Raw genomic sequence first — 71,383 nt, 5'->3', positions numbered from 1 at the left:
ATTGTTTGATTAACCTGTTTTGAGTCTTGATTTCTTTATCTGGACAATAGACCACAAGGAAAAATATTTTACTGGAGTTATTGAAGGTGAGGGACCTGACTCATGATGGCTGAAACTTGTGCATAATTATCATCTTTGCGAAAATTAGTCACAATAGAATTGTCCCAGCTTACTTCGGCGTCTATGAGAGATGAGAATCCCTCTGCTCAGGGGAGTGGGATATGACAATGGTACCACTCCATGCAGCAGAAAAGCATTACACAAGGTCCAGACAAACTTTCTGGGTGCCTGTTTATTGTCTAGGCCAGTGGTATGGGTGTGCCTATCCCACGTCCTTTTATTGCCTGCATTGTGAACTTTTCAAGGCAAGACCAGGGTGTTTGGAAACTGCCTGGCATGTTGTGGATATTACTGGAAAGAATGGAAAAAAAGGATTTGTTTTTAGCATGAGGCAATCTTCTATCAAATTTGCTGTGGAAAGTGCTGACCAAGTTGAAATATGCTTACATCTGACCTGGGATCTGAGAGCCATCATTGGTGTTAAACCTTAAAAAATGATTACACTCTGCTGAATGCACGCTTCAGGGAAAATGACTGGGATGTTGGGGCCCGTTGTTTAACGCAGAAAGAAGCAGAGCACAATAAAATTTTCAACATCTTCCCCTTAGGGCTCAGGACTCCAAATCCTGTGAGAAGGTTTGTTTTTGCTGAGTGATGGGTGTGATGGTGTTGCATTCTCTGCTCAGAAAGGAGCTGTTAGTGCTAGCATTGAGATAAGACTGGGAAGTAGAGGGGAATCCAGAGTCCTGGCTTTTCCCCAGGTTCAAAAAATATTTAGAGAAGCCCCTTTTCTGCAGCAGTAAGGAAGATGAGTAGCATTATACTGCTCGGTATGAGCTGCAGATGTACACATGGCTGGAGCTATGGTTACGTGAATGCTCTTGGAGCATGCGAGATGTGTGGCCTTATTTTTAGCTCTTGCCTTGTGCCACCTTTGACCACATCCATTTTCTTGGGTGAAGCAGACCTTTGGTTTCCTTTCTTTTCTACTCCCTGTAGAACTGGAACATACGCTCCACTAAGTACTTTCAAAGTAGGTTAGGGGATTGTCTGATACTTAAACATCAAAGTAACGTTGTGACCTAGTAGGTAAAGAAGTGGGTTTTGAGGTGATTGTGTGATTCCATGTATTTCTGTGGAATGAATGTACTTAGTATGATCTGCCGCTTGGATCTTCCTGCTTTGGTAAATTATCTGTTATGAGGTTGGGGCCTTGCAGAGCATTGAGAATATAGATGAGTAATAATTATAGTGATCTGTGATAGTGCTATAGTGTTTCTGCCACCCAGCTTTAAATGTTGCTGCTTGTTCACATTATCCTGCAATTCATTTATTTTGCTCTTTTGCTTGACTCAGACTGCAACATAGTTCTGACACAATTGGTTGCATTTCAGCCAGGATAAGAAAAAAGTATTTTCAGATGTCACCAACTAACGCATTAGTTCATACAAATCTTAACTCATAGTCCCCTCACAAATCCCTCTGCTGGTAATAAGGGCAGTTCTGCTAGCTGTTACCCTGTCATCTCTTTTGCATGCTGTGAGTTGAACAAGGGTAGACTGTTCTGGACTTGAAAATGGTGTGTTGCGATGAAGATTACGGATATGCACAGGAGTGGTGATGGCACAAGGAAAGGAGTGCACTCATGGTAGGGATGTAATTGCAGCATTTCCACGTATGTTAAAGGCCACACTGAAAATGTCTGCTTTTTCTAGGTTTGAGTTACTGTTTTTGAACCTTCTCTCACAATTGGATTATTATAAACATAGGGAAAGTGTAATTATTTTTGTCAAAATAGATGCAGTCTGTTGCTAGCCCTTCATTTATATGCAAGTCTGGTGAAAGAACGAGTGAATTTGTGTGCACGTCAACTCTAAAACTTTGTATTTTAGTTCTTTTCAAACAGCAGGCAAAAGGATACAAGAGAATAAAGTTCAAGGAAGGGGAAAAAATACTGATGACATGAGGTGTCCATTATGCATATATATGACAGTATTAACTGCTTAATGGTTTACCTTTTCTGTGATTTTGAAAGTTGGCCTGCAAACCTAATGAGAAACTTACTTTCACATTGAGAACTAAAGCACGTGTACGTTTATAAACATATTTCATAACATGAACTGTAGGTTCACTCCAGGTCTTCTTACTAGTAGTAGTTTTCTTGCATGGCTTGAGTTTTCTTGTGGTAACAGATATATCACTTCTGAGATGACTAATGGCACAGAATACTAGAGTGTTTTTTCCCAGACAGTCAAGGACAAATCAAAGCAAAAGAAGTATGAGCAGTCACACCCAGTGCTGCATATTTGTGATCATTACATACAGGGCATTGCTCTTGAATATACTCGGAGACAGCGCATTGTTTCCAACATCAGCACTTTTTACTATGACCAGAACTGGATTTAATTTTTTTAATATTTCCCATTCTTAATATCTTTTACTTAACACCAGTTAAAGGAACATATTAACACAAGAATTTCCACTGGTGTTGCAAAGACTGCACACGTAGGTAAGGATATTTGTTTGAATGATCACTTGGAGGTCGGGGCCTTATAAGGTATTGAGTTCCTCGCTTAGGTGCTGAGCATCCTTGTTTCTCCATGAAGCCAGTGGCCTTGCAGGACTGAAGGCTGGACAAGCAGTGCTCTAATTCATGAAAAAGCACCAGTTCTCTTGCCTGGGTCCCAGTTCAAATTCCCGTGCGGGTGCCCTGGCACCTGAGAAGCCTGCAGAGCAGTTTACAGGACCACCGCAGTACCTGTCCCAGGCCAGGCCTCCACATGGCCAGGCTGACCCCCGTGTGAGCCCAGAGGGGAGGTGAGGCACAGCCCTGGGCTGCAGCCTGTCTGCATATTGCATGGCAAGGCCCTGCTCCCCAGAGGCATGCTCACCTATGCCAGCTTTGCAGGGAGGCTCCTTCACTTGCCCTTCTTTCTACTGACATAGTTGCAGGAAAACAATTTTTTTTTACAAAAAGTACTAACCAGAGATTTTATGTAAAATATTTGCAAAAAAGGTATTTTACTTCATATATAACGAAGTGTCTTACAATGTAATGCTGCAATTCAGAACTGGGGGACTATTTTAAAGTTGTATGAGGTCACTATGGGATCTTACAGTGGCTCCTCCTGGGCAAAGAGCATAGCGGGACATGCCTGTAGTGTTTTTCTGAGCTTAAACCTTTCAATGTCTAATGTGTGTAATTCTGTGGATTTCATATCACTTTTTAAAAAATAATCTTTTTTTCTCCTGTTTTATTTTGTCAAAGGCCTGATTAAAAGTGGCATTCAGTGGTCGCATTTTGAGATTTAGGCACAGAAAGACATGTCAGACAGTTTTCAGAAGTGCTTAATATTTAGAATACGATGTTTTCCCATATCCAAGTCTCTTCTCTCTGCCACATAAAACAACCCCTGCTGAGAGAAAAGAGCAGATGGATTCAAGTGCTTTGTACCAGTGACTTTCTCACTCTTTAGTAGACATTTAGCTGAAGTGTGCGAGGCTTTTAGAACTTGTTCTCAATTTCAGCTCAGTAATTCATTATTTTCTTCCCCGGTCTCTAGGATCGTGAGGAGCAAGTACATAAGATGATTGTAATTTGAGTACCACTGTTTAGTCCTATTCTTTTTAGCAAGACTGACAAGAAAACTGCTATTTAAATCATGGAGGGGCTCTCAAATTCATTTTAAGCTGCCATGCAGGGATATTCCCTGCATTTATTTAGTAACACTTTGAGTTTTGGAGCATCAAAATAAATTATTTGCAGAAAAAAATGAAATTTGTCTGTGATAAATGTGAACCTGAGGTCTTCCACTGTGTTACGTTTAGAACTGAGAGGTAACATTATTCACTGTACAGATCATGTTTAGTTAATTTAAATATTTGACAGATCTTTTAGGATGTGATATTTTAGGTTTCCTATTACATAAACAATACAGCTTATTGATGATGAGAAAAACTGAAGGCTCTGATTTACAGTATAAATTTGCTTGCTGCTACATTACTATAGTATCTTACATTTACAAGCCAAAGAAGCTAAACACTTTAAATGAAAGATTGTTTGTAGAAGTAAATAAAATACTGGCAGAAGTTTCCTTTCGCTGTGTACATGGGTGTGTCTGACAGTACGCACATTTGCCATATTCATATCCATCAAGATGATTAATTACAGAGTTTTGATGAATTCTAGTGTGACCAGAGATGGTAAGTCTTGGTAGATATTGCCAAGTTTTGTGAGGGTTTTTATTATTATTAGGCTAACAATATTAAGAGTTCATATTAAAGCTGCAGTTCCTGGAATTTGGTTATTTAATAATTTTTTTTTCAAACCATGTATCTGGCATTTGTTATAGAGAAAACTGTGTAGAAATGGGAGTGAGGAGGATAGGGGATATCTGAGAATGGGAGAGGAATGTGAGTGTGAGCTTTTATGAAGGAAATCACATAATGGGGGTGAATTTTAGAGGAATGATTGAAAATTGATGAATCGGACAGAACTGATAGATTTGTTGAATTTTGGAGGGAGCTAGAGAGAAGCTGAATTGATGTATTCAAGGTATCTGACCAAATATTTAATTATTAGTCTGCTGTCATAAAATTTCCAGGTTTCTAGGCCTGTAACTCTAATAACACAAATGAACAAAAAATAAATGTAGGTGTGTTCAAATTTTTAAGAAGTATTTTGGCTTCTGAAAACACAGTAGATTAAAATGGGTTATTCTGTAAGTTTTCTGTTTTATAAAACATCCTGAGTTATGCATTAAATTAATCTATCTTGCTCCTTTCATGTGGCTTGTTGACTGACTAGGAGATAAGAACTGGTGCATTAAGAAATACATCTTGTCCTTTTACATTGACAATATTTGTAAACAATAATGCATCTGTACAAAAATGTGCATTACCAATAATTCATGAAGTGTTTTCAGCCTTCCAACTCTTTCTAAGTCAACACTAGAATAAATTTGGCAGTAGATCACAGAATCTTATTGGGAAGATGAGGCCATACACGGGCTGAGAACTACCTAAAAAAAGGCCTGTTTAGCACTATTTGAGGGTGTGATTTTTATGGTCAACAGGCACTGATCTCAGACTGATTCTCTTTCTTCTCTGGTTTTGTGTTCTGATTCCTTGTAGTGATACTGATTCATGTGCAGCTGTGCAGTAACTTGGACCACCCCTTGGACTGAGTCCCCTGGAAAGTACTTTCCTTAAGGAGGGCTTATTTTTCAGCTGAATCAATGAGCTAGTCTAACAGGCACACAACTGCATAAGTCAACAGAAAGGTGTGGGCAAGAATGGCTGATTAAAGGTAATAAATACTTCATGGTATTTTGTTGAGGGGGTAGCTTTTGGATAATTGCTCTGCTTCTCCCATGGTAACAACAGGAAAACATCAGAAGACAGGAATTTTGAGAAATTCCAAGATGCAGATTTGAATAAATAATTGCTCAGCTATTAGCCCACTAATGTTTTGCTACATGTAAATAATCCTAAGTACCTATTTGCTACAATACAAAGGTAGGCTCCAGTCCTGTAAGCTGTTTCTTGTCAATAAGACCTTGCAGTGTTGGAGGCCCCTTGTGACAGATGTTTGTACAGACTGACAGCCTGTCCATCTGAAATAAAGGATCTGGGCTTTAAGGCTTAATCGTATTCATATGGTATAGTAAAGCCTTTGTCACCTTCAGTGGACTGTAGGAGCTTGAATAGATTTGAATTACTACCAAGGCTTAAGGTTGTAACATCTGCTTGTAAAGTTGGGTGATGTCACACTGAGTAGTGTTTTGAATCTGTAAACCTGATTTGTAATTAGAACAGTTTTCCTACTAAAAATCACACTGAGTCAGCAAGATAGCAAAAAATTCCCCTGTAGTTCCTGAGGAAGTTTCTTAAGATCCCTTGGTGATTAACTGAAAGCCACCTCTGAGCTTTCAGAAATCTTCTCTTAAATGTTTGTACATTAAACTTTTAAGAAAAGCTGTGAGAGTCTCACTAAAGAACTGCTAGTCTCTCTTACAGAGAAAGTATTTCATCAAGAGTCAAGACTGGGACAAACAAGCAGCAGCTCTGAGGTAGCTGTGAACAGTCCCTTTTCACCTCATTGCAGTGAAACTTACTATATTGACATTAATGAAGTTAAACTTTGACAATTATTCTGCTGATGACTGTTTCAGCTGAAACACCAGTTGTTTCTAAAACTGAAGAACTAAATAATCTTATCCTAATCTGATCCTGCTGGCTTTTTTTATACCACGCTTCCCTCTGGTCATTGCTGGGAAATAGTTCTAGTAGAGATAGGGTTCTATTTAAGTTACAGAATTTTTATATAGGATAAAAATATTTCAAATATTCTGCTTTATATTTTAATCTTTCAAGAGTAATCTACCCAGTTTTTGTAACTTCAGTTGGCGTTTGCTGTTGACTGAAGATCTGTGCCTTTGCAAAAAGGCAATTGTGTTAAAGGCTTAGCATATCTTACAAACTAACACTTAGCTTTCACCTTCTTTGCTTGCAGCAGCAATAGCAGTAATTGCAATCTGTTAAAACTGCATGGGAAATTACATTCAGTGCAGCCATTCGGAGAAGATCCATTTCCCCTGCAGAACAGATCATGTACCTGTACATATCCTGGAAAAAAGTACTGCTTTAGAACTGTCTATCTCAGCTCCAAGGAAAGGTTTCCATTCAGTTGTAGACATGTATAGATTAAACTCTTTTCTAACATTTCATTTACACTGTTTTTTTTTTTCCCCAATGCTGATTTTCAGTGATAGCACTGGTTGGTCGTTTGGGGTTTTTTTTGAGTTCTTTGGGGAGCTTTGTTAGTAATGTACAAACCCATCAACTTCAGTTTTGCTGTGACGTTGCTTACATCTACAGCTATCTGGAATTTGTGTTTGCAGGCATTGGCGCAAACTACTACTGTGGGCTTGGATCTGTGAGCTTTGTTTTCAGTCTTGGATTTGAAAGAATTGTGCCATCTTTGAAATAATTTTGTGGTTTCTAGCTTCCTCAGAAACCAAGGATATCTAGGATTGTTTGGATAAGAGGTATAAAAACCACAAATCAGTCATAAGCTGAAGATGGCACCCAGTAGTCATCTGAAAGTGATTCTTGAATATTTACTTTGATTTAGTGGGCTCTGAATTGTCTCAGTAAAATATTTTCTTTTATGCTAATTTATTTATGCAATTTTAAAGAACTAAGAATCTAAAACCCTGAGAAGCTACTAACAACACAATAAATACAATGACATCTTGTTAAATTAATAATTTTAGCAGTGAGTCCAGTGGTGGACACAAATAGGTACTTCTTATTTTACAGGAAGAATATTTTTGCAAAGAATCCTACGTTATTTGGAGCATGTTAGTTCTGTTCCAGATGTGTCACATTGTACCTGATATTCATAGGTTGTGAAGTGAAAGAATGATACAAACAAAAACCGTAACTCTCGCTATTTTTTGTTGATTTCACGAAGGTGTGTGCTCAAGTCAACCACAGATGTGATCATATTGTCTAGGAAATCAAGGGAGCAGAAATAAATGGGTCAATGAATCCATTGTAGAAAAAACCCCATATCTACAAGCATTCTGTCCAAGTGAGGAATTGAGGATTAAACCTCAGGAGTGGCCAATGATTTAAATAGTTAAGTGAAAAGGTCATATCAAAGTGGCTTGTAGCTAATATCAGTTATCCTGGCTTTTACATTCACTGTCAGTCACAAAGAGGGAGCACAGAGATGCTGGAAGAAGGTAATTGTTGCAGATTAGAGCCCCAGGTGAATTGAAAGAGCCATCAAAATTCTTTATAGTTGCTTGGCATGAGTTCTGATAACACAAAGTTATCTTTTATTATTATTTTAAAATGCAGCCATCTACCACAGACTAAACAAAAATCCCCCAAAGCAATAGCACCAGCGTGTGAGTATAGTATGTTTAATAGCTGTGCATAGCTGGAGCTGGCAGGTGAAAAGTAGAGACTTGATTGCTTGTTCAAATAGGAAGATTTAGATTTCTTCTACTTTTTTCCTGTTTAACTTCATCTCATATTTTAGCTGCAGATAGGATTTTGTTGTTTTGCCATATTTTAGAGCGCTCTAGCCATTCTTATTTTATGTCCAGAGAAGCATTTTTTTCTCTTGCATATCTCATTGGCAAGAATAAAAAAAGCACAATTCCCTAGTGTTGGGGTCACAGTGTGCAAGACTGATCATCATGGAAGCTTAAAAAATAATACTCATGTAACATATCTCTTGTGAAACTCACATACAATAAGACAAAAAATGTTGTTATATGTGAAGCCAACCTTATGATGACAGTGTTAAGACAGATGTATGCACTTCAGCAGAGATCCATAGTTCATAATTTTCTTCAAGGTTGTGCTAAAAATACTGAAGAGTTTACGCACCAAGGAGGAATACAGGACACGTTCTTACAGTCGTATTTTCTCTCTTGCCAGTCATCAAGTATTACGCAGTAATACTGCTTGTTACATTTAAATCAAGCAACACTGTTCTCCACAGGTATTGATTCTTCTGTGCTCTCTATGTTTTATGCCTTGTTTTAGGTCCTATTGTTGCTGTTTGAAGTCAATAGGTGCTCTTAGTGCACAAAAAAATGCAGCCTTGAATGTTATGCAACCAAATTAAGCTTCCACCTGCCCAGTCCTCAAGGAAACACCAACAGTTGGTGATGGAAAGAAGCTTCGTTATTAAGAGGTAATTACTTTTGCTTTGATGTTTTTCAGTGCATTTTCTAGCATATTATGATCAGCATGATCACGCAATTAAATTGCTAAAATAGTTGCATATATGAAAAACGATGCTAGCAGTTGTGAGAGATAATATTGTAGTTCAGATTTTATGAAACAGTAAAAGAAATGTTTGTTATTTATAAAGGTGCTGTTTCCTCTAAATACCTTAGGACTAGGTGTTACATGCATAGACAATGTCTACGTACATGCACAGATACACACACATAAAATGTTATTTTCTATATCTGTGCATTAAAGACAAATTATGACTGTTGGTGTTGAGAAAGTCAGAACACTTACTTTCTTGGGTTTTGTGTTTGCAAAATCTCAGGCACAATATTGTTGACTTTTGTCTTTGATTCAAATTAAGGGGGAAAAAAACCCCAACCCTGTAATGTTATTAGTGGTTTATGAGCTTGTACAATCAAATATATTTGAAAGCATGCTCCATGCTATTTGCCTGAGTGTGTACCATGCCCTGTGCGTAAACTTTAAGTCAGTGTTGCCTGGTTCTAAATTAATTCAGGTTGACAGGTGCTGTCATGCATTCAGTGTGGATGGAGCTCACTGAGATTTTGAAGTTTTAAGTTACCAAATACTGAAACACAACTACTATTACAGTGTTAACAACTGTTTTAAGTGATAGAAAGCCAGTGCTATAATCATGTATGTAAATGCAAGATGTTCTCCCAACAAACAAGTGAAATAAAGTACCAATAAGAAAAATCTCTCAAAGAGAATTTAAAAAGAAAATCATTGTTCCTAAAAATGAAAATGTCAACTGGACTCAATTTTTTCCACTTGAATTTCTGCCAAAATAATTCAAATTTTTGTCATTTCCGTTTTCTTCTGTACATTTTCTGATTCAGACAACTGTGGAATTTCCTGTTTTGTTTTTGTTTTGCTAGTGCAACTAAACTAATCAACAGTCAAGGTCATTGTAGTAAACCAAAATTTCAGTAAAATTTGAACAAAACCATGACCTCCCCTTGTCTGCTCTTTCTCTGTTCTCTGACCCACTATTTCCTTTTGTCGTGCTCTAGTCTTTTCCAGAGTCTGCATTTTCACTCATCCTCGTGTTTCTTCCTCTCTCCCCTCAGTTCCATGTTTGCTTTATGGTGGGCACTCTTTTGATTTTGCTCTTTCACCCATCTTTCTCTTCAAAGTTTTCTTTTGCCCACCTTTTCTTTTTTTCGTCAATCTTCCCTAGTTCTGTCTCATTCCATCTCTATTCCCTTTTGCCTCCTCTGTCCCCACGGCCCCCTTGGCTGCAGCCGTAAACGCAGGGTAGTCTGTTTCCCAAGTGCCAGTAGCTGAGCACGCCTGGGGAGGGCTTTGTCGAGAGGTCTGACACTGCCCCCGTGCTTTTCCCTGTCACTGCATATGGTGGGTACAAGGAGGAGCCGTAAGTTATCCCACTGTCCCAGGGACATCCCTGCCCAGGTGAGGCAGGGGACCAGCTGTGGGGAGTGACGGGGTGATAACTACAGAGGGAGGCTTGTGCATTGCTGAGTGACTTCCCTCTCACCTCCCTACAAGGCCAGCAGCTCCAGGCCTTTGCCTGTTCTTGGGGGCTGCAGAGTGTCCTAGCCTTGTTTCCTGCCTGCAAGGGGAGCCACCCTTGCTCTGCCAGTAGCTGTAAAACCCTGCAGCTGGCAGCAATTGGGTCTTGTTGTCCACACTGAGCCCTGTTTCTGTTTGCAGGGAGCAATGTCTGTTCCAGTGAGGGAAGTATATTTTTTTAATTAACTGCTGTCCTTATTTGAATAGATCTGTCAAAGACAGACCCTGTACTTTCAGTGTACTTCTGATTGTTCCTTGGTGAGTACCCATGCATAGAAATTTCATTTAAAATGTGTGATTTTCATTCTCCAAATGTTTGCAGCTATTATTGACAAAACTGTAACAGAAATTGCTGGGTGAGAAAATTTGAAATTAGTTCAGAGTTGGTTTAATTTTTGAATTGTGCATGTTCACAGATCAATTTCAGGTTAAAAAAACCCAAACAACTTTTTCTGTAGCTATTGAGATTTATTTTTCCTGACATTTTTCCATAACTATTACTGTTGTTGCTGTTTCTGCCATTCCACCAACCTATAATTTACCAAGCCTGTAATGAGACAGTTGTGTTTATTGTAGGAGTCTACACAGAACTTTGCTACCTTCAGACTGCTCATGAGGCGGGATAGGACAGTCAGCCTGTTGCATAGTTAGTTCAGTGGTAAGCATAAGGACCCCTGGATGTCAGGATGCTGTGAGTTCAGACTCTAGCTGCGCTGCACAGTTAATCTTTGTGAAGGTAAAAGACTTGTGATTGCATTTGGTAGGAAGAGCTGCATGGGAGGCGAGGCCTGTTTTCTAGGTGTGTTGTGTGGTAGAATGCTTGAAATGTCTTTATTTCCTTGGCATCTGTTTTTTCTCTGCTGTTTTCTTCCTCGTTCCACACGACCTTCCATGAAAAGTGCAATCATGGGAGGAATGAGGGGGTTAGAATTAGTTTTAGCTGCACTTGGCTTCCAGCTCTTCTGCAGATACACTACTACTGTTCTTATTGCTTGGCTTCGTAGCATGTTAACTGCAGAGTGAGAGCCAGTCCGTTTTCTTCCTCAGTGGCAATGGGGCCAGTCTGTGAAAATTCCCTTTGCTCCAGTTAGATCCCTGGTTAAATCTGAAAGCAAATGGGAATGTCCCTTTCATGTGGTTTCACAAAGAGACTTTTCCAAAAATCCTTACTTCAATCGTGAACCTAGGACAGATCAGACAAATGTTTTCACTTGCAACTCCACACCCAGCAGAAAGGTTAGTGGCCTTTGAGCAAGTATGCAAAAGCACAGTGAAGATGAGTTAGGGGAAGTGGATCTGCTTTTTTGAGTGGAGTCACCCCAGTGTGGAGGGGCTTGCAAATACAAATATCTCTGTAGATCACCCCTTTTTAAAACAGACTTTAAAATTGCCTCCCATTAGGCACTCTAAAATCTGCTGCTTTTCTCCATCACTACAATAAAAATTATGTTTATGGTTAAGTGCTGAAAAGTGTATTATTAGTTCTCTTCCTACTCCATGGAAATTATTTGACTTTAACCCTCATCAGTGGGATATAGGAACACTGCAAAATAATAATAATGGCTTATTTATTCACCTTTAAAATGTAGTCCTCCTCTCTGTTCATTTGTTTTTAAGATGATATTCAGAAAATAAGCAGAAGATCTGGGAAAAATACATTTGCTAGCAATATAGCTTAAATGGATGTTTGTCTGCCACTGTTAAAGCAACAGCTGGGATGGGGAAACCTTGAAATGTTTTTGGTTCATTACTAACTGTTAGGCAGGGTTTACTCGCGTGAAGAAAGATCTGAATTTGGAGGTTTACATCAATGGTAGAGTGTCCACGTTTTCATATACTTGCAGTAATTCTGTATCATCTGGTTTAGTTGTTCATAACATTCTCAAGTATTCTTGCATTGAAACTGCTGACAAGCATACGTATCAGTTGCTTTCTTTGTTGGAGCTAAAAAGCATATATACTCTAAGAACACGTGCAATTTAAGATCCTGTCTGCTTCCCAACAAGGATATGACCAGCCCTTATTTGTTGGTGTCCCATACAAAATTGTGTGCATTGTCTTCTGCCTGCTATACCTTCCCTTTCCCAGCGTCTGTGGTTCACATACTAGACATGCTGGTAACTGCTGGTACAGTGTCTCAAGGAAATGCTTCTTTGATACACCATGACTTTTATTCCAGAAACCTGGCTGGTGATGTGAGAATGAAGGCCTTGAAATGTCCATCTTTGGGAGATTTATTTTTCTCATCAGGGACAACTCGCTTTGCTCTCTGTCCTTTTTTTTTTTTAATTTGGCAAGGATAATGCAAACAATTCTCATCGTAGCTTGCAATACGTATCATCTTGTCACAAGCAGATGTTGCAGCGGAATAGGGTAATGGGTATGATGTTACTCTGGCTGTTCTACCGAGTTGTCAAGTCACAAACAAGCTATTTAATCTCTCTGCTTTTGACTTATCCCCTCACTCCCCTGGTCCACCCTAGCAAAGAAAATTCTTCCCTCTCACCTGCAGCAGCTCTGGCATAGAGGGACGGGCTGTCCTGCATAGATTTCTTCCCCCCGTGCTGCTGCACTCCCGAGTGACAGGGATGCTTGGTTCCTGCTCCCTGCCACATAGCTCAGTGCCTTTGAATCTGGCAATAAGTCCATTGTGTTGAAATGCCAAAAATGACAGATGTTGCTCTGGTTTAGGCTGCATGAATGTTGTCATTTTGTTTCTAAATAGCATAATAAGTATGGGAAGTTTGCTGTTTAATCAAGCACTAGCATAGGCAATGGGGATATCTCTGCAGGCATAGGGATTCCCCCCTCTAACATTACTGTGGCTGTGGAAGCAGGTCAGTCTTCTCTCTACTCTCTCTGGCAGAGCTTGTTGCAGGTGAGGAGTTGCCACAACAGCCTGGGAGAATTTACCTGTCATTGGTGTTTGACTGAAGCCATGGTCCAACAACTCCTTCATAATTCAGAGTCTCACAGGGTTGATCCAAAGCCTTGGGATCTTTTCCCATGGCCTCGGTGTGTTTTGTACCAGGCCTCTGCTGAGGGCGAGTTTGGGAAAACAGCCATCCACACTGCTCTCCTTTCCTGAACAAGGGCAGCAATTTGACAGCACGCCCTTTTGGTTTTGTTTGGTGATACCCATTGCGCAAACTTCCTTTGTCTGTGGCTGCTTGGCAGGCAGTATAATTTATCCTAGTTTAATGTGAGGTATTAAGCCTTTTGTGCAAATCTGACTGTTCCCTTTTAGATAGGACCGATGTTTTGTAAGAAGAAAGGCAATGAAGTAAAGATAGTTACATATGTTGTCCTTCCTGCTGTGTTTTAACTAAACACCATCTGCTGAAAGGCTGAATCCTCTTTGGAGGGACATCATTCTCCTGTTGTCAACTGAAGCACTTCTGAAAAACATTTTTTTTGTTTTAAAGCGGGGAGTTGCATTTGGATAGTCTTTAAAGGAACTTTGAATAGTTGAAATAACACCTGTGTTGGGAAATACTTTATGCTGTCAGTTGTTATTTTGAGTGTTTATGGTGTAGTAGGCACTATGGAATAGAGGAGCAGAATAGTAGTATTTTGAAAATCCAACAGTAAGGATACTAAATAGCTCTGTGAGCATGTGCTGGTCCCTTACATCCAAAATTTCAGCGGGTTCCCCTCACTTTGGACACCTAAATTTACATGGCTAATCTTTTTTGCATACGTGTCACTTCCGTTTAGGTGTCTAGAAGAAGTAACAACCATGGATTGTAAAAGCTGGATGAAAAAAATGCACCAAAAAAGCTGCTTCTGAAAGTCTTGGCATTATTTGCTTGGTAATATTAGAAAGGTATTGTGCTGGGTTGTTAGGCTTTGTCAATTATTTGTAAACAACCTTAAGCACTTGGTGCTGAGGTATCGAAGTATTTTTCTTTTACTGCTATTTTTAAACACAAAAGAGGCCTCTCTGTCTAGCTAGCAAAATAATTTCAAGCTTCCACTAGATGTGTTAGAGAAAATATCACTAAAGCCACTGATTACTGCCTGTATACTAATGCTTAACAGGTTATTTTGATAACATGCATGTTAAATTCATGTTCTGTATTTGTTGTTGATGGACTAGCAGTAACAATTGTGAGTTCTCTTGGAACTGGGCTCTGATACGTTCTTGGCATCAGTTCTGTCCATAGGCTGTCTTAGTAGCTCAGTAGAACTGCTAATTATACCAACTTTTCAGGTTGCTAACAAAATGATCAATCAAGTTCACAGCACTAGTAATCTGTGAAGCAGGCCAGGAACTTCAGAAGAATTGTCTTTCTGATCAGGGATTACCTGCAGGTTACAGTGAGTCTCTTTTTATTAGAAAGGTGCAAAACCTCTTTAAACTCTTGTGCCTCTAAATAAATCCCCCAGCCTCAGTGGGGATGTCTGTGAGAGTAAGGACTGGGTAGAACTGGAGTGCCTGGGGACAAGATGTGATTCACCATATCACAATTGGGGTCAGCAAAGTCAAATAAGGAAATGAAAGAGAGTGAGAAGTGTCTGATACTTCAGGCATGCTGGCTGCCAACATTAAGCAGAGCAGTCCTGCAAAAGTATTTAGTAATTTGTTTTGCTGGATTTGAGATCCAGTATTTTGCAGCACTGGAAATTTGAGTGTTTAACGCCTGAAGCAGGATGTTTTTAGAGGAAAGATGACTCCCCTGTACCCGCTGAAGACATTCGATGGGAGTTCTGTTATAATGACTATAATGAGGCTAAGATTTGATTGCACATCTTCTAGTTCCAAATTTCTGGGCTAATTCTTGGCCACATTTATTCCTGTTTGACCTTCTGAAGTCTAGAGGAGGTGGCTTTGGCTTTTTGCCTTTGTGTCAGCATTAGTAAATACAGCATCTCTAAAACTTCTTGAATTCTAGGTAGTTCAACAGAATATTTTAAGCACAAGGAATTAGAAAATCACTGATGTGCCTAAATCATTCTGTCATTAAAAAAAAATCTGTAGTTTGAGACCGTTTTGGTGCATTTTGTTTAGCTTGAAAGATGACACTAAGAACTTCCTAGTACTTAATACAATTTGGGGAAAAAAAAGTCTAGGAAGACAGATTGCATTCCAGAAAACTGTGGAAACAATTACATAATTAGGTTGTATTTAATAGTTGTTTACAAGTAGGTATTGTCTTGGTTCCAAAACTTGCTTCTAAATTGTTAGCCTGCAGCATTGTTGTACCTGATAGCAAAGTAAATAGAGCTGAGCTTGATTTAGATTTGGTGTTTTATTGTGCTATAATAGATGGACGCCTGTTCCTAAAATGTTGAAGTGAGAAGTTTTGTGAGGTCTTTGAAAATAAAACTGTAAGGGAGAGGTTAGAAGGAAGAGCTGTGTGAATGAATTATATTCACTGTCAACACTTGGGAAAACTACTATTTTTTTTTTTTGTTTCTAGTAGTCTTTTATAGCATTTATACTATATTCTGAAGTACTATTCTGTTATTTGAAAATGATACCTTTATTATTTTATGGTAAAAACCTTTCACACTTCAGTAGGCAATCATTTTCCCTTTCTCAGGTTTCTTTTTTCAACCAGGAGCCTTTTTGCTGCTTATTGCTATCTGTGAGCCTTTTGAACAGCGTAACAAACTCAATAGCACCTATGAAGCACACGCGAATATTTTCAGCACTAATGTTCTTAGTGGTGCACACCAAGACAGGACAAAGTAAGATGCACGTGAGAGAATGCATAAGGTGACTTTAACTAGTGTGTTGCCTTTTGAAGGTGGTAGATGACCCTCTGAAGTCTGGTCTGAGGTATGAGTGCTTCCACATTATGAGAATAAATTTTGCATTATAGCTATATATGGATATGTGGATGGCTAACTGCCCCTGAGAGGGCTCATCCCCTGCCTTGCGCTAGCTCTGGAAGAAGAGTGGGACAGTTTAGCGAGCTAACTGGCAGAAAAGTTCTTGTGAGACTTGTTTCTGACTACTGAGTTTCCTGAACTAGCTCCCTGGAAGGATGTCAGGTGAGCAGTAGAGCCTGCACAAAGGCTGGCATAAAAGGACTGGATTACACCTTGCTGTAGCAAAGACAGAGTGCGTCCTGTCTGAGAAAGGTGAATGGCAGGGAGAGTTACCAGTCAAGAGAGCATCAGCTGGAAGTGGAGGGGTTTAAGTATGACTTGTTGAGCTACAGCTTTGCAGCGCTGGAAATTGAGTTGCAGGAGTATCTGATCAAAGATAGTGGATATGCCAGAAATCTTGTTAGGATTGAAACAGATAGGGTTCCCAGTTTGTGCATCTGCTACTGATGGAACTTGCATACCTGCCAAATGGACAACACTTAAATATAAAATTGGATCCTGTCTTTTTATTAAAAGAGGAGGTTGCATCCCTGTCTTCTGTCTAAAGCTTGTGTCTGCTTTTGCAGAGAAGGAAACATGTTCCCCAATGCTTCTGCTGTTGAACAGAAGAATCCAATGGATGTAAAAAACTAACTGCAAAGTAGATAAATCTTTAGACTGACTTTGGTTGGATTTGAAATAGGTTCAATAGGATCAAACAACTACCACATTAATATGTTGAATTCAGTAATAAGGAAAAATTCTTGTGCTGGAAAATCTGGTCTACAAATAACTGTTATGTATTCAGCATCAGGCAATAGGGGAAAAAAATCCAAATTAAACAGTAACATATTTCTCATCCAGAAAAGTTATTCCATGATATTTTAGAGTATAAACACCATGAGCTGATTTCTGGAATCATCACACAATCAAAATACAGGGCTATATATGCATGTAAGGCTATGTGTCTTGGCCCAACTCCAAATTTCAGTAAATCACAGATTAAATTGAGGTGTGTTTTCTCTGAATTTATTTCCACTTACCAAACTTCTGCTGTCTTTAAATTTCCTGTCTTCAACTGGGAATTCTGTGACAGCAAGAAATGGATGAAGGTGGGAAGTCTGGGGACATTGTGTAACTAAGGAGGCATGGACACTTTCCTGGCCCTCTTCAGAAAGCTCCAGTCTTGTCTGGTATAATTTGGCCTTTTGAAACTGAATCAAAAACATTTTCTAGTACTCATAGGGTGAAAGGGATTTTGGTTGCCATATCTGGAAAACACTGGGATGAATTTACAGACTTTGGGTGCCATTGTGAAATGGTGATAGTTTCCATCTGTCATGGGAACTCGTAGTCCCTCCTATGTTATGTCATACCAAAAAAGCTTATGGCATTGCTCCTGGTTGTCTGTCTCACTTCAGGCAGCGACTAAAACAGTAGCTTTTGAAGATCTTGTAGCAAAGGCCTAGCACTTGCCTCAGCAAAGGAATTAAGGTCCTGACTCCTAGACCTGGGAGAAATTGAGAGCCTAAATGCTCTGAGTCTGGGCCAGAGCTCTGTGATGCAAATCTAGGTTGTTCATCTGAGTGAGGAGCCTGGTGGATTTTGGAGTGAAAAATGCTGGCTGGTTTATCAAGCGGGCTGAACATCACTTAGCAATTACACTTCTATTTACTATCTTGGCCAAACTTGTTTAGAGTAGGCTGTTTACTATAGTTCTCAAAAGCTGTATAACAGAAGTACCCTGAAAAGTCCCTTGAAGCCCTTTGCAAGTAAAGTTTTTCTTTGTTGTATCATCAGAAAATGCTGTGTAAGAGAATACTTGCACCTGCTGTATCTCCCATAATTATCCTGAAGTCAGCACTGGATTTTGTGTTCCTATTTTTAAAAGCCATCTTGCTAAATAGATGTAGAGAATGTTCCCTTTGGAAGAGTCAGTGATCAGCAGTGCAGCACTAGGGAAGCACAGTGAACTTGGCATGCCTCATATCAGCTGAGAGAGTGAAAGGAGGAAGATAAGAGAACTGAATAAATTAGCATGTTTTTTGTGTGCAGAATACTGACTTGCAAATTGGGCAATGACAGAGAGAAAAACTCTCTTTTTAAGTCTCTTTCATGTAGTACAAATCACCTGAGGGATAGTTGGAATCTTTTCTGATGGAATTTATCTTATCTTCCCTTTAAGATGGAATAGTTAATAGAAGGAAAATACCCTTGGCTTGCAAGCATCTGAAATAAGTGTCTACAAAAATAGACAGCAAAGCAGGGATATTGCAACCAGAATTCAGCATACTGATTGCCAGGTTTTGGGTCCGTTTATAGAAGCTGGCAGCCTTGCATGAAAAAAGAGCCAAGTAGTTGGTTACAGCTTTTGAGAAAGCAGAGAAAACAAAGAGAAGAAAAAGACATACAGAGCTCCTGTTTGGATATACTATGTATGATTAGACTGAGATTTACAAACCTTGGGGCCACATCCTACATGTCACACAGTTTATGCTCAGCAGAGCAGGGTAACACTCAGAACATATGGGGAAGGACTGTGAAAATCTGGCTGTCATTCGATTGCCTACTGTATCAGTGCTGGAGCCAGCTAGGGACTGCTTCAGTCTACTGTTCAATTTAGTACAGGCTTAGCCCAGCCAGTAGTTAAAGCACCTGCTGGCTGTCAAAGCAAGAAGGACGTGAGTAGTAGCGAAGGCTGTGCTGGCTACATGTAGGAAGATCCTACATCTCATAGGAAAATGCCTACAGCAAGCCTATCCATCAGCTGCTTTGCAATGTCTAAATGGCCCAGCACAAAAAATGCACACCACCTGAGCAGCAGGATGAGTACGTTTGGGCAATGAAGGGGGAAGAAAAGAGTTAAAACTTAGTGGTTTTTTGCTCCCCAATCTTTTTTAATACCTGTTCAGTAGAAATACACTGCAGGGCTTGTGTGTGCTTAAACTTGCCTGGTTTAATTAAACTGATCATTTAAATCAGTGTTAATACCTGAGTGCATGCACGTATAATTTTGTGCTTCTTTGTATGAGTTTTCTGTGCCCCTGTAAACTACAGAGCAGATTTAACTGGATTGATGAATATTGCCAAATGTATTCGGAGAGTCCAAATTACGATGGCCAGCAGCCAATCTTTCACATTCTTTTACTTAGTATATATGTAAATGTGCTGTTTTGGGAAGATGTATTGTGGTGACAGTTCATTTGGGATTATTCATGATTGTGTAGAGGTTCGGTCTGAAACTGTGTAAGTAGTCTTGATCTTTGAGTCTTTCCTGATTCACGTTTGGCCTTTGGGAACCAGGTAAAGATACTAGACTGGAATTCCTGGTAGAAGGAATTGCTTGCATATGTTTATTTGTCTGCCTGCATATAAAGCAAAGAAATATGTCATTGATTTCTCCTCCAGCATGAGACTTATGCCAAGGTTGCAGATACTTGCTACTGCTTGGCAAAATGTTGATAATGATGTCATAACAGGGCATGCTCCCCCATTTATATAAATAAAAATAATTAAGAAAGGGGTAGCTATATTAAATTAAGTGGCTTTTAAGAGAGAAAAGCAATAATGAATCTAAATAAAGGATGCAAAACTCCTCTAAGAAGATATTAACTTAAAAATATAAGAGGGCAGAAGTGTAAGCTATTTCAATGCTGTGATTTAAGCATGTGAATCCATATAAGAATAAATGTTTAGACAGAGCTGGAAACTTCTAGTTGCAATGAATATCAGTGCTTGAGAACAAATACAGGTAACATGAAAAAGTACTCATCACTTGTGGATCTTTACAAAGGAGGGACTTGTATATGCAACAATATGGGGTTTTTTTTCCTATTTGTGCTAATGCTCATTCATGTACCCAATGTTAACTAGCAAAAGTACATCATACTTCAGTTACGAAGTGGCAGATGCACAGCAGGTTGTGCTGCACCTAACAGTGTAGTAGGATAGATGAAAGGGAGCAGTAGTAGAAAATTACTGCATCTGAGTACATGGGTCATATGAGCAGAATCATTTCAGTGGGTAGATGAGGAACATATCTTCATCTTATCTAGATGAATGGGCTAATTTGGCTGGAGGCTATTATTTGCTTTTGCTTGTTATATGTTTAATGAGCATTTCAGGAGGGAAATTGAGAGGAAAGCAGCTGTGAAAGGTCTCTCTACTTTGTTTTCTAAAATGAACTAACCCAAGTTCCAGACCTGGGTTACTCTGCCACCAACATCAAAAATTATCACTTTTCTTGTGGTTAAAGAAAATCACCAGTAAAGCTATGTTCCATAGGAGGTGGCAGCATACAGTGAAAAAGGCACCGTTCACTGCTTTGGAAAGGAGCTCCACATTGCGCTTTCACACAAGGTAACTCTGTATCCAGGCTGTCTCCGTACATGCAGGACTTGGAGCAGACCTCAGCCTGGGTCATGGAATGCAGAAAACAGCTGTTTTGCCTATAAATAAACCAAGAGCCTCTTCTCGTATGAGACATTTTTAACAGATAAGCTATAGAAATGAATTGTCACTTTCACTATTGGTGTTTAAAGTTAGAGTATGTGGTAGTAATAGGATTCACATTCTAAGGTATGAAAGTCACACTGTGATCAGGTTTCACTCTTTTCGTATCGGTATCATGTTATAGTGAAAGCACTTGTGCCGCAAGAGTTAAACCTGTCAGCCTTTCTGTTTCTAATCCCCAGAGTGCCAGAGGTTTGTATCTTGGGTAGAAAACAAAACTCTACTGGATTTAGTCAAAACCATCTCCATGCGCCAGTGAGTATTTTCTTTGTTTCAATCACTTCTTAAATTATACAAAGTATTTTAAGCATTTGACAAGGAATTTTACTGCGGGGAAAAATGCCTGCTTGATCTTCTGGACTCCTGTTTTGTTGGTTTTTTGGGTTTTTTTGGCGGGGCCGGGGGGTTGGATTTTTTTTTCCTTTCCTTTTTCATGTGAATCCACAGAAAAGCAGCACCAGGAATTACACTGATCTTGTCAGGAGACTCAGTCCCTGGTGATGGGTTCTCAGTGTGGCCAGCTAGTTCAGGTGGTTCTGTTCAGCCCTTGGCCACTTGCATGTACTGTCACCAGGTAACTACATGCAGGTAACAATTAAATAGTGTGAATATTTGCCATACAGTGGGCTACTGTGGCAGTAAATGGGTAAAACTCATTGGGCACCTGACTAGCACCTAGAAGTTCTAGCACCTATTTAATGGGCATAAATCAAGCATTTAATTAGCCTCAAAACAAAAAGCTTCCACTTTCCATTACATTCAACTCTAATCACTCATTATCAGACAGATAGCAGCCCACACTTGGCTGTACTTACGCTAGTTTTCCTCATCTCAGAACAAAAGCAGGAGCTCTGAATTGCAAGGGTATTTGCTCAACTCCAATCCAGCTCTGTGCCAGCCTTGCTGGACCCGAGCAAGCTGGGACAAGAACAGAGCCAGCAAAATTACTGATAGTGTCAGATCTGCCCAATACGAGACCAGCCCGTCACTCCCTGAAGTGCAGAGCAGTTTCTACAGCCCTGAGATTGCAGCGACTGCTGTCGGAGAGGATGGGCAGCAGCCAGGTCCTAGCACCAGCGATCTTCCTTAAACACTTCTGGCTTCCTTTTAAGGGGCTGGCTTGGGGCCATAGTGTGAGTTTGTCATCTCATCTCCCGATTGCTTGGGTTGGAGGGAGGGGAGAAGCTTTTAACCCTGAGCATTTCTGTCGCTTTTCCTGAGTGGCAGCTGGAGCAATTGGAGGCTAGGGAGAGCACAGCTCCTTTTAAAGGAGCCTGTTACCCAGTTTTGGAGATAAGGCACAACTCCTTTCTTCAAAGGAGCTCTATACCCGTTCAGTCTTTCTCTCCCTGTCTTCACCCTGAAGTGTAAATGCCCCATCTTCTGAACAGGACTGCAAATCCCAAAAATGAAAGGAAAAAATGTTTGAATTATGTTTAATGGACCTTGGCATCCTTGTATTTGGTTTGTGGTTTCTGAGATTTGTCATTCACTTGGAGGAAAATTTTGGGACTATAATCCAATTCTTCCTTCCCTGTCTTAAAAATAAATAAATAAATAAATAAAATTAAAAATCCACAGTTGAAGTTTTTCTCAATTAAAAAAAAACCCAAAAAACAAACCAACAAACAAAACCAAAACCACCCTCCCCCCCAAAAAAAAACCAAACAAAAACCCACCCCAGATTACAAAACACCAAAATAAGTAATTTAACCATAGTGGCTGTTCACCTAACAAAGTTGGCAGTGACAGTTATGTAGCAATCCCCAATAGTAAGTAGCCCCTCTGGTTACCCCTGTTGCTGGAGCAGCAGGCATGTCCGAGTCCCATACAACACAGGCAGCCCTAGCCAGGCTTTAGTTCTGAATTTTATGCTAATAGCTCAAAAGTTTCTTTAAGCTTTTCTTCTCAGTTTAGCCAATCAATTAGTTCTCAGAAAGCAGCTTATGTGCTAGCAGTCCTGTCTTTAATGGTGTGATTTTTATTTGTTAACAGAATATCTAGTCTGTTATTTCTCTGACAAAAGAACTCCCCCCTTCTCTGTGATATGACCTCTCTGTCAGAGGTGTTAATGAAAGTACTTTTCTGATTACAGTTCTTCTGCAGTGGTTAAAAGGGTTTTTCAAATAGTATAATCTCCTTCCAGTAAGGAGAGGACAAAATGGGCCAAATTTCTCATAGCACGTTTTGCCATGGGGACCGGGAATTGCTTAGTTCTCTGCAGCTGGGTCCAGCCAGACTTCTCTCTGGGACAGGTTTCCTGAGCAGACCCTCTGCTGAGGCCAGCAGCTGTTGCCTTTCTTGTTTGTTAGTGAGAGGATATTAAATGTTCTCCCTGCTGGTCCCTGAACAGAATAGATGCATAGTCAAACAGTTAGTAACTGAGGATGGTAGCCACAGGGGTGAAAGGATGCTCTATTGATAAGGGTAATAGGCATCTGCAGGCCTCTGGGGAAACTTGCCAAAACCTTTTTCTAGTAACTGCAGGGATTATCTAGAAATCAATAATAAAGGCGGTAACTAGGGGAAGGAAAAATATATCTTCAAGGGAAGCCAAATTCTGTAAGTGCTCTGAGAGCAATCATGGTAGGATTTAGTGTAATTGTAAAGCAAATCAGATTGAGGAAAATTGTTTTAAAAGGGACCCTTAGCTGGCAATAAGGACCATATGTTCTTCCTTATCTCTGCAGAAATATCCTACTTTTTTAGCGTATTGACTTATGTGAGTAGCTGTCACAGCCTTGATTTTTTTAGCATCTACAAATACATTTGTAGTGAAAAGAATAAATTGCTCTAAATGAGTACGCTGTATCAGTCTTTGTGGTTTTAACCTTGTTTCACCTCTACTAGTCTGTAGTGTCTGTCATCTTATTAATCTCTAACATACAGGAACATTGGGATAAATTTCCTGAAGTCAGTGGAACTCTATCCTTTTATACCAGAAGTGATTTTGGCTCATCTGTTGCTCCGTGCTCTTCCTAGCAGATGGTCTGTAGTAATGATGTAATCTCTTCTCATGGCACTTCAAAATGCTAGTTTAGTTTGTGTGTGTGTGTTTTAACGCTTTGTCGTGCCAGAAAAGCAGTAATTGCTATTAATACTGAAATCTTATTTTGTCTGCAGTGGTGTTTAAATCGGGAATATCAGCTGTTGAACAGAACTCTTAATTATGTAATTTAACACTGCCTATATAATTGAATCTGGGTAGGACTTCAGAAACACTGATTTCTCTTTCATTTCTAGGGGCAGGATTTTTACTGAACTTATTTCATTGTAGTGTCTAGGAACACTGGCCTTCAGGCTCCCATGCATTTAGATTCAATACATGAGAAATACAGGAAATACTTCTATCTCCTAATAACTAGTGACCTGTAAGGCATGTTTGTAGCCTTTTAAATGTCTACTTCTGTAGAGTAAATGGGAGTATTGGCCTCATAGCTGCTTTGTAAAAGGTTAGGCGTTGTGTTTTGAGGGTGTGGAAGTTAGGTGTCTACATGCTGTTAAAAATCTGTCAATCTTGCTTTCTAAGTGAGATTAGGGACAGGTAATTGTGTTACGTTTTTTCTTTTGTTTTATTACCGACTTTGTTCTTAAATGGTTGTGTGATATTGGGCAACTCTGTATCAAATCGGAAAAAAATTTAGCAACTAGAAGTTTGAAGACAAACTGCCTTCTAGTTCTGGAGTCTTCCCAAACCTGTGCTATTAGCACTCTCTTCCTTTCCTTTTTCTTTTTCTTCCTTCTCTCTACTATTCATTTGAAAGGTTATTAAATGAAATCAATTTCAACCTTCCCTTAGACTAATGCTTTCCATTTTCTCTCTCCCCTGACATGCTGTGTCCCATCCTACAGTTACATTTCCATTTTAACTAACTCCTCATATGAAGTGCTCTTCAGAAGTCCAGACTGATAAGAGAAGTGATTCTTCTAAATATAGGTCATAAAGTAGATCTAATCTAAGACAGATGCCTGGTTAGCGGAGAACTGGTCTTTTACAAATCTATGTTGCATTACATCTGGTTTTTCCTATTAAACTTTGTATCCTTGTTTTTAAAAAAGTATCTGTCTTTAAACTTTGCATGTTGTCAAAGCTAGATTAACAGATCCACAGTGGGCTGTCACGTTTTTCTTCACTTAAATATAAATGCAATATTTGCAACTCTCATCACATGATACTACCCCCAAATTATTTTCCACTGTTTACTGCCGGATCTGTAACTTCATATGGCAGTTCTTTGAGAAGTCTGGGATGGAGATTGCCTAGCCTAGCACTTCCATTTAAAAGCATTGAGATCTTTAGGTTTTGCTTCTGCCTGGGAAGTAGTAATCTCTGTATATGTTCCCACTCTCCTGAACCACTCTGGCCTTTTTCCCCGCTTACCACCATTTTCAATATGGATGGCCGTGTGGTATTTCAAGATTTTATCTTAATTTTGAAACCTGTTTTTCTTTATTCTCATTGTTTCTTTGATCTCTACCTAGCTTTATTCTCACCACCCTGGTTTCAATTCTACTTTCCTTGTCTATTAAAAGTGTGAAGAACTTATTTCTATCTTCTTTTTAGTGCGCTTTGTGAGATCTAATCCATCTTTACTACTGGAAAGTCTTTTATTATCACACTTCCTTATCACTTTAAAAAGTAACCTAAACTGATCACTTTATTGTCAGTATGTCTTTCTGCCTTCTGAATACCTAATATTTATAATTTTCAATCTAGTTATTTATTCTATTTGGTCTGGATACTTTCCTACATTTTTATTCTCCTCTTGTTGAGGATACAAGCTTGAGATAGTTTGAAATTTTTATTCAAGGAAATTCCAAGGTTTCCACTTCTGACTGTAGAAATTCTTTGCCTTATAAACATTAAGTGCATTGATTTCCTTCTTGATTGCAGAACTGTACGTAACGTATCCTTCATTTTATTTGTTCAGATTCCTTAATTTCACATTTAAGGCCTAAGTTTCACATAGGTCTTTGAAACCAGGCAGCTGGACAGAAAATTACTAATGCAGTTTTACAGCATGGAAGTGTACCCCTCAGTGTTTGATATAGGATACTGCTGGCCTAAAGGACTAGAGGAAATGGCCTCAAGTTGCGCCAGGGGAGGTTCAGGCTAGATATTAGGAAAAAGTTCTTTCCTGAGAGAGTAGTGAAACATTGGAATAGGCTGCCCAGGGAGGTGGTAGAGTCACCCTCCCTGGAGGTATTCAAGGAGCGTGTGGATGTGGCATTGTGGGATGTGGCTTGATGGGCATGGTGCTGTGTGGTGTTGGGTGGGTTGGTTTTTGGTGTGTTGTGTTTTTTGTGTTTGGTTGGTTTTTTGGTTTTTGTTTTTTTTGTTTTTTTTTTTTTTTTTTTAGGTTGGAATTGATGATCTTACAGGTCTTTTCCAACCTTAGTGATTCTGTGATTTTTTTAATATATTAAAAGAAGGCTTAAAAATGCGTATTTGTTTACTGAAAACCATATTGCAATAAGGAGACCTGCAGCTATGTTTTGAATCTGGACTTTGGCATTTTCCTAATAGCAGGAATTAGAATAAAATACTGAAGCATTGATTAAGAGGTACTGTTCCTATTAAAAGGTACTGTTCTTAATTCCTTTTCTTTTCCTCTGGGAGGAATTAGTCACACTGTGGTATTTTTCTGAATTAGAAGGTTAAAACACTGATAAAATCAGTTTGGAATCATAGATAAGTCCTTATTAGAATATATTATCCTGTGCCTATAAGGCTTATTTGTAATAAGAATGTAGCTTTTTCTGCCTTAATTGCTTAGATTATGAACTCTTGGGCACTATTTTTACACTATGTAGTTCCTAGCACAGCTTCAGGCTCGGTGGTCATGAGGTGGTGCTGCTATGTAGATGTGCAATCAATCATGATAATTTTGCAAACCTTTCCTATACAGCAATGATAATTTGGATTAAGATTCCAGAAATGTCATTTCATTTGGTATCTCTTGTGGACAGAAGTGAACGGGAGCCCAGTTCCGCTCAGGGTACTGTGAGGAGCAGTCCCACAGAAATACAAGGCCTTTTGGGCTATCTTATTTAAGGAAGCAGAACTTTTGTTTTCGAATGAAGAGCCACTGAAGACCATGGCAAAACACTAGTTTTCTTCTCTGCGAAAATGCTCTTTTCCTTGTGCTAGCTAATATTTTTCTAGTAAGTGCTGTAGAAATAGTAAGATAATTTATACTTCTCCACTTCAGCATTCTCAACTCCAAAATGGTTTCCCTAGCGTGCTAATCCTAATGTTTCTGATGTGACCATTACTGCTGCCATTCTTTTTTTAATATGGGTGAGCCTATAAGACAAACCCTTGGACGAGATGTGAAAAGAGCGCAAGTGTCTCACCATCTTGCTCTACATTCCCTCAAATTATGTTGAACAGTCTTTGTCAGTATCAAAACTTACACACATCTTTGATTTTTTTTTCAGCTCCCCTGGAAACTGCTTTTTATCACTTCTTTTGAGTACGAGCTTATGTCTGTAAAGTGAGAGGGATCAAAAATCAAACTATGAAGACCTCCCCAATACAAGATAGTGCTTATCAGGTATAATGTAGATGGTTTTTTTCCTATTCCTGGCAATGTTTTGCAGCAGGTTGTGAAAACCCATATACACATGGTGGATGCATGGCTTTTCTGGATGAGTTCGCTCAACTTCTATGGAATCTAAAATATTTTATTTTCTGATAAATGAATAAGTTTAAATTAATACTCCTCCCAACTTTCTCTAACCGCTACTGCTTTTATTTCTGATTGTAAATATCACAAGTGAAAAGTGAGTTAGGTATGCATTTTTCCTGTGTATAAATGTAGGCAGTATGCAAGCATATGATGAAGTTTCTCCCTGAGTCTGCAAAAAGGCAGCCTTAGAGCCTCTGCTGTTGATTTGAGCTTTCACATGATGCCACACAGTTAAAGCCACTTTTTTCCTTGTATTAAGTGTAGGCAGATACAAACGTGGCAAAAATCAGAGCCTTCTTACCCTGCTCCATGGGGAATTATCTGTACTAGATGAGTTTGTTTATGACACAACTACTAACTCACTGTTGATTTTGAAAAATGGATAGAGCCATCAGGAAGGCAAAAAATGGTGTGCTGAAAGGACTCCTAGCATCCTTCCTTTTCTCTATAGCTGTGTGGAGTTTGGTTTCTCACCTAAGTGCTATTTTAAGACAATGCTTTTTCCCAATCTCATCTCTTAATTGGCCCATAGCTAGTAAATAATAGTTTGCTGTTTAAAGGTTTGGAGATGAGAGAAAGGTTATTGTAATTGCATAAAGTTGAACTGGGTAAAACATGCTGTCCTTCCCCTGCATGTTGCAAGAAGTGTGACTAGACTGAAGACAGAAACTGGAAGTAACATTGGGTATTTCTCACCCTGGGTTGGAGATTGAATGTTAAATATCAGTTAAAGACCTTAAATGGTGATTTATAGTGTTGCAAAATGCTGATGCAATGCTGTAGTGTTACTGTAGTGACTCTTTGATTCTGATAATCCTGTGGCAGCATGTATGGAACTAATAGTAGGCTACTTTTTATTTAGGTTAAATTCATTGTGGTTCTGTAGCAGATGTGAAACTTTCTGAAGAAAACTTGCTGTCTAATGAGTAACACTTTTGTAGTGTCACTCAATCTGTATAATGTGGCCAATTCTACAGACAGATACTTCCATGAGGCTGTATTTTAATTTGTAAGTGAAAGTTGTTTATGAAGAAAGTCTTTTACTGACTTTACCAATAGAAAATCACCTTTGTGGAAAGCACAAATTATGGTTGCATGAGACATATTGGATTTTATTATTATTATGATGATTAAAATCTTTATTGATCTTCTGCTATTTCTGTTTTAATTGAAGACAAACTGTGCCCTTTCTGCTCAGTAAAATCCAAGGGAAAAAAGGGGTTACTTGAAAATCCAAATGGAAGAAAGGTAAAGCCGAAGTTTTTGCCATTAGGCTAATGGTAATTGAATTATGGTTGGTAAATACACTGTGTGTTCTTCTGAGAAATAGCAAGCAGGGACATGCACCGACATGCTGCTTGTGCTACATTTGAAGGGTGTAATTCTGTTCATTCAAACTGTTATTTCTGACTTTTACTGGTAGAAACTGAGATTTATAAAAGCTCTATAAGACCAAGGTAAATTTGAGGCTGTTTGTTAGTCATGAGAACAAGACTGTATTAAAAAACCCCTTGATTCTGTTTGTGCATCTTAATTTTATTTTGTTTTGATTCTATGGGCCATCTTCATCTGTTACAAAATCCTAGTGTTTCCCTCATCTTCTCTTAAAAAATATTAAGAGTTATTTTTGCTTTTTGCTTTTATACATGTCATCTGATGTGGAAGATGCTGGTTTTTCTGGAAACGAGAACAGTTGATAGAGGGACTAGCAGGCAGAGAAGGAGAAGGAAAGAGGGAGGCCTGTCTTTTGAACTCTATTTTCTATGTGGGCTAGTTTGAGGAGACCTTTGGCCATGTTCTGTAACGCTTTTTGCATTATATAGGCATTTGCACTTATGTGGCTGTAAGTAATGCCCAGTCGTAAGTGAAGTTTTTTGAACATTTTTGTGCCTAGAGGGGGGAGTTCACTCCCTGTCTTGTGGACTTTTTTCCCCATTAGACTATAGCATAATTATAATTGGGTTTGGTTTTGGTTTTTTGGTTTTTTTTTTCAAGAATTCAGAAGGGATACTCATAGTGCAATGGTGCAGGGATCGTGTCAAGGGCGTGCTGAAATGAGTAAAGTTGCGCCCACACCTACTTCTGGGTGCACCTACTTCTTCAGATGTTACTGGAAGATTAGGAAGGCTGGAGAGGTGTTTTCAAAAGCATATAGGTGACTGCAGACTACAAGCCTTCTAAATGCTTTAAAAACTCTGCCCCTGACTTTTGTTCCCAATTGAGCTATGGATTTGATGTATAGATTGTGAATCTATACACCACAGAAGCACACAGTTTCCAAGTCTGTTTCCCTGTATATAAAAGGAAAAAAAGATTGTTGTTTTTTTCTGTTACTCTGTGAATGCTGCTTAGAGAAACAGGCTTACTACCTAAGTGAATATCTGTAAAATTCACTGTTTTAGAAGTTTTAGTTTTGATAGTACTAGAGAGCAAACTGGAAAACAAATCCAAGTTAGTGGCTCACTTAAAAGATCCCCTCAGAAAGACCCACAGCTGAAGCACTTCAAGGTTCAGACTGTCCAAACTGCAAAGAGGAAAGAAGGATCTGGAACAGGTATGAGAAATTCTATGACAAAAACTTGTAGACGTGGCAATGCGGGACATGGTTTAGTGTGCATGGTGGTGTTGGGTTGATGGTTGGACTTGATGATCTTACAGGTCTTTTCCAACCTTAATGATTTTGTGATTCTGTGAAATTCATTTTGCAGTCCAAAAGAGACAGGGAGGCCTTGCAGAAAAGGATTGTGGAACTGGAAGCTGAACTGAAAAGATGCAAACATGAGATACCTCCAGACTAAGAGAATGAAGAGGTCTGCTTTCCTAAGGTAAGTCTTCTGCCTTTCAGCTGTAGAGGATTGTGCCTTTTCTTTTGAATTTCCTGTGCTTGTTGTCAGTGTATGTTAGAGTGTGCTTGCATGACGGAGGGAATTCTACACAGAAGTGGCTATATTCAGTTTGTATGGAGTCATTTGTCCCTTCTATATGGAGTCATTTCCTCTGTATGGAGTTGTGTCTCGCTCCTGTCTATGACAACCACATCTTTTCTAATTATTTTTGAGACAAGATGAAGGGATAAGAACCTGTGGTGTTGATAGTATGGATTATGTCTGGGTATTTTGGTTTGCTTTTTAATGGATACTCTCAAAGACTTAAACGTAGCTGTTTGTCAACCTTTTCACTTCTTGATGACAGTGGTAACAAAAGACTCATAGTTCATTATTTGTTTGGTCTGCTGATGAAACTGATTACGTGAAGTAATACCACCAAGCTTGTGTCATGCTGTAAAACCCATCTTAATAAAACATTTTTCAAAGAATAGGTGAAATGCAAAGTAGATGTTCCTTGGTGGAATGCTTGTGTGCTTTTACACTGCTGAGAAAATATTTTATCCATAACACCAAGTAAGTGTTTCTGCCTAGTTGGTGCCTCCTTTGCCTGAACTTCTCGAAAAGAGAAAATTAAGTAGATAACTTAAAGCTCGAGCAATTTTTTTTCTGCACTGCCCCCTTCTTTCCACATTCCTGGCCTTGAGCCGTCTGCCAGAAGTGGGCCCTCCTGTTCACTCTGCTGTCACTGCTGTCAGCAGATTGCCACCTGCTGGGTGCCCTCCATGGTGTCCTTGGTCTGCACTGGGAGGCTTTACCTGCATCTCCATTAGCAGGTGTGGCTAACTGGAGAGGGGAACTCTCAGTGCGACAACCTGACGTTTGCTCTGCATGTGTTTCAAGGGTTTTACTTTTGACTAGCTCTTTAGTCCTTGGGACCAGCTGCCCAGTGGTGGCTGGGATGCATCTTTTGGTTGATTTGATCTGAAAGGAATCCAGTTTACATTTTTCAAGACTACTTGGTGATAAGGAACCACAGTGAAAGATGCATGGACAATTGGAAGATTTGCATCAAGTGCTGTCTGCATCCAAACCAACATGGTGATGTAGAAATACCCTTTGATTTGTTTCACCTCTTTTATATGCTTCAAAAACTTGAAGGTCAGCTTTATTCTGCTGAAGCATGGTGGCTGACCATCATTCAGTGGGTGGCCTGCAAGCATGGAACGAGCTCTGGCAGGAGAGCCTGTGCTGCCAGCGGTGTTCCAGGCTTGTCTTGTAGAGACTGTGCTGGGCTCTGAAGGCAGCCAGTCTTCCAGCCCAGTGAGACTCTGCCAACACTGCTAGGGAGATCTGATGCAGACAATCCTGCCTGTGAGTATGTGCATTCTTGCCTCACTGCCTGTCCTGAGCAGAAGCTAGTATTTCTAGGAGACAAGGAAAATCGCCCTGTGTCTCTCCTAGAGTGTCCTAGTTAGTACTTCTGCATGTGCGAGGCCTTTCTGCCCAGTAATCTCATTGAGTATTGGGAATGTGGATGAATACTATTTGCACTTTATGGATGGAGAAGCGAGAAAGCCACTGTCCTGCCGCCCACCAGTGGGTCAGAAAGAGAAGACTGAATCCTGTTCTCCTGCTCAATAGTTTCTGTGAGTGAGTAATTTCTATACTTGCTACTTTAAGCTTTGCATACCAGCTACCTGCTCATTATACAGGGAGTTCATAACTCCTTGACATGTCTATTCTTTTCCCTATAGTTGTTAGATGCACTCTTGAGAAGGAAGGAACAAAAGAAGAGAACATTTAAAATCCTAAAACACTCTTAATGTCTGGCAGTTAGACAATATTAATTATACATGTATCTGTGTATTTAGAAACTCAATAAAACTCTTATTTCTCAATGATCCAGAAGAACAGCTTGTTCTGTAAAAGGCATTTTCTAACTATAGACAGGTATCAATTCCTTTATTGACTGAATTGATTCCTTTCTCTGCTAATGCAGCTACTATCCTGCACCTCCTGATAAGGTGACTCTGACATACAACTTTACATCTTTGATAGAGTGGTTGAAGAAAACTGTTTTGTTCACAATGCTGTCAGTGTACAGCCACTGCACGTTTGTGCTTTGAAACAACCAGTGTTCATCATCCTAAAAGTTTCCTGCTGTCTGTTCACTTAAATAGCACACCACTCCATATTCTATTTTTTCCATGGGCCAAATATATTACAAGAGTGAAGGCAGTCTGTCTTGGATATTCACTGATGATATTTTTGTCTCTGACCACAAATTTAATTTGTTCAATAGCTGATGAGTTTTATGTCTTTGTGGTGACCCACACTAGAAAGAACCCCAGGCTCTCCTTGTCTAGGAAGCGTTTGCTAGAACTGATAATGCCTTTAAGCAGCTGTGAGGAATTCAATTTAAGGGAGTGGTTTGAGTGAGTGTAAAGTCAGCCTTGGATTTTTAAACATAGGCTTACAACTTTTTATTTTAAAGGAATTCAGAGGTTTGAAGGTACTTTTAAATCATCACAGCAGGAAAATCCAGCGTTAGTCTTAAGATGATACAGGAAATGTGTATACCTCTTGGCCAGAGTATTCCCCTACAGTGCTGGGGAATAGGGAATTAGCAGAATGTAATTAGCATTGGACTTGGACAGATCCAGGAATGGGGAAACATATACATGATTTCATTAATATTAATGGCCTTGCTAAAGAAGAGTTCTACATGTTGACAAGAGACCTTTAATATAGCCAGTTTCTAGAGCTGGCCAGGATTCTGGTGTCTTGTGGAAAATGTCCAGCCGTAACATTTATTTTCATTGTTTAACATTACTCCTGAGGGAGATGTGGGTGAAATCCTCGTCCCTGTTTCAGTCAAAGCACCTACTTCTCTTACTGGGACCTGGCCTTCCACCTCTCTTTTTCAAATAAGCACTCAGACTTTTGAGGCTGAGCAGAGAATATTTAAGCTGTTGTTCAAAATGAGCATGGAGCATGTTGTGTCTTTTCCCCCTACCCAGGGCAGCTTGTTAATTAAAACGGAGGATTCAAGAGCCTGTCTGGAAGGAACTCAGGATGGAGAGGCAGAGCAAACCCAGAGGACCAACATGAAGCACAGCAAGCTATTTTTCTAAATAGAAGAGTTAAAGTCCAAGCTCAAAAGGACAAAGAAAGGGAAAAAGGAAAAATCTTGATTCTGGAAAAGGAGAAGGTGCTTATCAGAAGAAATGCGGATATGTTAATGTATGTATGCTAGTGTACAGCAGTTTTCTTTCCAGTTCCTATGCTTACACTGAAGTGTTTTAACTTTTGAAATATATGAAAGAAAGGTGTCTTGTTGCTTGTTTCCTGTATTTGGAAGAGATAAAAAAAGAAGAGGGGGCAGGTTTTGCACCACTGAAGTTGTAGGGGGCACAGGGTTTCCCTTAATGCCCATTGGTAATGAATAGAGAGAGAAACAGCTTTTTAGCTTTGTGCAGTGAAAAACAACTAATGTGATCTTTTGGCGTTCCTGTTAGGAAAGAAGCATGCACCCTCAGTGTGAACTTTGTATTTGCTACAGTGTAAAGAGAAACACTACATTGTTGTTGGTAGTGAAGATGTATTCTTCCTGGCAAAACACTGGGGGAAGCAGTTAAAACATCTTAACACTTTCGCGTTCTCCTGGGCTGTGAGTTTGCAGGTCACAACACTGCTCTCTGACTAAGGGGAGTGGGATAAATTTTTTCCTCTAGCAAGTCAAATCCTGAGAACTGAATTCTTGCAGTTCCTGTAAAGTCAAAGGTAGGAGTCTTGCTGGGAGTAAGAGTGCTTGGAAATGTGCTGCTGGGTGCTTTTCTGCCACATATCCCTCTTCTATCAAGCTAGGATCCAGGCCTGATCAGCAGTTGGTCACTGAACCTGCCCCATTGCAAAACGGACAACTTTATCTAGAATTCTAACAGTTGAGATGTTCCAACAAGTCACCTTCACTTTCATAACCTGCAGAGCTCTCCAGTGCTACAGGTATTGTCAGAGTTGTGCTCTAGGAAGACATACCCCCTGAAACAGCTATGTTAACCTCTAGCAAGTCCCTTGAAATCTGCGGTGCTGTCCCAGATATACAGTGCAAAGCACAAGCTGCTGTAGTACATCTGTACCGGGGTTTCCTGATTCGAAGTGCAGTGAGATACGGCCTAAAATGAACCATTGTTATGGTGAAATAACAACGACAAAAGACCCTGGGGTAAAAATAATGTTATTTCCTTCGGAAAGAAAGGAGTTCTATTTTTAACTATTTTTTCCTTAATCTTTCTATTTCATTCTACCAGTGTTTATAGTACAGAGTACAATACTTCTTGTTATGATTCCTCTTTGTGTGTCTGGGACATAAGTAGACATTCTGCAGCAAAATGTCTCGGATACAGAGTCCAAAAAGCTTGTGTGGCAGGAAGTTCTAAAAAAATCCTGCACAGTCCCCTCCCACCCACCCCCAAGGAAAACCCCAAATGCAAACAAAACAAACCAAAAAACCTAAAAGTGTGTCATAATTCCTATATGGAAAATTATTATATCCTTTGGAATGTAGCTTTCATATCTGTTAGGATTCTTTTTTTTAAAAGGGATACTTTTCTTTTTGGAAAATCAGAATTGAGGATGTTGATTTGGATTGCTAAAAGAAAGTCTGCCATTGGCAATGTTTTTGCTTTTTTTGGGTGTTGAATGTTTGGCAGAGTTTCTGTTTCAGCTGGTTCTCCTGCTCTCCTCTACAGCCAGTGGACCCAAACAGACCCCTACGTCTGCAGAGATGCTAGTCTTCAGGGAGGCTTCCATGCACATGTTAAGCTGGTATTACTGCAGGAAGAGGTTGGGTTTTTCCTCTTTGCTATTATTCTTATTTCTCTTCTCCCTTGTGATGGCACAAGCAGGATGGCTGGCAAGGGAACAGATCAGGAAACTAAACTGAGTGAAAATTTATAGAAATTGGAAAGAATTAAAATTAATTGAGGATTGGGGGGAAAAAGAAAATCTCTCGTTCTATGTCCATCTCCTCTCCCCCACCTTTCTGGGGAGCAAGGGCGTGTTTTGAAGGGGTTGTTGTCCCCTCTCTAAATTCCAGAGGGTTTTGACTAGTGCTAGACGGGAGGCTGGACTGCTTTCTTGCACATCAAAAATTACTTCATCCAAGGCTTTGTGGCAGGACAATGTGAGGAGGTTGCAGTCCTGCTGTAGATGAGGTGATGTACTGTAGATGTTGCAGAAACACAAATATTGTCTGTCCAGCCTCTTTTGTGGGCACTAAAGCTGCATCCAGATGAGGAATTCCATGGGCATGCTGGTATAGCATAGTGTACCTTATGCGGCTACTGGCTAAATGGCATTTTACACTAGTCTAGTAAAAGATAACCAAAAAGCTATAACCAAGTATGTCTTCCAGCAACACAGTACTGCTGGTGAAGAAGTTGCTTCTGTGTGCACACTTACGTGAGCAACAGATCCTATTTTGGCCCACACCTCCCAGCTGATCTATGTATAAGGGAGAAGTCTGTAATGGACACCAAAGGTGGGATTTTCGGAATGACTGTAAAAAATATCTGTGCTAGGCTTGTATCAGAAATCTGGGGAAAAAAAATAGTCAGATCCCTCAGTATATTTGAGAAGTGATTTTTGTACAGTAAACACAAAATAAGAAACACACACTTGGGGTGTGCTTGTGTATTATGTCTGAGACAAATTAACAGCTCATCTTGTTTACTTCCCCTGACTTTACTAGCAGTCATATGATCTTCCTTCACCTTGTGCTTGCACTGATGCTCACCAAAAGGGCTTTTGTTGCGGCATGGAGTGTTTTGCTGAGATTATTTCTACTATTTTAGCAAGTTGAATAGGCTTACTGGGTGCTTAGAAGGACTTTTTGATCTGGACTTTGCAAGCCTTGGACCCTGTTCAGTAGTAAGTGGCCAGGAGAGAGGAAAGGGACTGCTCCCTTTTGCCTGAATCAAACTTTTAATTCATTTCAAGCTGTTCTGTGAAACCATAGGTTGGTTAAGAAAAAAGAAAATTCACAAGTACTTTATCAAGTATGTCATGCTGTCTCAGCCCTTTGTTCTCGTTTGTGGCAAATGAATGGCATCCACAGACATGTATGCACAAATAACAATTTATCAAGTTATGATCACTTCCATTATTTCACAGGATGCCTGCCTGAAGGAAATAGCAGAGCTGAAGGACTGTGAATAGGTAATGTACGAAAGGGATGCTCGTGGTGGTGAGTTAGTTTGGAATACACCTCACAGCAGAACAGGGAAGCGTATTTTCAGCATCTCTATGCTGTTTAGATAATGTGTTTTACTGAAGTTTTGATCAAACTATTAGTGAAAAAAAAAATCTTACCACATCATGGAAACTACTTGGTTTCCTGCAAGGTGATTTACAAATGTAGATGAAAAATTCTGCTGTGCAGTTTCTTTGGATTGTTTTGCGGTCCCTTTTGAGAAACCATTAGAAATCTCACCTACAGGTTAATTGCCATGAAGGCAGACTTTGCTTTTTTTTCCTAATACTTGGTCCTTCAAGAATTTTTTCTGCCTGATGAATTCAAAGCTTTTTTCAGGTATTGTAGGAGTTTTCTGGGTCAAGACACAGACCTTGTGAGAATGGTGTGGAAAGTGCTCTGTAGGCTGGATGCTGGAAGGCCCTCGGTGTACCTGGACATTCCCCACTTCGGATTCCTGCCCCTTCAGCTGCCAGCCATAACAGAGGATGGAAATTCCTTTGGGATGTGTCAGCTCTGTCCTGGAGAGAGGAGTTATGCAGGGATTCATTTCACAGAAACATCTTCTAGGGTGGATTTTCTTTTTATTTGGTGTTAAATTGAGTGCGTTTCACAGGTAAGCAGTGCTGAGCTCAGCCGGTTGGTCTAAGATAGAGTTTGGCCCTCATTTTAGAGTTGCTGGCTCTGCATTAGGGTAAGGAGGGCAGACAGTAGGCTTTGGAATTGTACCATCTGTGAGGTGTCTAAAAGAGAACTAGCTGTTGAATAGAACTGAACAACTTTTTCCTAGTTACTCTTTATACAAAGTTGGATATTACCCGGTGTATTTACTGCCTCACCAATGCTAAATGTGTCAATGACTGGGTATTCTCCAGTGCATCCCGTTTGGAAATAATGATGTCTCCAGCCAATGTGGAGTGGCATAATTGTGCAATAACCCTGTGCTTTGTAAGTAACTTCAGAAACATAACAAGCTTGGTGCATAGTGTTTTCTTTAATGTGTTACTGTATTAGCTTCTCTATTGTGATAGATAAGCACAGAGAACAGTTAGCTTCTGAAGAAGGTGGAGGAGCTACAGAAAGCCCTCAAGAAATTCTCCCTTGTGTAGCTTGGCCTCAGCATGAGAATGCAGCAAGGTTACCAACTTCCCAGCAGAGACCAGTGGATGTTGGGTCAGGTATGCAAATTGTAGAGGCATCATTGCCTGCGTTCAGAAACATGTACAATCACTGAGATAGCTTCATTCTTCCCCAGACTCAAAACTGATGGCATGTGGTTGGTGATTATTGGCTTCTGGAAGGAGCAGTGCAACTTGGCTGCTTCTGTTTTAAACTGTTTCATTATTTTATGCATGCACTTACATTATTACTTCCACACTTATCCAGTGAGGAATGGGTGTACAGAATAGCTCTAGCTATTAGGATCAAATAGAAAAGTCTAGATACTCCTCTCAGAAGCTGCTCAGCCCCATGACTGGAGTTGCATGGCTAGTTTGAAGCTGAAGGCTATTTCTGTGCAACATTGAGCTGCCTTTCAGTGGAAAAGGGAGGAAAGGGAGCTGTGTGACCAGGAGGGCCTGTGTGCTACCAGGGTAGCGTGCTAGTTCTCGGGGTAGAAATAAGCTGGAGCAGGCAAACAGGTACCCAACCAGCTACATGAGAAGAGTTGAACTCAGCTTCAGCTTGCTAGGCCTGAATGAAATCAGCATTAACAGAGTATGAAGAGAAGGTAGGTTTCATCCAGGAATAAACTATAAATCTAGTTAACAAGCAAGGGATATGGGAAATTCGCACTGAGGAAATAAAATGGACAGGGGTTTGCAGGAAGTAATAGTTTTTTCTAGTCTTCAAAGTGGGTGACTCTGCAAATTTATTTTCTGGTTTTCATTTTAAGTCTTAATTGCTTAATATCTCAGCTCTGACATTCACGTGCTTCTGGTCTGACTGCCTCAGGCAGTATCACATTTTGCAATATCATAAACTTTATGAACCTATTGATAGGCGTTTCTTAATAATGGATGTTTTGCAGTGGCATGATAAGCAGGCCCTTTGTGTCAGTCAGACTAGCCTTAGCACTTTGTGCTGAGATTCTGCTGTATAATGCTTGGAGTTGCTTTTTTTCTTGCTTGAGTTCAAAACCCCAAATTGGTTGTCAAGGAACATGTTAACTCACACCTAGCTGTTTGTGTGGCCCTTTCAGTATTAGATCTGAGAGCTCTTTGCTTGACTAGCTGTGATGGTGCCCTTGGCAATTCCAGTACCTTCAGGGATAAAGGTGTTACTGGACTGAGCTCTCCAGAGCAGAACTTAATCAGAATGAGTCACACACATTAACAACTGTAAGAGCTGATTTTTGTTTGTTTGCTTTTACTACTTATTACAAATGTAATTTGTGTATCTTTTATCCATTTTAGAAAATGTAGGATGGCATGAAATACACATTAAAAAGTACAGCAATTTACCAGAAGCCCTGCATGAGAACAATGCGCATCTCTAAGTGTGGAAGGCTGTTTGAAAATGGAGTGATGATCTGAATAATGTGGTAACGGGATGGTTTAAAACAGTTCATTATGCTGGCAACTGGAATTTCCTAGCTGTGTTAGCAGTGTTGTTACTTATGGCTAATCGGTAACCTGCTTACTCTTACTAACCTTCTTATTGTTATCCTGCCTAACTGTTGTTAGTAATCAGCTTATTGTTAGTAAGCCCTAACTATTGGCAGCAAGTTTTGAGCTATGCAAATGCAAATATGCTTGTTTTCAGTCCTGATGACAACTGGCTTCCATGGTACCATTTGTGTTCTTGAAACTAAACATGGTCTTAACTACAGTCTTAATTATCAGAAAATAACAGTACTTGCCCATAAACATCTGTCTTCTCTGTACTGCAGCCACTTAAGCATGTGGGGGATTTTCTCATGTGGCTAATCCTGGGAGGCACTTCTGTGAGACACTTCTGGCCAGCACTAAAAGGGTGAAGTCCTGCTTGTCCCTGTCATCTCCTAACCTCACCCCCTCCTTTTGGCTGGGCTATTTTAGTGAGTTAATTTGACTCAATGAAAGGGTCTGAAAAACAAGAAGGAAAAGAAAAGATAGGGGAGGACAGAGCTTGTGCTCTTTGGCCACAAGCAAGCTGTTCATATACTCAGCTGTCTATGAATGGATTTACTCTAGAGTAAACATGGTGTACTTCCTCTGAAGGATGCAGAGATGCCCTGTAAGACCGGACTGGGGATTTATTTCTGTGTGTTTGCGCATGCTTAGCACAGTGGAAGTCTCTTAATGCTGTTATTCCTTAATACAAAACTAATCTCTAAAGCAGTACATCAGGTCCTACAACTTTTTTTGTATCTGTGCAGTTTGCCTTACTCAGGTGATCCCTGACTTCTCTGCTTCTTCATCTGACTGCTAGGGTTTTTTTAGTATACAGTAGGGATGGGAATTTTTCCTGATACTATTGTAAGTCTTAGTTCTGATCTGGCATTCCTCAAATACCTGAAATTCCTGTTGAAGAAAGAAGCAATTTTGAGTTTTGCTGGAGTATGCAGGGGCTTTTTTTTTTTTCTCCTAAAGCCAAGTAATTATCAAACATTATACAACCAGAGATGTAAGACTGAAATTCCACTGAAGGGTGAGGAGGACAGACATCAAAGACTTTCTAATTTTATCTGCATATTAACGTTTGTAAGCATGCAGCTGCCATATCTTGTAATAATGGACTAGTTAGTATTCCTGGACAAATGTATTCTGCATACAAAACTGATGTTTGACTTAAATTTATGGGGAACTGTATAAACATACTTTTAGAAATAATTTTTAATACATCTTTTGATCTTTAGAGTGCCTATTATCCGCTAAGCTCAGGCAAATATTTTGCCTTCTGCCATTCTAGAAGCCAGAGGATTCTAAACGAGATAATAATTAAATAATTTCAAAATAGTGATGACTTGAAACAGTTCTTCAAAAAGTGGAATTCTTTTGTGATTCTCTTCATTTGGAGCAGCTGTAAAAGGTAATGATGTAATAATAATTTTTTCCTCAAAGGGAAACAGAACATAAGCTCCTGCTTGATGTTATGGTAATTATGTACATGAGAAGATGGTTTCTAGAGGAAGTGGTATTGTATATACAAAGAATGCTTGAGAAATGCAGGTAAATTTGGAAGGCAAACCAAAAGATAGAAACACCCCCTGAAGAGGGGTGGTTGTCTGTCCAAGGCGCAAGATGTTGTATAACAGTCCACAGTAGCAACTCTTCTTGCTCCCATAGCCTCACTGCAGTCCAGCTGGGTATTGTGCTTTTGGAGCCCACTTTTCAAAGTTGTATGCTTTTATTTTAGAAGAAATGTTCAGGTGGCACTTTTTTGTTAGCTTTCAAAATTCTTATTGACTTCCCTGAGAACCATACCACAATGTTGCATTGCACCCAGAAAAAGCACGATACCAAAACTTCTGGCTTCTTACTTTAAAACATAGAAATATATAATTATATAGATAAATAAATATAGAGTGAGTTAGAAATATATATAAATAGGCTTTATGCACAACCTGTCAATATTAACATTTTAGGACTGTATTCAGTGCAAGTTAGATGGGTGTGGGTGCTGAGCAGTCACATGGGGCACTGGCTGTAACTTAAAGTAATTTTTATTTCTGTGTGGGCCTTGTACTTCTGTTTGGTTTACTTAGCAGTGATATTCCTTTTCCGTGGAATTTTCTACTGCTAAAAACATCCCATTTCTGATGTCTCAACTTCAGTAAACGCAACTGGTCCTACAACCTTATGACCATTTTCAACCTGGCTTCACCAGATATTAGAACCTTTCCATAGCAACTGCATTGCCTGTGAGCACTAAACTTCCAGAATCTGTATTCCTTTTCTGGGATGTGTATCCCCTACAAATGATAGACTTGGAAGCTAGTGCCATGCAGCCAAGTGATAATGCTGACCCTTCAGACTGCCTTGTAACATCATCCTTTTCCAGCATGGTGAGTGTGGCTACAGCTTATCTCAGTGGGAACCTGTGGCAGATGACTTAAAAGAACCATTCTTCCAATCCTGCTGTAAATACTGTGCCTGACACACCCTTCGATTCCATCACCTTTTTTATGATCACAATTTGTGGTACAATATGTTGCTCAACAAGTCATCTGGGTCTTTCTCCTTACAGCTTCAGGTGATAAATTCCTGTTAAAGAAATGTTATTCTTCCATTTCAAAATTATTATTTAAGCCTACAGTCTACATGCAAAATCATCCTCTTCTTCCCATGTGGTATTTTTAATCCTTTTTTGGATACACCTTTCTCATTTTCTTTGCAAATTTTTGAACGTGTTTCTACTTTTGTCCTTTGGCCATTAATTAAAATATTAGAATATTCAACAATCTGTGAGAAACTTTTCTATTAATCTCTCTCCTGCTAGGTAACTTCCCTGAAAGCATAACTCATCATCATTTCTCCTTTAATGATCTTCTTACCTTAAAATGCTTCTATTATATCATCTTTTGTGAATCAAATGTCTTGTTAATTGCATCAAAATGTTTTGAGTTCTGACAGAAAGTACTACATATTCTATTCTCCTTTCTATGGTGCTACTCTGCATCTTGGTAACTTACCAAAATCTTTCACCTGGATTTGGATTTTCATCTTGAAGTTATTAGGTTTATTCTTTGAATATAGTAATTTTCATTCCAGTGCCATCATCCTATCAGTTTCTTCCTGTTCTGTCTACATTTTAAATCATCCTCCTTGCCAAAAAAAAAAAGAGGTCAAATAATGACTTGGGTTTTAGGCCAGCCCATTGTTCATCGCATGACAGCGTGGTGTACATGCCTCATCCTTTGTTTGAAGAATTTCTCATTGCTGTACTCTGCTTCATGAGGTTTCATCCTGACCTGTCTCTCTCTATTTTTGTTCTGTCATCTGTGATTTTTCTTTGCTATTTCTTTCCTTTTTTAATTCCTTATTGGAAAGCTTATCCCTTTCTTGTTTGTAATACAATTTCTGAACAGGTTTTTTGGCTTAAATTTAGTTACTCTTCCACTTTGAAAATCTGTGCTGCTCAAAGTGATTTCCATAAGTGGTTCCTTTAATATCTCAAAGTTCGATCTCTCATATCTTTTCCAAATTAAAGAATCATATTGTTAGGTGAAAGCCAAACTACCTTCTTGTCATATGAAAAGCATTCTTTATCTTTGATCATACTTGTTGCCTTCTTCCAGTTACATAATAAATCCCTGTTAAGATGGGAGGACCAGGATTGCATGCAGTATTCAAGATGGAATTGCTTTTTTTCAGTGTATAGTTTAGGAGCTTGGTTTTTTTTTACCCTCACATGTATTTATTTGCACTTAATTAAACCTGAACTATATCTGTTCTTCTGTCATGCTGTATCATAAGATCCTTCGGCATATTCTTTGCAATCAGTTTCACTTTTTCACAGCATTGAATAACTCTGTGGCCTCAGCAAACTTTTTGGAATGGATACTACAGATCCCTTCTGAGTATGCTGAACAGTTTGAATCTCATTGAATGCTGATAACTGCACTTATACTGTGAAAATGGACCTTTTCCTCCCTGAACTTTTAATTGGTTACTAATTCATTAAGACTTTTATTCTCCTACAATAAGGTTGGTTTCTTTAAGATCCTTTGATAGCAAATTGTCAAATGCTTCCTGAAAATCTAGGTAAATCACATCAACTGGATCCCCTTAGTCCACGTGATTCTGCTTGACTTTTTCAGAAATGCTAAAAAAATGAGGCATAACCTCCAAAAGCTGTGCTAACTCTTCCTTGTTATATCACATTTATCTGTGTGTTCATTAATTCTGTTCTTAGCAAGGTTAGTATAGTAAAAATTCAGTGAAACCTGCAATCTAAGTTATACACAGGTCCCCAGCTCCTCCTTCTAAAACCTAAAAAAAAGAGCATTGTTTTTGCTACCTCCTTCCAGTTCAAAAGAGCTTTAGTAATATTTTTAGCCTCTATCTTAATAGTTCAACAATTATATATTTCTGTTCTTATAGGACACTTAGCTGAGTCCTCTCAGACCTTAAAAGCAGATTATTTTTTCTGATTTGAAACCTCTTCAAAATAATCTTTGAGAGAACCATAATTTAGAGCTTCTCTGCCTTCTCTGAAAAAACCTGATTTACTGAAGAGACAAATATGAGTAATATGTGACTACAAATTCAATAACATCATGTACAACTCTTCAGAATTATAGAATACTGACAAGCACAAGCAAACCAACCTCGAGTTTGTATTGTGGGGTTGTCAGGTATAACTAGAGATTGTAAACTGTGATTTTCCTTGTGAAGTAATGATTAATATTTTCATGTATGCCACATATACAATGGATAGTTTATTTAAGTAAAAAAGGTTTCAAGTTCCTATTAGTTACGCTCACACTTCAAAAATAAATAAAAGCAATAATGATAATCTTCTAAACATTGTTACACAGTTTTTCAAATTCAGGAGGAAGGAATAATAACAGATTTAGATAGTGCTCTTGCATGCAGCGTGGAAGAAATAATAAAAATCCTTATTGTTAGTCACTGCAGATGCTTTTGCAAACCTGGTAATTTTAACAAATGCATTTACTGTTCAGTGAACATGTTTTGAGCACCTGTGCAACGTCACATTATATTCTGTCCTAACAATGCTTGTTTGCAGTCCTTGTTTGTCGTCTGTTACTATGTGGGTGCGTTCTTCCCTAACATTGTATATGACAGGTTAGCAAGAAAGCTAGTAAAAGGAGGAGAGAAGGTGCTATGGATACAAAGGAGAAAAACCCACACCCACAACAAAAACCCCCAAACTTTGCATTTGTATTCTTTGTTGTGTAGTAGCTGAAGCCCTGAGTAGCAAGCGTGTAAGAAAAGGTACTAAAGCACTTCTTCCCTACTTTCATGCAACTAGAGTTGCTGGGCTACATTTTTATCTGACGTAGTAAGATTCTGTCTTTACAGTGTATGTTTACTGTCTCAATAAAGAAATTTGAAGATTAATGTCAGCATTTGTTATTATGTTATGAGGAATGATTTTACATGATTGTGGGAAGAGCTCTTCAAAACAAAATGGAGTTGAAAGAACAGTTTTGGGGCTTGGTTAGACAGTAATACAAGATCTGCAGCATGACATATTATTCTACTGACTCACTCTTCTACCTTACCTGGTTGTAAGTGTTAAAAGTATCTGCGAAAGTTTAAGTGGCTCCTCTCAGGCATTTTCTCCACTATAGGGAGAGCAACTGCAATACTGTTAATATTTTAGGTGGACAAAGTAGTTGAATTGATACAACAGCTTGTTTCCTCCAAAAGCACTAATCTTTTTTGGCCCTGGCACTCATCTGACCCATCACTGAGCCAATTCAGCTCACTTAAGTGGGCAGAAGACAAACCCCATGGGAGGAGGAGGGAGGAACTGAACAGATTAATGTGGCCATATTGTCTAACTGCACAACAAGCTGTCTTCTTAGCAGCAGCAGCTCTGCTAAAAACACTCAGAGGTCTGGCACAACAAACCCTTGTCTATTCACTGCCATCCTAGAAGATGTTGCAGGAACAGACCCCAGAAGTACTGAAACGTTTGAGACTGGGAGGCACTGATAATGGCAAATTACCACTCCAAAATCTCATCTGGCTTTGCCAGCATGCAGAAAGAGCTGGACATAAGACCTCAGTACTTACCAACACAGCATGCAAGACACTAGTATTAAATAGTGGTTGCAGTCATTTTATGAACAGAGGTGCACTAATGTCACAGAACACTAGAATAAAGATTTTTAATATTAAATTATTTCCTTGGTGGAAATTAGTAACTTGATCTTTCTTACTGGAAAATAGACAAAATTTCTGCGCTGGAAAGACTGTTAAACTAAGAGGTTTAAATTCACAGAATTCTGTATCAGTAGCAAAGCATCAATTTTTTCTTTGGTGTCTATTTCACTGCCAGCAATGAAATAGGTTCCTGAGCCCCAGGCCATCCTGTCTGCCTTCCTTTCAGTCAGCTTCATCATCGCTGGGTTTCTCTTCTGAATCATCACTTTCATATTCTTCATCCTCATATCTGAAGGCACCCTCAGCTTCAGGGTCAGACTGACCTTCCTCTTCACACTCATGGGAGTGGTCAGACGGAGAGCTGGGTCTTGACTGATCATCATCCTCTTCCTGGGAAGGGCCAAGCGACAGGCCTGCCTTTGCTTCCTCTTCCTCCTCCTCCTCATCCTCTTCAAGGTGCTGGTCAGAGGTGGGGCTGGACCCAGCCTCCCCTGCGTGGCAAGGCTGATGAACATAAGGGCTGACTCTTGCCTCTTCCTCATCCTCCAGCTCACTGGCCTGGCCATCGTGGCTGGAGGTTTTGACACCTTTTCTCTTCCCTCCCTCCTCTTCCTCCTCCTCACAGGACTGCTCGGACTGAGGACTGCTGTCAGCTGCTTCCCCAAAGGATTCCCTTTCTTTCACTTTATCCTTGATGACTCTGAAAAGATAATTTGCATGTGTGATTTTATTTTCAGGTAAGATTCTTCCCAGTAGGTTTTAAACTACCTTCAGGTAATCTAGGACAAATCCTGGTAGACTTGGCTGGGGTGGAACTGGGGAAGGAAAAGGGAAGGGGGGGACACTAGAGTCTCCTTTTGTGCTAGAAAGTAACTCAACAGTATTGCTTATATATTTCAATTTTTTAATTTCTGCTTCTTTTTAAATCATAACACCTAATGGATATTGAAAAGTATTTTTAATAAGGCTTATTTTAAAAATTCAGTAAAGGCAATGCAGAATGAAGTGACTTACTAGCAACCTGCCAGAATTTTTGGTAAAAGGAACAAATAAAAAATGTTTTTCTTCATTTTTCTTTGAAGTGCATTACGTAACATATCCAGTGCTCTCTCCTGTTTTATAAAATAATATTTAGTTCAGGAAAAACAATAAAAAATATGTACTAATGGTAACATCAGTAGCGTTAACTACATAGTCAAATATTTACCTAGGAAATACTACAAATAATTAAAAAAACCCCAAATCTACACATCAAAAATTACTTTCTAATTACTAGGTATATAGTGGCAAAAAAAAAAAGCCTTCAGTAATCTCTACCTTTCTCTGGCATCAGAGGAGTTACTAAAATCTTCGGCACTGGCGCATTGTAGCAATTTAGTTGTTTGTCCTTTCTTTGAAACAAACTCTGGGCATATCCCCAGTGCTCTCAGTCTGTTGGAATAACGCTTTTCTGCAGCTATTCTGGCATTTTTCTGTAAGAAAGCCACAATGGTTATACGTTATCTAAATGCATTAAATGCCTGTCTTTCGATACTTTCGTTTATTTAATTAATGCTCTGTTTCGTTAATTGCATCGGACAAGTTGAATGATTATTCACTGCAGGTAAGGATGGCAAAACAATACTCAAAAACTTTACACTAGATTTTCCTTTTCTATACTAGTTTAAATCCGGTTTGCTCCCTGTGCCCACGGGCTAATGAAGAGCTATGTATTCTGTATATAGCTATTGAGGGAGGAGCGAGAAGGTATAGACATGTAGAAAATCAGATGGAGTCTGCCCAGGGCTTATCCCTTATTCCCTCTCCTCCTCCTCCTCTGTCTTCCCTCTCTGGGAGCTGCTGCCCTAAAAAAGTAGTATTGATTCACCTTCTTACAGTGCTATTTAACAAATTACATAGATGTGTATCTCTGCCTCTGAAACTGAGGGTGTAAATTTTGTTCCTCCAGGTAATATCTGAGTGAGGAGGACTTGTCCTCTGATCTACACAGATGCTCCTGCCCCGCTACGATGGCAGACGAGGAAACCCACACAGACAGAAGGGACGAGGGAACCAGTGATCTATGACTTGCTGCCTCTCGGGGTTTGGAAACAGGTCAGGGACCACGCTACCACACATGGTTGTACTGAAACGGAGAGATAAACATACTGCATCTGAGCTTTAAAGTAGGTACTAAAAATACTCAAATTTTCTTGTCGCTTTTTTCCCACATTAAATCTCTCACATTTCTGCTGTAAATTTCTGTCTTTAGAGTTACTCGTGTTACAACTGAATTGGACAACACATTTAGAACACCCATCTCAGTTCCCTGTGCAAGCGAGCCATGAATGCTTAGTCACAAAAGCTAGTAATATTTATATGGAGAGGGGGCAATAGAGATTAAAATGGACAAACACTGGTCTCAAAAGTATTTTTCAAACATCTGCTATGTTTGAAACGTTCGACTACAAATGCTTTATGCAGTATTTGAAGATAAGATTAAGAAGTAATACAGAAGCAAGACAACCTGAGTGACTCTTTCAAAAAGCAAGGGCCTTTGATTTACTCTTTCTTCCATTTCTTGCAACTCTTGCAAATATTCTTGCATTCTCTGCTTCTCATAATTCCTAAAGAAAACAGGGTACCAAAGAAATTATTAATAATTTATAATACAAGAAGTGATTTTCTACAGCAGCTGAAAGTTAAATTGCTCATAACAAACTAAACATTGTCCTACTTAAAGATACAAAAAAGGTGAATTATTTTATGGTGGTTAACAGGGTCTGAGGTATATTGTCTCATTTTCACAGCAATTGCTTGCCTGTAAGTACTGAACAAAACTGTCTCTGAAGTAGTCACTTTGGATAAGCAGAGGTCCTGGCTAGTGAGGTTAAATAGGGACTGAGTTTGGATTCTTAGGGGTTTTTTGATACTTAGCGTTTTTTTTTTTTAAGTTTGGATAACTAGGGTTTTTTAAATGCTGATTTCATACAGATATTCTAGTTATTTTAAGTAAAATTACATAGTGTGAAAGGACTGATAAAATCAGAATACACTATGGGAAATCAGTATCATTAAATAAAAATCAGTACTCTACCAGTTTATCTCACAAGAGGGGTGGCCACATTCTGGATCATAGTACACTCTTTTTCCTAGTTGGTTTGTCAAGGGCTCAGTCAATATAGCAGGATGATGAAACTGTTGATTCATCAACTGAAATGGTAGCTCAGATCATAGCAAGCACTAGATAATCCAGGTAGCATGGGTTGTAATCCTCGGTGTGCGAGAAAGACACCTCTTTGTGATGTTGCCTCTGTACTGGGCCAGCTCCAGCATTACTAAGCCAGGACACTTAAGGGCAAGTATGAGAGCTTAGGGGGCATTTTACACTTCTGTCTCCTCCTGCCTCTTTCCCTTACCATCCTCTGAATTTCTGCAATATGGCCGTGCATTGAGGCAAGTTATTCAACATTTTGAGGGAGTGAACTTCATTGTTGCTACTTGCTTGCTCTCTCAGGCGGCTTTCTACAAACCTAATTATCTGATAGAAGAGCACTTACATTAATATACCTTATTACCCAGCCTATGCTGAAATAAGCATTATCAAGTTAAGCACTTGTACCAGCCTTAATGCATCAGCACTAGGGAAGTAATCTTGCTTTGTAATAGCGTAATTTTATGTGCAGACAAAGAATTAAGCATGAGTGTTTTACAATACTCCTGAAATCTGATTAAGCTAAATACTGTAATGTGAAGTTCGCTGTTGAATGAATGCAAATCAGATCTGTAAACACGCCCGCTGTCTCAATTCTCCACCTTGCTGCTGTAACTCAAAATTGTTTTCTGCTTCTGTCCTGGAGTCAGCAGATCATCTGCCCAAGGACACTTACATTAAAGCTCCTGTTATTAACAGCATCTGCTGGTCGTGTTGCAAAAGCAATTGCGCTTCAGCTCCAACTCTACCAAAACAGTCAGAAGGGACTGCCCTCTTTGACCTGCATCTCTACCACTGCATCTCTGCTCTCCAGGACCCTGCGTATGCCCCGCTTCTCCTAGACCACTGCTGCTTCTTCAGTGTGCTTTGGCTTCAGCTGTCTTTGGGGGAGGTGGTAGGTGGGCATAGATATATGCTGGATAGATAGTCACTGACTGTCCCCGTGGCCAAGCAAAATGCTTGTTGCAATGCAGCTTCTAGCACATCCCGGCTGAGCCACTGCACTTCATGCTTTCAGCAGGTGAGAATGCACATGCTTCACTTTCTGCTACATTTTCTCTTTCTGGTCACAGTGAAGCAATGTTGGCGGTGAATAACCATTACAAAGTTTGCTAGTGGAACAATGTGCAGCATTGTCTCGCAGGTGGTGCTGCACTATTTTAGTAAATTTGCTTATAACAGCCCAGAGTTTAAGGTCTATTAAGGATGAATCCACAGTTTTCTATTTTAGCTATAAAGAAAGAAGGGGCCCATGTAAAGCAAAAAAAAGAATTAGGAAACCTTATTTGTTACCTTTCAACTCAGCCATAAAGACAGCCCTAGCCTCCACCCTCATTTCAGAAAGTTCTCTATCCTGGACCACGTTCTAAACGCCTTGAAGTTTAGTATGGTAACTTGAAAGTTGCTAGTCCAAGCTATGAATCCTGTAATCAGGAGTATCTCATGATCATTCACTCTTGTACTGTTTTGCCCTACTACTGCCAGTTACTGGCAATTTACCTGGTTACTGGAAATTGGGATTCATAGTCGCTGCCCAAGAATCCTGCCTATGCATGAAGCCACAGGGGCAGAGCAGTCAGTACCTCTCACTGTCTCCACATAACAGCACCTTAAATGGATGATACTGCTGCAGTGCCATCATGCCAAGACAGATTATAATCCTCACTAAAGACTCATTCAAACAGGACTAATTTCTTTTTTTTTCCTAGGACTAAAAAGAACAAGAAGCAGAAATGTTTAAACTAGCCACGAACACAAGGTCAAGCAGCAATTCTGGAGTCAAATCAGACTTCTCTCAGTTGTATAGAAAGTCTTTGAATTTGTATCTCTGCTAAAGGTAACTTTGGATCCCATTCCGCCTAAGCACCACCAGCTTCCTGGTTAGCTGTGGATACGTGTGCCAAGTTAAAATAATAGTCCTGCTCTAATTTTCCCTCTTAAGTAGGGACCTGCTGGGACAAAAGAGAATTGTGAAATGTTCGCTGCTGTAGGAGACAGCTAGTACTAAAGCTGTACCAACACCTATCAATCCAACAGTGTAAGGATATTCTGTAACTACACTGTTCCTTTTCTTTTTCATTTTTTTAAACTTGTCCTCTTTAGTTGACATGTCAGTTGAGAAACCACAGAAGTCTCCTGTTAGCTAATCTGTAATACTATAAGGTGGAACATATAGATTGAAATCATTAGAACAGGCAATAGTTTCCCAGTTGAAATACTAAATTTGGCCACTTTTTTTACTAGCTGCTTGTACAGTGTATAATTTATCAAATGTGTGATTATGTAAACTTAGACCGTGCTATTTTTACATTGTATGTTTAACATACAATGTAGAACAAGAGGTTCAGGATTCAGGGGAATGCAACAAAATACCTGAATGTTTTTAATTTGGATTTAGACATCTGAGCTAGGCTCTGATGTGGGTCATTGGCCTCAGCCCGAGCTGTTACAATTTTCTGAAGTTTTTTCGTTCTTTGTTTCTGCTTTGTTCTGTTCCTTTTTTGTTGTTCTTCCAGCTTTCTCTTTTCATCAAGTGAATTCCTGGGTGGAAAAATAAACTAAGGCTGAATTCATTTTAAATCAAGAGCAAGACTTCAAAGGAAGCTTTGGCAAAGGAGATTCAAAAGAGACAAACAGGGTGAAAACAGGGTTGGCATAAGAGGACACAAGGTATGTGCCATTTTAAGGGATCCAGGCATATCCTGGGAAACAGCGGTCATTTGTCCCCTTCCTACGGATGTTCTGAGAAAAATGCACGATGTTTCTTTAACAATCACAAATACTAATTAATCCCTACATTTAAATATTTAAAGTTTCCTATTATAATTAAGTCCTTATATTAATGTAGTGTAAGTCCTACATTCACTGCATGGAAGAACTACTACATATGTAGAAATACAAAAGAAATCTAGTCTTAGAGTATATATAAAATGTAGAGCATTGCTAAAGTAGTCACCTTATGGCTTGCAGCCGTCGTCTTGTGGATTCTGTGATTTTTGGCAATTTAGATTCTCCAAATCCTGAGAGATGGGAATTTGCGCTTGAATGTCTCATTTGAGGTTTACGTCTTGGAGAGGCATATGGCCAGCGTGTTTCTTTCAACTTTTCTTCATCCTCTTGAATGTCCTTCAAAATCTTCCCCTTGTTTGAGGGAATATGTGGAGTAAGAAGATTGAAAGGTTCACAGACAGTAAGGTGTTTCACTTGTTTTTGTTGCAGGAGCCGCTTCTGAAATTTCTGGTGGAGCAGTTCAAAATCTGGAACATTTGATTTGATTTTGGGTTTGTGTTCTGTTTCCTTTGGTTCAAAGCACTTGTGTTTCTTCTTTTTATTGGTATCTTTTAAAGCCAGTCTGCTGTTGGGTAGAGAGGAATTACGTAGCAACTCTTCAGCTCTCATTCTGATCCTGATTTCTCTGTAGAGCTCTTCCTCCTTTAGCTTGTCGTTAACAGCTGGACTATAAACACATTTAGGAATTGGTTTTGCTTTGAACAGTTTTGTTTTCTTTTCAGGTGCAGAAAGATCTCTTAATTGCATTTTCCTAATTTCATTCCTTTGCTTCTCTCGTTCAATGAATTTAAATGGTTTCTGAGAAGCCAAGAGCTTGAGTTTGCTTCTCTCTTTCACAGACCTCCTGCGTTCTTCGTTTCGTTGCACGATTTCATGGTAGAGCGGAAGGAAGACGGCAGCAGGCACTGGATTGGCTCGGAATTGTTTCTGACACTCTGCTTCTTCCTCTAGTTGCTTCTTCAATAAGTTATTTTCCATTTCAATCTGTGACTTTGATTTAACATTCTGTTCTTTTTTTCTAGCTTCTCTAAGGGTCATCTGGAAAGGCTTGGGCACAGTAACTTTTGGTGACCATGCTTTCTGTTTCTTCCGTGTCATCCTGAAGGCTGCTGGTGACCTTGGTAAGCTGTGTTTGATGCGGGAGATGTAGTCTTCCACAGAGAACCCATCCCACATTTTTTCAATCTGTTCCTTAGCAAATGCAGATGATCCAGTTTCACTACCATTTTCTTCAAGCGCTAATTCTCTGTCAGACCCATCGGATATACTTGAGCCTAAGGGATCGCTTAAGTCTGAGTCTGAAAAGGATTTGTGCAAATTTAGAGGCTGATACGAGCTCTTCTCCCACGTTGGCCTTCAAAAAAGGGAAAAAAAGTTGTTTTGAGTACAGTCCCAACATTGCTGCAAAGCCAGTAACTTCCACTTTAAGGTATCATCTTTAGAAAAAAAATTAACAGCACTGGTGGGGAAGAAGAGAGGGGGAAGAGAAGGGAAAAAGAGAAGCACATTGGGCACTCACACCAGATCATAGCTTTAAGTGCTGATCGTGAACAAGTCAGCGCTTAAGGGAAGGCACCATGCTTTACTAAACATGTTGCCCAGTCTCTGCTGCACGCACTCTCTTAAATCTCACAGTCAGTTATCAAGGTGATTAAGCATTTTTATTATTAAAACTGACTTTGCTGTGATTATCTGCTTATAGGAAATGGGGAGAGTAACACTTCCCAGTCCCAGAAAAAAACCTGCTGTTTGACAGATGTCTGCAAAGCATTTGAGAATCCTCAGATAAAAGGTACCACCAAACTTACCTACAACACATGTTAGAAGCAGCATTTTTCTTGTCCAAGGGTTGTACTCCTTTTAAATATAGTTTATTCCGATACATACGTTCTAATTTTGCCATGGTCTCCAAGTGGGCGTTCTTCAACTCTTCTAGCTTCAAGTAATAGTCTTGATTTGAATTGCACATTTTGGTAAAGTCCATCCACTTGTCAGAGTCTCCATTTAGAGAGAGGGTCTGCTCTCTGTCGGTATTTGAATCCAAATCAAAACCATCCTACAAGAGATGTTTAGAACTTTCTGACTGTTAGAAGAAAGGGGAACAAGGTTCTTAATGCTGCTTTATCCTAATTAAGTCTAATGAATGATAGAGTAACAGCAAATAGAGATACCTGTATACAAATGTTAATGCAGAGTTACAGGGAATAATCTTCTTGCATAATAATTTATATCCTACGGGTCCTATTTAAAGCATGTAAAATTCCTAAGTCTGTCCCTGTGATCAATATATTTATACCAGGTAATATGATCAAAGGGATTTATCAAAAGAAAAAAGTTTTGCTATTTGTGTATAAATGTTTATTCCCATTTCCATAACTCCCTGTGAAATGACAGGGATTCCGCACAGCTCATAGTTGCGATGCTGCTCGGCAGCTTGCAGCTGTGTGCAGGTAAGCACAGTCTTTAAATATTTTTAAAGCTTACAGGAGGTAGAGAAGTTATTAAAACCAGGTTAGGCTGCAGTACAAAGGCTTCCTGTATGTCATTTTTAAGCACCATGTTTTAAAAAAATTACAGAACTAGTTTCTTCATCCAAAAATTAGAGTAATACCTTTCCACACAGAGGTATTGTAGTAAGATTGGACATTCCAGCAAAAAGTCTCGTTTATGTTTTGTCAGGCTTTCACCACAAAAATCTCGTAACTCTTTTTGTTCCGTAGCATAGTGACCTAACGCAACATGCATTGCTCGTCAAAGAAGGAAACTTAAAAGGCCGTTAGCGAACGCCCGGCGAAAGGCACCCTCCACCTCCGAGGAATCCGCCGCTTCTGCCGCTGCCGGTAACCCTCCTCCTTCACTTCTCGGGCCGCAGATCCCCCCGCGCCTCTTCCCTGACCCCGGGCATCGCCCGTTCTTCACTCCGCGCTCCGGCCCGCGCCGAGCTCATTAAGAGCTCAGGGCCCGCCCTCAGCTGTGCCCCTCTCGCCGTGGCTGCCCCGGGGGGCAAACCCGTGCCCCAGGCGGGGGGCGGCGGCCCCTCTCCCGCCCAGCGGCCCCGCGGCGGGTTAGCGGTGCACAGAGGTGGGGCCGGGTTAAGGGGAGCCCATCACCCCGCCTCAGGCCGCCCGCGGCCCCCGGCTGCCCAACAACGGCCAACGGTGCTTCACACACCCCCCCCCCGCCGGTACCTGCGCGGCGGCGGGCGGCGGCCCCCGCTCGTAGAGCGCGGCGGGCGCCCGGGTGCGCGGGTCGAGCGGGGTGCGGAGGCAGGAGGCGGCCAGCCGCGCCGCTCGGTGCGCCGCCTCCATGGCGCCCGCCTCCCCCGCCGCCGGGGCGCCAGGCGGGCCGGCCCGCAGCCCAGGCAGCCCGCAGCCCAGGCAGCCCGCCCGGCGGCGGGGGCCGGGGGAGGCGGCCCCTTCAGCGGAAGAGGAGGGCTTTGCCCGCCGCCGCGGCGGGGGGGGCTCTGGGCGGGGAGCGGGGCGGCCTGACAGAGCCCTTCGGAGGGGCGGCAGCGGGCGCACGCCGAGGCCGCCCTCCTCCCTAACAGCCGCCGGTCCGTGAGCGAGACAGACGCGGCTTTGGCTTCGAGCGCCTGCAGGGAGGCGGTGGAGGGCTGGGGCTGGGGCTGGGCTCGGTCGCCGGTCTGCAGCCGCACCGCTTCCTCTCTGCGTCTGCATGCTGCCCGGGGCGATTTTTAGGTACCCCTTTGCACGGTTTTAGTTGGAACTCGTAGCTCTCCTTGACAAGCCCACATCTCTTACCCCCTCAAATTATTGAAGACTCTTCTCCTGTCTTGAAGTTCGTACTACAGATAAGCAATTACAGAAAAAGGGTAAACTAGGATCAGCAGGAACACCCTTCTACCTCTGCAGGGAGGCATTGATTGCTGGACCTATTTATTGTAGTGAATTACATTTGTATGTGAAGAAACATGAAAAGATGCCATCACACACAGTAGTTCTAAGTCTTGTCAAGAATTGGAAGTTTGTGATGGTGGGGAAGGAAAGCTTTAATCAACGGCAATACCTGAACTAAGAGAGATCACTGCTGGATGTCATCCTGGGGGGGTAAGGCATCATTTGTAACTTTAAACAGCCAATAAATAATTCATGCAGACCACTAATGCCTAGATCGATTGTCTCCATTATTTATTTTTAGTGTTTGAATTATTCCAAATGTTCTACTTAACTGTAAGTGATGGGAAGTACTTCAACAATAGCTGGTCAACAACGTGGTAGAAGTTTACTCAAAAGCTACAGCTCTGACCAATCATGAACAGAAATGCGAGTTACGAGACTCACAGAGACACTCTGGTCATCGCAGCATAGCAATAATGAAGATGAAAGGCTTAATTCAAAATTTCAGGTCAAGAATTAAAGTTGAAAAACTATGACCTGTAGCATGAAGAACAAATAACATCATTAACTCTAAGCAGGATTTTCCCGGTGGCTGCGAACCCTTCATCACAGCTCACCCTAGCCAAGTGACTCCAGCTCAGGCACCGAGATGCCGTGACACAACCAGGGGGGTACCCCATTTCTTCAGCTATTAATAGGTCTTAATGTATATTCTATGACTTGTTTCAGAAGAGTGTAATTTGCATTATTATAAAATAGTATACTTTGTGTCTTCTCAGCCAGTTTTGGGAGAACCCACTAATCTGGGGGCTGGGAGGGGTGTGTGTGGATTACTTAAGCTGTCCAGAAGTTTCACTCCTGGGGTGGTTCTGAGCAGAACGGGGAGTTACCACCACCATGGTGGAAGCCACCAGAAGAAGTTACAACTGTTTCAGCAATGCACCTGTTACCTAAAACCGCTTTTAAATGAAAAGCAAATGTAACCAAGTTTACCTTATTTCTAGCAAAATTACAAAGCAAAGACTTAGGTAGACTACTGCATGTTTATTGATAAACAGCATTTCCTTTTTGAAATCAGAATGTTTCTTTTAAATTAACGTGATAAAAGTACATAATAAGCCTTTGTGGACTTCAAGACAATTCACACAGGCGCTTTTGGTGAGGAAACCATATTTCCAGACTACGAGGAAGGAGCTCTAGGGAACGGTCCCCGCTTGCTTTATTCAGCTTACCGCGTGTTCACCTGTAAGGAAGAGTTCACACCATCAGGCATAAGAAGTCCCCAGGATATGTAACAATTACTTCTTCTCTGCTTAAAGATGCCGGTTTTTTAGTCGCTTTCTTAACTCCTTACTTTAAGGTACAGTATTTACAATGCATTTCATTTTCTTCCAACAAAAAAGAGTGAAAAAAGATCAAACAAAACATGATGCAGACACTACTCACTCACCACATCATCAATCTTAAGAATACTGCGCACAGTTTCCGTTGCAAGAGTCAATGCGCTCAAAGACACTAGCAGCGGCTGGACAACCAACTCCTCCAAGATGTTGGAAATGCCGCCCTACGAGAACAAGTAGCTTTTACTTAGTGCAAGTCAGACTGCAGACAGATGTAGCAGGTTCCTTTCAGTAGAATCCCGAGGACAGTCAGCTCTGAAGAGACTATCAAAGGGTTTGTGCTCTTCCGTCCTCAACAGGAGTATTATGGTACGCATCTTCTCCCCCCCGCCAGCACCTGACCTACCCAGTCAAAATTAGCCCAGAAAAAAGATAAACATAGTTATGCCAGCTTAAACATGGTGACGACTGACGAGAAGCTAGCCCACTGGCTAGCACGAGCACCTTCCACCGCAGATAATACTGATGGATCATTCTAAACGGGTCATTTTTGTAGCTGAAATAATGTTTTTGAAGAGAGAGAGGAAGTTTCTTGTCCTGTGGATACGGCATTTAATTATCTGCTGTTGTCAATGCTCAGGATAAGCTGTTAAAGCCTCAGAGAACGAGCTGTAATTTACCTCAACACTAATTTTAGTGAGAATACCGTTATGAGACACAAGCTTGCCCTCTCCCTAGTGTTTAGCCCTAATGCTAAGCATTTTCTTTTTAACACCCAAGTATTATTTTTAAGCTAAGCTACGCACACACAATTCCTTGTTACCTTTCTGACGTTAATGCCAGCTGTTTTCTCTCCTTGAGCATGTCTGTTTCGCAGCTCTGTTACCGTTGAAATAGGATTGAGACCCGCATTTTCAGCCAGGGTAGATGGTATGACTTCCAGGGCGTCTCCGTACGCACGGACACAGTACGAGTCCATACCCCTCAAAGTGCGAGCATACTCATTCAAGCGCAGTGCCAACTCTATCTCTGGTGCTCCGCCTCCTGCAATTAAAGCTCTGAAAACAGAAATTAAAAATAGAAACTCATTTTACATAAGCGCATAAATGATTAGCTTTCTGTATTATTAATAGAATAAATTATTCTAACCAAGCTGAGACATTACCTTTTCTTAACTAAGCATCTTATGACACAGAGGGCATCATGAATTGAACGCTCAGCTTCTTCTAGAACAAGTTTGTTGGATCCACGTACCACGATGGTTACAGTTTTTCCAGGGTTTGTGCAGCCCGTAATCTAAAAACATAAAACCAAATACAAAGACTGAAAAAAAAAAAAAAAGGTTCTGGACAAAAAGAGGCTTCAGTTGGTATCTGCAAGTTCTGTAACAGTACTGACGTCTGGCTAAGCAAAACCACTACACTTCAAGTCGGTGGCTACTCAGGGATTAGAAGTAGGTACTTGAATGTAGTAACTTCAGCAGTAAAAACATTAAAGTTAGCAGTTGTTATTAAAATAATTGGCAGATATTAAGTAGGTATTAACATTTTGTTACCCACCTTTATTAGTTTCCCAGAACCGTTCAAGTTGACCTCCTCTGCCAGCTCAGCAGACCCCAGCATATCAGGAGTAAACTGGTCAATATGAGCAACAGGCTTAGTTCCAATTGTCTGGAAAAACAATGGGAAAAAAGAAATCCAGAACTTGAACTGCACAGTCAGCAAGCATACTGCATAACGTTCTTCTGCATATTACAGTAACATGCAAGGCTATGGCTTTTACATCTGTCCCGAATCTTCTGGAAATGTGACTGCTCAACAGAACACGAATGGTTTTTAGGGAAATGTCTGCTCTCACATTACAGTCAGAACATGAGACTTGTGAAAGTGTCATAATAAACTGGCACTGGCTGGGTCCTTAAGTTTTGGGGTAGACTTTAAACACTGCTGCTACTTTAACAGCCATTTCTATAACTCACTTTACCTTACATATAAACTCAATGTCATCTCTTTCAATGTCTTTAACCACCATGATCTTCATTTTGTTCAGAAAGTGGAGGGCCAGGTCGCTAAGAGCATCCCTAAAAACAAGAGGGAAGTAGTCAGTCCACAGTGCTATTTTAGTAACCCGCTCATACTAGCCAGTTGCATGCTTCCGATCAGCAGTGCTGAAATTCTTCAGGCTACAACGTAGGGATGTCGTTAAACTCAAAATATAGACAACCCTCGTGCTTTCTAAAGGTACGGTCACTGTTACAGCCAGTCTGACACTCTGCCAAGTCTGACTGTTAGTATTTGCCTTCAATTTTCCGGGTGTTCCAAACAATTCCACTTGTTCCCCCAAACACACACACTAAGCCAGTAAATGGGTATTAACATACCGCAGAATAGACTTCTGAATCAGCAACACGTTGCATCCAGCCTTCTTAATTTGCTTAACTAAATTTAGAATGTAGGCTCTCTCTTCACGCAGTACTCTGTCCATTTGAGCATAATCAGAAACAACTATTTGGTTGTCCATCTATTTAAAAAAAAAAAAAAAAAGAAAAAAGAGAAAAGCAAGTATTATGAACAACTGCTGACTTTAAAAGCCAAGATGTTCCATATTCTTTAAGTGAGGAGCCTGTAATTCAAAGCAAATAAGCATGACAGTGAAATATATCTTACTAGAGATTGTTTAAATGATGAGAAATACTGGACTTCTAAACTATTTTCTTTCTTATATCAACTCTAAGTTCTTTAAAAGTTACGAGTAGCTATGCATTACCCAGCAGACCTTCATTATAGCTCTGGAAGAGAACTGACATCACAACACCTTAAAAAAAAAGGTGTTACCATTGCGTTTACCTCTCCCCCAAGTACTACAGCATATGTTTTCACTCTAGTCACAGTTTAACTTACGTCTGTCTTTGGAGCAGACAAGCAGAACTGAATGAGACCAATTTTAGCTTTTTCCACTCTGGTTACACCGGTATTTGCCACCTTCTGAGTCAGGACTAGTCCTTCAACCAGTTCGCAATCATCAATTGTGCCTCTGGAAACAAAACCAATCCATGACTCTAGTACTTTGGGAAGCAGATTTCACAGAGACAAAATTAGTCTAGTTACAAATTGGTTCTTACCCCAACTTCTTAACAATTTTAATATCTCTGAGGTCCACACTGCTAGCTGTAGTTGGGTCAATCACCTTCATCACTGCGTCCACGCTCATTGGAGAAAGTAAACTAGAATACTGACACACAACCTAAGGGATTTAATAGTAAAGAAAGAAAAATGGTGAGAGATTTAACACTGATAAACAGTAATTTCAAAATAATAGTCATTGCATTTCAGTGTCTGACTTCTGAATTTTGAAACAAAGCTCGTTTTCCCTCCCTGTCCATCAACCAGATGTCTTAACATGCTATCTTCTTAACCGCTACTCTGTTTAAAGGAAAGAGCAGGTATGTTGGTTGGAAAACCTATGCTTAGGGACTTACAGAAGAAACCTGACTTTCTCTTTCTTAAGACTCTTAAAGTAAGACTTTTGAGAGCTTCCCAGATTATTCTGCTGGAAGGGAAACTAGCACACTTCGCCAGATTTCAATGCTGTTTTAGGAGTTTCTGCCACACGAACAAGAACTGCCTACACAAACTGTTGGCAAAAGCTGTCAGTCTCCCACCTGATTTTCCTGTTGCTGTTTTCAGTTGAAGCTTGTTTTACATTTACAGTCAACATCTAAGATCACTAAGTATTTCAGACTGAAATTCAGTCTGAGTGCTTCAATTTAATCTGAATCAACCACGGCTTTCTGAAAAGTCAAAGAGAAGGTAGCCAATGTCTGAAAACCAACTAGATTTGTGGTGTGCGGGGCATTCTTAGCAGCACGGACAGTAGCTGAAGGAAGGCTCAGCTAGTCTGGAGGCACAAAGTTCAAGTATCAGTCGCACCTTTGAATTCAGCGAAGTAGTCGCGCTATTCAGCAAGGTTTCCCTGTCACTCAGTTCAACCGGCTGCGCCATGTTGGTCAATACTTCAATACCTTTATCCAAAGCTTTCTGGAATGACTCTGAAATGATGGTGGGGTGAATTCCTGTGGATAGTATAGAAAGGTCGTTAGACAGTCATGCTTTCAAACCAATGGTTTTTTGTTGGTTTTTTCCTCACCTCCTCTTTCCATTTTAAGATTAGAGAGACTCTCACATCAGAATAAGTTGAAGACATTTTAGCAAAATGTGTTCTTTCTGAGTATTTGACCTCCGTTATTACTTTCCTCTGTTAAAGCTGAGGAAAAAAGCTGTAATGTTCCTAATAATTTGTCCTCACAGACAAGCACGGCACATTTCCCTGCAATGTCTGACATACTTTCTCAAAGCTTTGTTTTTCCTTGGCATTCTTAAAGCTGCTGCTGTTTAGGTGATACCAGTGAGGAGCCTGACAGCGATTTTATTTCAGATTTTCAAAGACTGTTTTCCCACAGTGGTGTATGAAGTTCCTCGATTTCTCTGGAGCGTGTGATATATCCTTTATCTTTTCAAAGCAGGCAGCTTATGGGCAAACATTAGACAGGCACCTTCTAACTATCTCTTATGGTGGAGGATGCCAGGCTGCTGGTCCAGTGCCGGGAAAGGAAGTAAACACAAGCGAACCGTTGGCAGGGGCCAGGAAGAGGACAACAAGCAAAATGGTGTAGATCGAGATGAGGCAAGCGTAAGCAAACCGCTATAAAGTCCCGGTCTGAGACAGAAAAGAACTCTGCAGGTCCAATCATCCTTGCTCTATTTCCAGTGCAGACAGAAGCCAAATTGTTACCTGGCTGGGCAGCTAAAAAAACTCCTGAACTGCGTGGAAACAGACTGGAAGAGAATGTCCTGAGCTAATGGAACAGAACGTACATTTGCTATCGTGTTCCATAATTCATGTCTTTTCCTGAGCAGGCTCTCTCAAGGTCCCCACACTGTAAGTGATGGGAGGTGATAAATCTGCAGAGTATAGAAAAACTGTAGAACCACTGGTTCCAAATTTCATTTATACCTTCTCAGGCTATCTCTCTGTCCACGACAGACATAGAAGTATAATCAAGGTGAGTTTTTACATGGCAGCATTCACCACATCATAGTGCCTAGCACTATTTCCTGTATCGACAGCAATGCATTCAACTCAAAGTAAAAAGCTAAACAGATTTTTACTCGAAAGTGGGACACGAGTGAAACCTGAATGTGAAAACTTGAGTCACCTTTCACATTTAAACTGGAAACAGCTACTTTAAGCTTCATTATACACATGCAAGCAGAGAAAGCACTTAACTACCTCCAGTCATGTTTTTGCATTAAATATGTTTATATTTACCTTTCTGAAGAAGTCTGGAACAGGCATCCAAAAGAGCTCCAGCAATGACAACAACAGATGTAGTGCCATCACCAGCTTCAATATCTTGTGCTTTTGACAGCTCTACCAACTAAACAACAAATTATGGCAAAAGTTTTTATATAATGCTACTTAATTGCAAACACTGACACACACAAAAAAAGAGATACATTCAAGAATGCAGCACTACCGAAATCAACCTTAGTGTCAGGACTAATCACACCTTGTCAAATTTGGAGTTGGTACCTTTGGCACCTTGCTTTCCATACGTGTACACCTGTTTGGCGAAGTACAATTAGTGTGAAAGAAATCATTTCCAGAAGTCAGGAAGCTTTTCTCCCAAGCTTAAAACTGATCACACCTACTTAACAGGTCTACCTTCTCCTTTCCTGGAGAAGGGTCACAGGAAGCTCATTTCCACCTCCAACCACAATCAAACCTAAGAGCTCTACATTTAACTTCTCAAAAGACCAGGCTACTGCATCCTCGGACCACCTGACCATAATGGAATTCATTCTCTTCTTTCATTCTCTTCTGTCCTAGCAGTTTAGGACATCACTGACTTTTTTCTTAGATGAGAGAAGGCGATTTGGGCTAGATTCTTTTATGTCTTAGAACATGTCCAGAGGGACTGTGCGTAAGGAATACCGGATAAGAAATAAGGACTCTGAACTCTTCAGCACATCTTACAATCAAAATAAATAGTCCTAGAGCACACTGTGCAAAACTTCTTGCTCTGTCACTGGTGAGTAATGCTCTTCAAATCCACATGAAATGTTACTACAGTTTTTTGTCCCACAAATTAAGCTCTAACACATACCATCGTCTGAGCAATGGGAAAAAAAAAAAACACCCTTACCATTTTGGCTGCAGGGTGCAGAACCTGCATTTGTTTCAGAATAGTAGCACCATCATTAGTGATTGTCACATCTCCTTTAGCATCCTGAATCTGAGAAGGAAGAGGAGAAACATAGTTCTGATCAGTAACTACAAATCTTCAATTTAATTTGATGCTCAATGTAAGGTATTGTTCCTGACAACATTATTTCTCAAACTGAGGTATGCATTTAGTTCACACTTTCCCTTAAATAAATGAAACTTGGAAAAGAATTTCAAGGCAAAAGATGGTATCCTATATAAAACACGATGACTTTAGGGTATCTGCAGTAAGCTTAAGGTTTTAAAAATTTAAGTATAAGGTTTACCATTTTATCCATTCCCTTTGGTCCAAGGCTTGTTCTAATTGCATCGGCAACAGCTAGGAAGAGAAAAAAATACGTATGCAAGCTGATCTAAAGAACTACAAGCATTCACTCCACCATTCTAAGCATTTCTTCTGAAAAGAAAGCATCTCCCAGTGTTAAACAGCTCCCAGTTATTTTGCCAGCACTAAATCCTTAATGGTAGAATGATATAAAACGTTGCAATATCAGGACCTATTTCCATAACTCTTGTTTTAAACAATTAACGTCCGATCGCTTCATTACAGCCATTTTAAAATTGAGTAATAACATGGAAATACATGCCAAGAAATCCGACCCAGGCTTGTGTCAAATACCAAATATAACGTCCCCCAACACGCGGCGGCCCCATCCCCGGCAGTCTCCTGCCATTACAGACGGCAAGAACGCCTCCTGCCAACACAAACCCGAGCTCGGCTGGCAGGGGGAGACGAGGGGACCCTCTGCACCTGAACTGCCGCAGCAGAGCAGGGCCACGCACGTTCCGCCCTCCAGCCTCCCCACGGGAAGGCATCGCCCCCCCGCGCCGGTACACACGAAGGGACGAACCTCCGCGGGGCGCGGGGCCCCCTCGCAAAGGGGAGGGAGCGAACCCGCGCCGCCCCCCCCACCAGGGCTGCCGGTGGGCCCGGCCCGGCCCCGAGCGGCGGGCGGGGGGAGGCCGGTGCCCGCCTCCCCTCAGCACAATGCGGGCGCGGAGCGCTCCCGCCTCCCCCGCGGCCGCCGCGCCTCACCTCACCTTTGCCAGCGGAGATGTTGCTGAAGCGGATCTGGGAGGGCTTGTCCCGGTCCTGGTAGGTGCCCTTGGCCCGGCTCCCCGCGCCGCCGTGGGCTTTGGCCCCTGTATTCTCCGGCATCGTGGCTCGCCGCCGATGGACACGGATGGGCCCCGCGCTCACGGCCGCCCCGCTGAGAACCTTCCAGAACGCACCGCCGCCCCCCGCCACCAGCAGGACGCGCCCGGGTCCTTCCGGCCGGCGCCACGCGTGACGTCACGCGGAGGGGCTGCCCGCTGCGCGCCTGCTCCCCGGCAACCCAGAAGGGAATCCCCTGCCTGCCGGCGAACGGCAAGGACACCTAAAGGAACCCGCTGCCGCTTCTAGAATGAGCCGCGCGGGGGCCTCGGGAGGTTTCCCGCCTAGCGGGGCGGGGCGGGGCTCCCGGGGCGGCGCTGCGCCAATGGCGCGGCTGGGCCCGCCCCGCGCGGCCGCCGCCGCCGCTGGGGGGCGGAGGGGCGCGGCCGGGGTGAAACGTTAAGGCGGGACGTGCGCTGTGGGCGCCGCTCTAAGGTGGGGGGTCGGGGTCTGCCTGTGCCCCTCAGCCCGGGCGGCCTCTCCTCCGCCTGCCCCTCAGGGCAGCCGCGGCACAGAGGCTCTGGAGAGCAGGGGAACGGAGGGGTACGTGGGGTTCTTTGCCCCTGAAACGGCTGGTGGAAGGGTCCCGCTGGCAGGGTGGCCTCTGTGAGGGAAGGTGTTACCTGAGGGCGTCTGGGGTTGTGGGGAGGGATTGCTTTCCTTCCTTTATGACCACAAAATCACTCGGTTAGTCTTACCTGTCCCTGCATGGCCTGTGTGAAATTCAGCTGCGCAGCTGTGTTGGAAACATTTGACAGGTGGCTGTTGCAAAGCAGTTGGTGTTGGTGCCACGTAAACCACCGGCCGTGGTGGGGGTACGGCTATAGCTGTGCCTTGTCCTTCCTGCCCCGATCCCAGGGTAGGCAGGCCTCGGCCTTCCCCTTTGTTTGTCCCAGTGTGGTATCTTGCAGGTTTTTCCCTGCTAAAACCAAGACCTGTTGTGCCATCCCAGCTGTTTTAAGTAGGTTTTGAGCACCTGTTTTCTTATGTTTTGCAGAACCTGTTACCAAAAAGGATTTTAAGTAGCAGCTTTATTGCAAGTGAAGTTAGACAGACTTGAATTACAGGAAAAGAACAGAAACAATGTGTATTTTCTTGTAACACCCCGATCTTCCCATGTGTCTGAGGGACTCTTACTTCAGCTTGTACCGCTATTGTAAAAAGGTAGGCTTTATTACCAACAAAAATAATGCTAGAGTTGAAAGATAGCTTATACCTCTTAGGATGATCTTGCCTCAACTACTGTATTGATGTAAGAAGCTTCTGTACACCTGTATTTTTTAGGATTTCTGTATAGCTGTTTAAATTACTTTCTTCACCTTGAACAGAACACAAACATTATACGGTTTAGAAGCAAAGCACATATTTGAATCCACAAAGTGAATTAATTTTGTGCTGTGTTCAAAGTAAGACACAGCAGCTCAAAAGAGCTGTGAGTAAAAGACAAACACCCAAGTAATATCTAAACCATATAATTTTTACGGCATATCTCTTTCTGACTGTATGTGAAAAGTCAGGATTTATAATGTGGCAATGCCAGTAAAGTGCTCCCCTGTAGAGACGCTTATGCAAGAAATGTGTCCCTGCACTAGTAAGGTGCTGCTGATGTAAGACAGTGTGTTGTGACAAACGGGCGAAGGATGTGAGCTCTTCAGCTTGTTTTCCGTTTCCAAGTATCTGCATCAGGAGCTCATTGCAAGTGAAACGTGTCCTCATGGTGAGCAGTTTTCTAGTGCCAGCAACAGCTTTGTATGGTGATGCAGAAAAATCAAGCCTTTGGACAGTTCTGTTGTCAGAAAAAAAAGTAGGAAAAAAAAAAAACCCCATCATCACGTGATTTCATCATCTCTCAACCGTTTTTTAATAGTTGCTTTTGAATTTTTTCTCTGGATTTTTGCACCATTGAAACATAGATAACTGCTTTTTGTTGAAGACTTTATAGAGAAAAGGTGTTGGAAGGAAATGGTCTTTGCCTTTTTACATTCAATTGTTAACAGGCAGAGAAGAAAACAGTTTTAAGTATAAAATTATATATATATATATATAGGTCACGGGCAGAGGAAAGGTCTACTAGTAAAGAGCCTTGACCTGGTTTATATCACCTTCAAAATCGTCAGAAATGCGTCCTAAATGACCGAGATCATTGGAGTCTCTGACCCTGATCTTAAAGTACATCAATCAGTGATAGCAACAGTGCTAAATCCTGGACATTTAACACTAATGCAATGTTAAAGCTAGAATTAGTAGAGAGCCAAGCTTTTAAAAGAGCTATTGAGGAATATTTAGGTTGTTGTAGCTTGTCGCCTCAGGTTAGGGATCATTTAGAGTTTGTTGTGGTATCACAGGAGGTTCCTGGTTTCTCCTGGATGTGTATAATGAGTGGTATAGCTACATTTAAGGGTATTGTGTAAATTTGGGCAGTGACAGACACCGCTTCTCTGGTGCTGAACTGGGCTTTGGGTTTGGTTATGCCAGAGAGTGGCACAAAGAACCTGATTTTCTGGCAGGAAAAGACAGATAGATAGTGTGCTATTAGTGCGCTAGAGTTAGGAGCAAGGGTTTTTTCAGGATTTTGAAGGAAAGGAAGGTTAGAACCGAAGCTGTCACAGCCACCTTGTTATACATAGCTCTGTGTCTGGCAAAAACAGCACCTCTAGTGTTAAGAATAATTTGGGGTTGGAGTTTGTTCCATTGCTGGGTGGAGAGCCTGGTTTTTTACTTGGTACGTAACAAGCTGCTGAGCTAAGTTTAGGGCTGCTGTGGTTAGCGGCTACCTTCTTACTAATAATTTTGGTCTGGCAGGGTTGCTTCTCTAGATCTGGGCTTCAGGGCAGAGTTAGGATTAAAGGTTTTGTAAGCCTTAGTCTGTGCGATCAAGTTTGTACTGGATTTAAAAGGAGTTGTCTGGCTAATTTAAAGGCTGTTGTCATCCACTATCACCTCCATCTGCCTCTTTCAGTGTCCAACAGAAACTCCTTGGCTGGAGTTTGGTTTGATCTTTGGTCATTGCAGGTTTTAAGGTGTCACTGGCTGGAGACTGACCAGGAGTGCGCACTGTGTTTTATTACTTGTTTTGTGTCTGCTATCTGTAATTTAGATGACCAGATATGTAGGACTATCAAGCTGTTGTTTTGTTTAGGGCTTTGGCTACTACTCAGTTTTTTGCTTCATTCTATGTGAAATAGAGATTATTTTTTCTTTTTCCTAGTGCGTATTTAGGGGCAGCCTTATGGTTAGGCTTCGTCCTGCAATGTCCCATTGACCTGCGTGTTGGTTGTTAATGCTGATCCAGGCAGAGGGTGGTGGAGAGACGTTTCTTAGGTATTCATAATTTGGTGTTGCTTGTGGGAGAGTTATCTGCGATGGCATAACATCGATCAGACTTGCTGTTGAAGTTCAACTTCATGTCAGGGTGAAAGTTGAGGGGTTTTTTCAGACAGCAGACCCAAAGGACCAAATTTGTCTTTGGGTCATGTTTAGAGCCAACCCTCACAGAAGCCTTCCAGACTTGTTTTAGAGCTGAGTTGCCTGCACATTATATTGTTTTTCTTACCCTTGTATCATCATTTCTGGCTGTTCTGACCTTTTCCAGCATTTCCAAGGAGCAGTGAGATGATAACAAATCATACAGAAAACAGCCACACACATGATCCTGGCGTTGTAATATTTTTTTTAGCTTAGCTTCCTGAAAAAATGAGATTTGTGCTCTTAGTACTCTGTCTTTCAAATAGGACTTGGACCTATAGCCAGTTTTGACTAAATGTGGTAGAAACTGCATTTTCTGGCTTTGTGTAAATAGGCAGCTGCACAGAGAAGAGAGGTTTTTAGTTAAAGGCACACTGAGGACAGAGCTCAGTCCTTCTGGGGTATTCGTTGGTGGCACAATGTTTCTGTGGCTTTCAAAGTTTTATTTTACTCAGGCAGAGGCAATGAACCGCTATCAACATGAAACTGTTGTACAAGGTGCTTGTGATTCCAGGGAGATCACGTCACCTCTCTGTCTCTTGATTCTTCTTCTCCAACTATTTCTAGTCTGGTGCAGTTAGATGATAAAGTTTTTTTACTAGCTGTTTGTGCAGCATCTTGTCAAATGGAGTCCTAATATCAAGTGGACCTTGCTAGTTCTACTGTGATATGAACAACATGAACAACCTTCACAGCGTAAATGTCGTCAGTGGACACCTAATCATGTAATTAGGCCAAAACAGGGCTTCTAGGAATATTTGCATCTCTGTCCTTTTTACAAGATGAAAAAAACCTGGGACCTGCATCTTTACTACTTACTACATTTTGCATATGGGCAGATCAACTGTATGTATCAGTGGGCCCAGAGCACTGATCTGCTCGTGTACCAAGTAACTAAATAGGGTCTTTTTTCTTTTTTCCTGGAGACAACTTGCTGAGTATTCTCAAGGCAGTAGTGATGACAGCATAATGAATGATTGCCAAAGAGAGGGTGACATCATTTCACTTAATGGCCTTAGATAAGTTATTAAGTACCATTACTTAATCATGCTCTGATAAGAGCTAGTAGCTTCTAAACATTTAATAAATGCAATACTCATGCCTTCCCAGCAAAAAATACTTTGCACAGCAAGTAGATTTTAATTTTTCAGAGAAGAAGAAAGTCTCTACCTAGTGCTGAGTGTGTGACTTTTTCTCTTCTGTCTGGAGTTTCATCCCAGAAGTTACTGCTCTTGGTGTCTGAGTGCTGTGCCCTGGTTAGAGCCTGCAGGAGCTGCCAGCCCTGTGCCCGCCTGCATGGCAGGGATAGCCGCATCGCTGCTTCCACCTTCTGGAGGAGACAGTGAACGAGGGATCCTGGGCTTTATGGATTTTTCTTTGGATTCTTTCACTTGATTTCTTTTGATTTTCTTCGGTTCTCTCCTGTTCTGGGTGTATCCAACAGACTATTTATTGTGAAGACTTTTTGTCCCTTTTCTCACACTCCCTCCATTTCTTGTTAGTATTTTCTGAGGTTTTTTCCTCCCTTACGCTCCCTTTAAAAACAATGTAACCTGAGAGTCATGGTAAGCAGTTGAAAAGACTGCTCACCCATTAAAGGAGGTTGCAATAATGAGAATAAATACTGTGGTAGTATGTCAGGAAATACACAAAGTGCCATACAAGTATTATCTTCTTACATGTACTAGTAGGTAACATAATCCAGCACTGAAGTGTGAGGATTAGGTAGCAGCACAAAATACAATGCTGCACTGTGATTTGGAAGAGAAGAAAAATACCCTGTTTATGGTGATTTTAGTCTACTAAGACACTGGAGTAAACACTGCTGATCCTGTGAAGAATTTGCTATAAGGGATTCCTATGGATTCAGACCTTTTTTTGGAAGACTGTACTTTAAAGGTAGCTACACTGTCAATGTACTCTTAAAAACGTGTTGTGGCATGGGAAATGTCAGCTTGAAGTTATGGGTTGGTCAAGTCTAGCAGTGAAAATGGAGATGATTTATTTCATGCTTCGTTGGCAGCCCCTGACTCTTCAGAGGTGCTGTAGCTGGAGCGTGCAAAAACCTACATTTTGCATACGGGCAGATCAACTGTATGTATCATTGGGGCCAGAGCACTGATCTGCTTGTGTACTGAGTAACTAGATGCTGCAGAGGTACTGCATCCGGCTGGACATGCTGCATGGGTACTGAGGAATGGCTCTGTGCACGGCCCGACCATCTGCCCGGGGCTATACAAGTTGCCACTGTGCTCTGGACCTAGAAAATCCAGAAGCATCAGTTGAATCATCAGTGGTTTTTAAAGCAGATAAGAATTACGTAGAAGATCCTCATCCAATTATTGTAATATTCCACAGTAATATTATATGCAAAATGAAATTCAAAATATCAGATAATGTAAACATGCTTAACTGTTACTGATCTTCACGTGTGCTGAATCAAAAAACCAACCAATTCTTGACTTTTTTTTCTGTAAGTGCAATGAATGTGATCTGATCTCTGTTTCCAAAATCTACAATGTTTATAAAAAAACCTTATTGTGCTTGTAGACCGAGTTACCAGTTTTAGGTTTCCCAGATAGTAATCCCCTTCTTGCTCTTAAGAAAAATTTTACATTTTTCCTTATCAGTGTCAAGTTGACAGAGAAGTTCCTGGACATAAGGCTACAACAAGAATTAGAGACAGGGACAGATAAGCTGCTGAATAACAGTCTATGGGACTGGGACTGCTGCTACTGTTAATCCTTAGCACTTCTGCTTTCTTTCCCTTCAAATGTTAATAGGTGAGCACGTGGGTAGTGTAAGTTAGTGAGCCTTGGTCTATAGGGTGCAGGATGAAGTTCTTTGAAAGGATGAGTATTTCCATGTGGGAGAGTACCTGGGGAGATGATACCACCCTCTCCCTCTAGATGACAGCAGAACACCAGCCTTGCTGTAAGGGATTGTTTCCTGAATGTATTTCAAAAGAATATTGTTATTTGTTGTCCTGCTCGATTACTTTTAAAGAGGTTGGAATTACTGTTGTAATATATTGCCCTGCTTCAGAACAAACTGCATACTTTGGACAGCTGATAAAAAGAAAAGCACCAGGAGTTTAAACATGTTCTTTTATGAATATCTATTTCCGCAAACACAAAACGTGTTCGCACCTGTGATAAATATCTCTGTATTTCACAGGTAAAGTGCGAATCAGATGCTTCTTGACAAGCAAGATCCTGAACCCTCAGAGGCATCCTCGTTTCTAACACCACATGAATGCGTTTTTCTGGAGATCGCTGCGGAGCAGTGCTTCTGTGCCAGCGCAGTGCTTGCGGAGTGAGCATGGTGGTTTGACTTTTGCCTCCTTCCACGAAGAGGCTGATAAAGCCAGTGGTATGATGTGAGCTGCCTGCCTTGGGCTGCATCGTCTCCCAGCAGGCCCATTAAATGCCTCTCACGTGTCTGGCCAGGGACAACTCTCAAAAGCAGGCTCCCTTCTGTCAGCGAGGTGGATCAGGCTGAAGCGCCTCATCCTGCTGCTCTGGGCTTTCCCACCTACCCGCTTCTGCTACCCCGGACGGGGCTCTCGGTGACTGCTTCTCTAAATGGCATTTGTTGCACCGAAGACAAGGTGGTCCCTCTCTGTTCCCTCACAGCCAGCAAGGCCTCTGCCTGCATGGGTTCTGGCCCTTAGGGAGCTGCTTTTTTTTCTGTATGGAGGCCTTTTCAGGGATCAGCTCCTTTTCCCAGCGTGTTTCTGCTGGGAGACTCCATGAGACTCAGTGACTGATTTTCAAATGCTGAGTTAGAGACGGAGCAGCATGCACTTCTGCCATGACACCCAGGGGATGCACCCACATGCACTGTTGGCTATTTTGGACATCCTTTGTTTGAACTTGGTCCTGTAGAAAGAAGAAAAACATTGAAAAGTGAATGGAGAAGGTTCTTAGGAATGCCGATAACAATTTCTTCTGAGGAAGAAAAGCCAGAAAAAAAAAATACACAAGCTCTTCAAAAACCATATTTAAATGCTCTCAGCGTTTCCCCCAAGTGATCTTCCTC

The 71,383-nt window shown here is 40.8% G+C and overlaps 2 protein-coding genes across 3 annotated transcripts; both read right to left on the bottom strand.

The window, feature by feature from the left end:
* Positions 1 to 43,826: 43,826 nt before the first annotated feature.
* Positions 43,827 to 54,547, bottom strand: FAM161A (FAM161 centrosomal protein A). Of its 2 annotated transcripts, XM_059828503.1 has the most exons (7): positions 54,428 to 54,547; positions 53,048 to 53,295; positions 51,406 to 52,593; positions 50,823 to 50,990; positions 47,763 to 47,862; positions 46,574 to 46,728; positions 43,827 to 45,956 (listed from the first exon to the last, which is right to left on the bottom strand). In XM_059828503.1, exons 1-7 carry the CDS (start codon positions 54,545 to 54,547, stop codon positions 45,479 to 45,481), a joined length of 2,457 nt encoding a protein of 818 aa, XP_059684486.1. In that variant the 3' UTR covers positions 43,827 to 45,478. The 2 variants fall into 2 exon arrangements, with proteins under 2 accessions (XP_059684486.1, XP_059684487.1); XM_059828504.1 differs by lacking the exon at positions 50,823 to 50,990.
* Positions 54,548 to 56,125: 1,578 nt separating this feature from the next.
* CCT4 (chaperonin containing TCP1 subunit 4) lies at positions 56,126 to 63,944 on the bottom strand. The gene is made up of 14 exons (XM_059828529.1): positions 63,763 to 63,944; positions 62,988 to 63,040; positions 62,642 to 62,731; positions 61,765 to 61,873; positions 60,366 to 60,508; positions 59,558 to 59,679; positions 59,337 to 59,469; positions 58,817 to 58,956; positions 58,420 to 58,516; positions 57,996 to 58,106; positions 57,602 to 57,732; positions 57,260 to 57,494; positions 56,547 to 56,660; positions 56,126 to 56,339 (listed from the first exon to the last, which is right to left on the bottom strand). Exons 1-14 carry the CDS (start codon positions 63,878 to 63,880, stop codon positions 56,325 to 56,327), a joined length of 1,611 nt encoding a protein of 536 aa, XP_059684512.1. The 5' UTR covers positions 63,881 to 63,944; the 3' UTR covers positions 56,126 to 56,324.
* Positions 63,945 to 71,383: the final 7,439 nt, after the last annotated feature.

This window comes from Gavia stellata, chromosome 23 (assembly GCF_030936135.1).
Source record: "Gavia stellata isolate bGavSte3 chromosome 23, bGavSte3.hap2, whole genome shotgun sequence".
Taxonomy (NCBI): domain Eukaryota; kingdom Metazoa; phylum Chordata; class Aves; order Gaviiformes; family Gaviidae; genus Gavia; species Gavia stellata.
This window is presented reverse-complemented; position numbering and strand designations above follow the sequence as displayed.

Bases quoted from the DNA above. Each gene is read 5' to 3' on its own strand.
- CCT4 (XM_059828529.1), bottom strand. From the start codon at position 63,880: ATGCCGGAGAATACAGGGGCCAAAGCCCACGGCGGCGCGGGGAGCCGG. The intron at 62,732-62,987 runs GTAAACCTTATA...CTTCCTTCTCAG, and splicing joins CAAAGGGAATGGATAAAATG to ATTCAGGATGCTAAAGGAGA. The intron at 59,470-59,557 runs GTAAGAACCAAT...TTTTGTTTCCAG, and splicing joins AAAATTGTTAAGAAGTTGGG to AGGCACAATTGATGATTGCG.
- FAM161A (XM_059828503.1), bottom strand. From the start codon at position 54,547: ATGGAGGCGGCGCACCGAGCGGCGCGGCTGGCCGCCTCCTGCCTCCGC. The intron at 53,296-54,427 runs GTACCGGCGGGG...CATCTCTTGTAG, and splicing joins CGCCGCCCGCCGCCGCGCAG to GATGGTTTTGATTTGGATTC. The intron at 46,729-47,762 runs GTTGTCTTGCTT...GCTTTCTTACAG, and splicing joins TTTTTGAAAGAGTCACTCAG to AAAAATGCCAGAATAGCTGC.